General features: G+C 46.6%; 2 protein-coding genes and 2 long non-coding RNA genes across 7 annotated transcripts in view; 2 read left to right on the top strand and 2 right to left on the bottom strand.

Annotated features, from left to right (window-relative positions):
- LY9 (lymphocyte antigen 9) overlaps nt 1–19,117 on the top strand; it is a 22,193-nt gene extending 3,076 nt beyond the window's left edge. The window contains exons 2-10 of one of the 3 annotated variants that reach the window (XM_059146921.1): nt 1,002–1,331; nt 6,743–7,018; nt 7,520–7,849; nt 9,057–9,326; nt 10,749–10,847; nt 11,779–11,832; nt 15,026–15,306; nt 15,677–15,748; nt 18,610–19,117. In XM_059146921.1, the coding sequence (XP_059002904.1) occupies nt 1,002–1,331; nt 6,743–7,018; nt 7,520–7,849; nt 9,057–9,326; nt 10,749–10,847; nt 11,779–11,832; nt 15,026–15,306; nt 15,677–15,748; nt 18,610–18,678 (1,781 nt within the window). In that variant the 3' untranslated portion in view covers nt 18,679–19,117. The remainder of the gene's footprint in view (nt 1–1,001; nt 1,332–6,742; nt 7,019–7,519; nt 7,850–9,056; nt 9,327–10,748; nt 10,848–11,778; nt 11,833–15,025; nt 15,307–15,676; nt 15,749–18,609) is intronic. The other 2 variants (XM_059146922.1, XM_059146923.1) reach the window with 2 other exon arrangements.
- Nucleotides 7,018–9,059, bottom strand: LOC131815234 (uncharacterized). Its single transcript, XR_009347616.1, has 3 exons — nt 8,730–9,059; nt 7,985–8,503; nt 7,018–7,210 (listed from the first exon to the last, which is right to left on the bottom strand). It is a non-coding gene; the product is annotated as an uncharacterized LOC131815234 (long non-coding RNA).
- A 1,605-nt stretch (nt 19,118–20,722) lies between the features above and the next one.
- Nucleotides 20,723–49,934, bottom strand: CD244 (CD244 molecule). 2 transcript variants are annotated; one of them, XM_059146925.1, is made up of 10 exons: nt 49,797–49,934; nt 49,140–49,568; nt 30,952–31,266; nt 30,598–30,861; nt 29,100–29,207; nt 28,623–28,690; nt 26,370–26,429; nt 24,508–24,570; nt 23,092–23,148; nt 20,723–21,908 (listed from the first exon to the last, which is right to left on the bottom strand). In XM_059146925.1, the coding sequence occupies exons 2-10, from the start codon at nt 49,198–49,200 to the stop codon at nt 21,828–21,830; spliced, it is 1,077 nt and encodes a 358-aa protein (XP_059002908.1). In that variant the 5' UTR covers nt 49,201–49,568; nt 49,797–49,934; the 3' UTR covers nt 20,723–21,827. The 2 variants fall into 2 exon arrangements, with proteins under 2 accessions (XP_059002908.1, XP_059002909.1); XM_059146926.1 differs by lacking the exons at nt 49,140–49,568; nt 49,797–49,934 and adding an exon at nt 48,416–48,716.
- A 1-nt stretch (nt 49,935) lies between these two features.
- On the top strand, nt 49,936–64,292 carry LOC131815235 (uncharacterized). The gene is made up of 2 exons (XR_009347617.1): nt 49,936–50,465; nt 62,718–64,292. It is a non-coding gene; the product is annotated as an uncharacterized LOC131815235 (long non-coding RNA).
- Nucleotides 64,293–70,606: the final 6,314 nt, after the last annotated feature.

Here is a 70,606-nt window from a genome sequence, read left to right as displayed (position 1 = left end):
GCAGATTCCTGGAGTAATCTGGGTCCTGAACCCATCTGATTGGATCTGGATCAAATTTGATCAGAGGACTCTCCAGAGCCTCAGAAGCTCTTGAATCTGGGAATACACACTGAGGTCCCCCAGCAGACACTCACAGGGCCCCTGCAAGGAAATGAGCGGCCTCGGACCGATGCTGGGCCTATGGAAGCCATGGTAACAATGTACATCAGGGATCTGGGTCTTTCTCGAGATGAGGAAATCAGGAGCAGAATCCTTGCTACGTAACTATTCCCAACCCCAAACCTTGTTCCTAAGGACAGACCAGATTTCCCTGGCCAAGACAAAGCCAGTCTGAGATCCCCTGGACAATGAGGGAAAGGAAGAGTGAGATTGAGATGAGAAATGGTCCTTTTGTGGCCGGCGTTTTATTATGAAAATTCTTGAACACAGAGAAAACTTGAAAGAATTTTGCACTAACACTCCCATGCTTCCCACCCTGGCGCTACCATTACTTTCACATCACTTGCCTTCCCCTACGCCTGTCCATCTATCCACCCTGCTAGCCATCCATCAATCCGTCTCATTTTTTAAAAAATGCTTCCTTTTTACTTGCTTTGTTCTTTACGGTTTACAGCAACCTATTTTATTCCATCTCTACCATATCCCTAAAGGAAGATAGCATAGGTGTGAACATTTTCTGTCTTCTAGATGAGTAACTGATTCTCAGAGCAATTCAAAAACTCACCCCAAGTCACCAGCCTAATTTCCACATTGGGACAGAAAACTAGAAAGTCTGTTTAACTGATTTTGTAGATGCGTTTATAAGACAGAGTGTTTTTTAAGTGAGGGAATGAAGGAATGATTCTGCTGGGCAATGAGCCTAGAGGAAGGAGGGCAGGAATTTCATTTCATTTCTCAACATCTGTCATTTGTTCCCAGTATGTTTTTATAGAATGAATGAATGAAGGCTGACTTGAGGAGTCCAGCTACTTCTTCTCCAAATCCCTCTTCTGTCTCTGCAGGGCTAGGAGCCTCTGAAAAGCACTCAACCTCAGCAGTGGTGCCCGGGATTCTAGGGGGTTTGGTGATTTTCCCCCTGAACATTTCAGTAGACACAGCGTTTGAGAATGTCGCCTGGAGTGGTCCCCAAGGCACTCTTGCTTTCGTAACTGCAGAAAAACAGATTTTCATCACAGCCAAAAGCTACCAGGACCGACTAAACATCAGTGGGGACAGTTACTCCTTGCATCTCAGCAGCCTGACTTTGGAAGATGCTGGACCCTACAAAGCCCAGATAAACCGGAAGACTTCTGCAGTCACCACTGACAAGACATTTATACTGTACGTCTATGGTGAGTTCCAGAGAGTTTCCATGGGTTTTAGTATTTTGTTTGTTTGTTTATTTATTTAAGATTTTATGTGTTTATTTTGAGAAGGAGGCAGGCAGAGGGAGAGAGAGACTCTGAGCGGACTCCACGCAGGGCTCACTTTTATGAACCCAGATCATGACCTGAGCTGGACTCAGCCAGATGTTCAACCGGCTAAGCCACCTAGGCACCCCGAACTTTTATTTTTTTTAAAGATTTATTTGTTTATTTGTTTGTTTGTTTGTTTGAGAAAGAGAGAGAGAGAGGGGCAGAGAGAAAGCACACATTGGAGGAGGGGCAGAGGGAGAAGAACAAGCAGGTTCCCCGCTGAGCACAGAGCTGGACGTGGGCTCAGTCCCAGGACCCTGAGATCATGACCTGAGGCAAAGGCAGTAGCTTAACCCACTGAGCCACCCAGGTGCCCCTAATCTTTTATTTTTAAAAGCAGATTTTTTTTCTTCCTAGGTGTTTATCTCTCTAGGACAAATAGGGCCACCATGTTGGTCCTTTTCATGCAGTTCCATAAATACAGATGTCAGAGTGAAAACACAGCCAAAATGTGTTTTAAACCATTTGTGTTCTCTTTTCTGCAACTCTGTTAATACCCTTCACCCATCTGTACTAGCTAGCTTGCTGGGTTTGCCATAACAATATACCACTGCCTCGGTGGCTTAAACCACGGAAGCTTATTTTCACAGTTTTGGAGAGTGGAAGCCCAAGATCAGGGTGTCAGCAGGCTGGGTTTCTACTGAGACCTTGCTACTAGGCTTGCAGATAGCTGCCTGTTTTGATATGTCCTTGTATGGCCATCCCTCTGTCTGTGTCCTCTATGTCCTAATCTCCTCTTCTTATAAAGACACCAGTCATTTTGGATTAGGGACCGTTCTCATGACCTCATTTTAACGTAATGGCCTCTATCTCCAAATACAGTCCTATATCCAAATAAAATCATGTTCTGAGGTACTGGGAATTAGGGCTTCAAGATATGAACTCTGGGAAGACACAGTTCAGCTTAACTGTGTAGTTTGACCTTTCTATCAGGTAGTTTGACCTTTTTTATTGATTTGTTGAGTGCTCTGCATATGTTAAAGAAATGGAATACTTTGCAGGGAATAGAAACAGAATGAATGAGCTCCATATGTACCAACCTGCAGCAATTTCTAAGTCACATTGATAGCTTGTTTTAATTCCAGCACCAGGAACGCACAGTGCTATGTTAGCTTCACGTGTGCCCTATGGTGAATCCGCACTTCCGTACATCACCCTCGGCCGGTTCTGAGAAGTGTGCTCTTAATCCCCTCCCTGAGTCCGCCCATGCCCTACTCGACCGCTGGCACCGTCAGTGTGTTCTCTGTCGTTAAGAATCTGTTTTTTGGTTTGTGCTTTTTTCCTTTGTTCATTTTATTTCTTAAATCCCACATATGAGTGAAATCATATGGTTTTTGTCTTTCTCTGACTGACTGATTTCACTTAGCAAAATTCTCTCTAGAACCATCCATGTTGTTACAAATGACAAGACTCCATTCCTTTCATGGGGCGCCTGGGTGGCTCAATTGTTCAGCATCTGCCTTCGGCTGAGGTCATGATCCCACAGTCCTGGGATCGAGCCCCACATCGGGCTCCGTGCTCAGCCTACTTCACCCTCTCCCACTCCCCCTGCTTGTGTTCCCTCTCTTGCTGTCTCTTTCTCTGTGTCAAAAAAATAAACAAAATCTTTAGAAAAATGATTTCATTCCTTCTTATGGCTTACTAATACTCATATATATATATTGTATATGTATGTATGTGTGTGCATATATATGTATATGTATATATTTGTGTATATGTATGTGTATATACATACATATGTATGTATGTATGTATATACATATGTGTATATATGTATATACATATATGTGTGCATATTTGTGTGTATGCATACATGTATGTGAGTGTATATGTATGTGTACACATACATATACACACATATATACATATATGTATATGTATATGTATACACATATATATTCTTTATATATATATATTATTTATCCTTTCATCTATCTATAGACACTTGGGCTGCTTCTGTAATTCGGCTATTGCAAATAATGCTGTTATGAACACAAGGGTGCATATATCTTTTCAAATTAGTGTTTTCATATTCTTTGCGCAAATACCCAGTACTGGAATTTTCTGTTTCTTTATGATTTAGTTTGGGGAGGGTATATGTTCCTAGGAATTTGTCCATTTCCTCTAGATCCTCCAATTTGTGGGCATATAATTTTTCATAATATTCTTTATAATCCTTTGTATTTCTGTGGTGTGAGTTATTGTTTCTCCTCTTTCATTTCTGATTTTGTTTATTTGAGTCTTCTCTCTCGCTCTCTTTCTCTCCTCCTCCTTTCTCCCATAGACTCGCTAAAGGTTTATCAATATTGTTGATATTTTCTTTCTTTAAAAAAATATTTATTTATTTATTTATTGGAGAGAGAAAGAGACAGCACAAACAGGGGGAACAGCAGAATGATAGGGAGAAGCAGGCCTCCTGCTAAGCAGGGAGCCTGATGAAGGCCTCAATCCCAAGACTCTGGGCCCAAGACAGACCCTTAACTGGCTAAACATTGGATCAGACGAATCTAACAGATATATTCAGAACATTTTATCCTAAAACAGCAGAATACACATTCATTTCAAGTGCACGTGGAACATTCTTCAGAGTAGGTCACATACTAGGACACTAAACAAGTCTCAACAAGTTCAAAAAGATCAAAGTCATACCATGCATCTTTTCTGACAACAACACTATGAAACTAGAAATCAATCACAAGAAAATATTTGCAAAGAACACAGATACGTGGAGGTTACATAACATGCTACTAAACAATGAATGGGTCAACCAAGAAGTCAAAGAGGAAATCAAATGTACATGGAGACAAAGAAAAAGGGAAGAGTCCAAAATCTTTGGGATGCGGCCAAAGCTGTTCTAAGAAGGAAGTTTATAGCAATATAGGCCTACCTCAAGAAGCAAGAAAACTCAAAGAAAGAACCTAACTTCACACCTAAAGGAGCTAGAAAAAGAAGAACAAACAAAACACAAAACCAGTAGAAGGAAGGAATCATCGATATTAGAACAGAAATAAAGAGAAGCTTAAAAACCAACAGAACAGATCAATGGAACCAGGATCTGGTTCTTTGAAAAGATCAATGTGGGGCCTGGGTGGCTCAGTGGGTTAAGAGCTATTTGTGCTCGTGTTGTTAGTGGCCAGTCGCGGGCTGCCTGGGCTTGAGTGGAGTCAGAGCAGACATTTGCCAGAAATGCAATAGCACTGAATTACAGAGTGATTTCCTTGTTTTGTTCCCTGAGACTCTTTCTTTGGTGGACAGGGCCTGCCCTCAGACCAGATGTTGGTCCCAAACCCATTGCTGTGGCCATGTTGGAGTGTGTGTTTGTGTGTGTGTGTGTGTGTGTGTGTGTGTGTTGTGTGTGGTCATCTCATCTTCCCTTCCCCCTGGGACGGGAAGTGCCTGGGACTTTGGAGTGCTGGCCCCTGCTGGTACTGCTTGCACACTGTCAGGTTTGAGGCACTACTTTGGATGGGCTCTGGCCGGGAGCACACTGGACAAGTCAGGACCACAGGAGAACTCAGGGGCAAGCTGGGCAGCGTATCAAGCTTTGCTTCTCCCCCTCCAAGCAGGCTGCAGGAGGGGACCTGTAGCAAAGGGGACCCAGGCAAGCTGGGTTGCAGGAAGCAAATCTGCAGAAGCGGGGGCTGGGTGGAGGGCAAGGTGTCTGGTGTTAGCAAGGGGTGTGCAAGTCTGCGGTGGGAGCAGGTCTGCAAAGGAGGCATGACAGGGAGGGGTATGTCTACAGGAGAATGCAGGGGTCGGGTGAGCTGTTAGCAAGTTAGGTATTGCATGTTGGCACTGTACTGGTTCCCACAGGTGTCCATGTGTCTAGCGAGGTGGGGTGGGGACAGGGGAAGGAAATGATGTCCTCTAGCTCCTTTGTTCCTGGAGAAGTCTGCGCGTGATCTCTGCCCCTCCAGAACATGTTCTGAGATTAGTAAACAAGTCTCCTTCCCACATATTCCAGGTGATTTTTCAAACTGCTGCTACTGTCCTGGGGGGCAGGGGGAGTGCTGTTTGTTGTGCTGCCTCTTTATAGACAGGGATGCAGTTTCCTTTCCCCCTCCCAGAGCCCAGCCAGCCCATTTTTAAAGTTCCAGGTGTTAAGCCGCTGCTGATTGTAAGAACTCACGAAATCAGGCCCCTCTGGTTTTCCAAACCAAATGTTATGAGGATTCCTCTTCCTTGTGTGAGAGTGTTTCTGTCCGTCCTCTGCACCCACACTATCCCTCCATCCTGTGGACGGTCCTGTGGGTCCATAAGTTCCCAACTGCGCCTCTGCCTTTCTTACCCTCTTTGCGGTGACCTCTTCTATACATTTAGCTGTGGAGCCTTAGTTCTGCTGGTCCGCAGGGCATTTTCTGGGTTATTCACATGGATGCGGGTGTTATCCAGTTGTATCCATGGGACAAGTGAGCTTAGGGTCCTTCTACTCTGCCGTCTTCCCCAGAAAGCCAACATATAATTAAATTTTTAAAGGCTTCAGGACAGTGTGTGTGTATATAATAGTAATATACAGTATATATAATAGTAATATCTAGTATACATATACTTATATAGTATACTATCATGTGGGTGTCTATATCTAGAATATTTCTGGAAAAATCAACAGGAAGTTCTTAGCATAATTCTTGGGGAGAGGAAACAAGTATCTGGGAACAAGAAAGCTTGCTTTTTAAACTATGTACGCTTTTTTGTATCCTTTCAATTTTATGTATTATCAATTCCCCCAAAAAAGCACACTTAAACACACACACACACACACACACACACACGCTGTGGACAGAGGAAATGGAACAAAAGGGAAAGAAAGGACCGGAAGAAGGTCTGAAAGCACCATGGCCATAAATTCCAACCAAAAGACAAAAGCAACTCCAAATTCTAGAGGCAGAACTCCCTGCTGCACAGAGTTTGGGGCTGATTCATTTGTGCATTTATTCACCAAACATGCAAGAGAGACTTCCAAGGACGGGCCAGTCAGGTGTTAGTATTTGGGCACAGGCATTGGCCCTGTCCTGAAGGAGTTCATGTACTGTTGGGGAGACAGAGGAGTAATCGGACTGGTGTCTCGCTGAGTCATGGAGGTAACACTCTTTGGGGATTTACGGGAGTGTAGAAGAGGGGCACTCAGTCCAGGCTGCGGGGGAAACTAAGAGAAAACTTCCCCTGGAACAGGTATTCTGGCTCTTCCTTCTGTCCCTGGGTCTTCTATCATCACCAGCCTCTTCTCCCAGCTGTGTCCTGCTGCTGAAGGGATCTGAGTAATCTCCTTGTTGCTGTTGTCCCTACAGAGCAGGTGCCGGAGCCTCAAGTCATCGTGAAGTCTGTGAACATGTCCGACAGTGGCTCCTGCAACGTTACCTTGATTTGCTCTGTGGAGACGGCGGGGATAAGTGTTCTGTACAGCTGGACCCTGCAGGACACGCAGGCTTCTGAATCGCAGGAGGGCTCCACTGTCATCATCCGCTGGACGCTGTGTGACCCAGACCTGCAATACACCTGCACAGCCAGGAACCCGGTCAGCCAGAGCACCTCCAGCCCCGTCCGCGCCCGGCAGTTCTGTATAGGTACAGGCTCCACTTGGGCCCTCCAGGGGATTTCAGAGATGGTCTGAGCAGTCATGGAGTCTAAACCGCCAGGGTTCTGGCAGGACACGGGTGGAGTGAGGACGAAGACAGGCTTGAAGAATCTTGTTCTCACCCTCTGGGGTCTGAGAGAGACTGGCAGGGCACCTGGAAGCTCCCAGGGAACTCTGAAACCTTAAAGATAAAGCAAGGGAAGGGAAGGGAAGATGGATGAAGAGATCTAATTTGTTCTTTCTTTAGCTGGAGGTATCCCCCGTGGTCTCCTCAGAAGGACAGGGAGGGCGAGGGAGGCCTGAGTGTGCAAAAGGCAGAGCCAGGTGCATATCTGTCCATGACAAGTGTCGAGCAGGGAGGCCTTGTCAGAGGAAGGGAAAGGGGGTGTGGGCAGGAGAGCTTCTGGGGCTTCAATCTCCTTCAGGCAGGCTGAGGGTTTAGGGAAGAGACCCAATGACTGAAGCCCCAATGTCTCATCTCTGATTGCAGCTCCAGGACCCTCCAGAGGAGAGTCGATAGGGGAGACAGTAGTGGGGATCCTGGGGGAGTCAGTCACCCTGCCCCTAACACTCTCGGCCAGTCATGCCGGAGAGAACGTCATCTGGATGTTCAACACGTCTATTATCAGCAAAGAGCGGAGAGCAGCAGCAACAGCTGATCCACTCATGAAGTTCAAGGATGCCAATATGAACTCCAGCCAAGACTACTCCCTGATGATTGGCCGGCTAAAGATGGAGAATGCTGGCCACTACCATGCCTACGTGTGCTCCCAGGCCTCCGGAGTCATCAGCACAAAACACATCACGCTGCATGTCTATGGTGAGTTTCTGAGCAGAGTACTCGTCATTACATTCCTCCCCTGGGATGTTTCTCCTTCCTCTTTGCTCCTTTCCCTGCCTCCCCAAATACCTCAGATCACTAGCACAGCTTTTGAGTCCAGACAAGTCAACTCACCGGAGGGAAAATTTCCAGCCAGCAGCTGGGCAGGAACTGCTTGCCAAGTCCCCCTTCTGCTAAGCTCGAGGTTGGCCTCCGCCACCCAACCTGCAGTGCTTGTCCCTGTCCTGCACTGCTTGTCAGGTGGATCTCAGAGCTCTTCCACCCGCATTTTTATAGAAGAGTATCCTTGTAGATAAGGGCACAGCAGGCTCGAGAGGACAAAGAGAAGACTGAGGAGAAAGGCTTTAGTATCCAAAGACCCTCTGACCTCCAAGAGGGATGGCTGCTTGGCTCTCCCGAGTGTGAGGGACAGAACTTGCAGTCTTTCTCCTCAGGCTTGGGCCTTGCAGGAGCTTGGCTTGACAGCTGGGTTTACATTTGCCACCTGCTTCAGCTGTACCACCCAGACACGGTCATCACATCCCCTACCTGGGTTTGTTGGTGTCTACTTATCTGTGGAGACTCACGGAGCATGGTCCTGTTAGAATATGCTGGAAGTCAGCTAGTCCACATCTATGGCATGCCATGACTCAACTATTAAAAAAAGAGAAAGAAGATTAAGTGAAAATAATAATAAATTAGGCATCACTAGTGCCAGTGTTATATTTCTTTTAAAATCGCTAACACTTATTGAGCACTAACTCTATGTCAGAGCGGCACTCAGCTCTTCACCCTTTATCTCCTGAGTAAAGATGGCCGATGATGGAACCTCAACAGGTAAGCCTTCAAGTCCTCAGAGTGCATGAGACGTTGTACCTACCTGTATTGACGGGTTTGCTGGTTCTTCACAGGGTACGCTATGGAGTGATGTGATGTCTTTCTTTTTCCAGTTTTTATTTTGACTCCTTTGTTTAACATCTGAGCATCAAAGGCCCATAGTGGTGAAGGGGTATGTCTGAGATTCCATGGCTGCCAAGAGAAAGGCCAGGTGCATTCCAAAATTCCTGTGCCTCCTGGAGGCACTTTCTCAGCCCTAAGGTGGTGCCAACACCCAACTTCAGGAGTGTGTTCTGAATGAGTGAGGATATGGTGACTGCCCAGCAGGCAGGCCTGACTCCACATTAGGTCTGTCTTTCTCCTCACACAGGGAGATTGAAGAAGCCAAAAATTACCGGGCATCCTGGGCTTGCTAAGGATGGTATCTGCAGGGTCAACCTGACATGCTCAGTGGAGGACAATGGATACAACGTGACATACAGATGGGCCCCCCTACAAAAAGGAACCTTCGAATCCCAAGAGGGACCTCACCTCAATGTCTCTTGGACACGTGGTGCAAATCACCCCAACATCACATGCATCGCCAGCAACCCTGTCAGCAGCAGCTCCCAGCAGTTTCTTCCTGGCGACATCTGTCCAGGTTACCGTTTATCTCTGCTCAGCCAGACTTCAGGGACCGGGACGTTGGTATCCAAGTGTTCGCAGTCTGAGTGGTTCTTTATGAAATGCAGTGAGAGAGTGTGGACAAGAGTGGGCAAGAGCAGGACATTCCGGCAGAAATATAATGGGAGTCCCTCGTGTCATTCACACTTTCTAATAGCCACATTAGATAAAGTCAAAAGAAGCAAGTAAAACTAACCTTAATAATATGTTTTATTTAACCCACTAAATCCAAAATATCACCGTTTTGGATTATATTCAATACAATTACCGTTGAGATAACTTACATTTCTTGTTGTACTAAGCTTCTGAAATCCAGTATGGATTTTGCACTAACAGCACATCTCCGTTCAGATGACAAATTTCCATGGGAAGCATTCCGTCTGTATTCAGATTTCATAAAAGTGACAGTTGAAAAAAATAGCTTTACATATCCAAGTTGTCCCAAACCTACTTACCATTTTTCAATAAGAAATTAAATCGCCATGTTTCTATTTCCATTTTAATTTTTTAGAAATTAAATAAAGTAAACAATTTAGTTCTTCAGTCATACTGGCCACATTCCAAGGGCTTAGAGCATGGGTTGTGGCTACCATACATGGACAGCACAGTGTCAGAAGTTAGTGGAGATGAGTTGATTGAAATGGATCGGTGAAGGAAGGCAGACCACGAGGGAACACAGACTCTGAGTGGCTAGAAAGGAAGCCCTAGGGTCTCTCCCTAGATGCCAGGTACTATTCTAGGACCATGCGCATTTTAACACAATTAGCTTCACAATAATCCTACACAGCAAATACCCTTACTATCCTCCGTTACATGAAGACACTGAGACTCAGAAAGGATTAGGGACTTGCTCAATGTCACAAAACAAAATCACGAGTGGAACCCTGAGTTCTGTGCTCTGTTCTGTTCTAGAAGGAAGTAGAAAAAGAGAGGTTTACCTGGGAGGTGATAACTCTAGGTCAGGCTGGCAGATGGATTTAGAGCCCTACGAGGTAGAAATCTTGACTCCGTCTTGAGCCTAGAACTGCCCTTACACCATTTACAGAGAGGAGCAGTGTAGTGTGATGGATAAGCATGTCTTAGGTAGAACCAGGCAGCCTACATTCAAATCCTGTCTAAGTATTTAAAACTCTGTGACACTGGGCAAAGCATGTTATCTCTCTACCTAGGGACAGTGTCTACCTTAAGCACTGCTATAATTTCTAGCCCAGAACAATGCCTACTCAATAAATAGTTGTAGAATGAATGAATGAAAAGGAATATTTCCTGCGATAGCATGAGATTTTAAGAGGCCATTTTGCTTTTTTTTTTTTTTAAGATGGACATTATGCTTTGTCCATTGCTTGTTCCAACCTTCTTGTCATTATTTGTATTAATGTCATTCATTTCCTCTTCAAAGGGCCTGAGAGGAACACAGAGCTTTACACTGGACTCTTGATAGCCAGCATCCTGTTCTTTGGGATCTTCATCTGGTACATTTGGAAGCAAAAAATACCATGTGGGTTTCTGAGATCACTGCACGTGCCAGCACCAGACCACATCCCTGGGACCTTCGGAGGCTTGTCTGCCCTCTCCTGGTCCCCTCTTACCCCTACTCTCCCAAAACTTCATTTCTTCTCCTCCTGATGTGGGAGAGGGCTGTTCGTTGGGACTCTAAATTTAGTTACAAATCGCTGAAGCCCAACTCAAACTACCTTTGGTGGGGGGGGCAGTGAAGAAGGTGTGATTCATTATTTTGGGACTCACATAATCAATCTTTGGGGAAGAAAGGGAAGGAGCTGGCCTTAGGGACAAATGTTACCAGAGAGTTAAAAATCAGGGCCCTCCATCTCTCACCCTTACTTTACTCTTTGAGCTGAGGGGCAGGGATGGGGGTGGGCTGTGCCACAACACAGCAGTTGGTAGCTCCAGGCTGGTATCTACTAAGAGATATGCCACCAGGAAGAGAAAAAAGATGTTTCCCTCCAACTCCAACTTGAAAGATCTCTAGTTGGTGCAGCCTTGGCTCATGTGACCATTGATTGGACCAACTACTGTGGCCAGCGGGATTAGCTATTATGATTGGCAGCTCCCTTGGAATTTCGTATTGCAGGGGAAATGGAACAGTTCCCGAAAGAGCATATTGGGTAGAACACATAAGATCCCTGCAGCAATTCCTACAAGACGCAAACGAACCTGAGAAGTGGCCACCACAGAGGGGACAGAGGGACGGCAGGAGGCTCCAGGGCCCTCTCTTCATTTGAAAATGACCTTGGGACTCTGGCCACCTGTCCTGTGGGTTCCTACTCATGTCAGGGTTCACCCCCTCCCTAGAGCGTTTTTCTTGTGTTTGTCTCTGGAAATCTCTCCCCGTCTCCTTTGTCACTTAGAATCACACGTCTCTCTACAAACAGACCTATTGCTAAGTCTTCTCTACCTTGGTTTGTCAGGTTCAGACCCAGCCTCCAGCTCCAGCTCCACTGAAACCCCAGCAGACGCACCAGGTAATATCACCAATGACACGGGCTGCGGGGTCCCTGGGCCAGATGGAAGCTCCAAAGCCTGACAATTTATTCAGTATGATCTGTCAATCTGCAACACGGGGCATCACCCAGGAGCTTGTTAGAAATTCCAGTTTGGGGCACCACCCCAGATACCGAACTCTAGTCTGCATCTCAAGGTGAATCATATGCTTGTTAAAGTTTGAGAAGTTATGTGGCTTGGAGAAAGAAAGTTTGGGGAACAGAAATCAGAGCCAGGACGGACTCCAGAAACATGATAACCAGAGATAGGGGAGGCGGCCTGGCCTCTGGGATCTGTAGGGTTCCTCCGGCATTATCATCCTTTAAATGTGGGCTCCGATGAGGATGGAGTTATTTTCCTCACTCCAAGAATGGAGGAACAAAGGCTGGATAGAATGGTAAAATTTGCAGCAGGAGCAAAACTAAAACCTATTTAAAATTAAAACCCATAAGATTTCATAGGACACCTATTGCCCAAGAACATCCCTGAGGCAGTGGTTTTCCAATTTTTAAAAAAGCTAAGGAATGCTTTCTTTGAACAAAATATGGTGCAACATCCCAACAACACAAAGTATGCAAAAGTAGAATTGTCCTGATAGGCGTTGGAGTGCTGAGATGAGATGCCTGCGTCTTACCACCCCTGCTTCCCATGGCTCCGTATCCTCCATTACCACCCTGAACTCTAAGCTCTGGAATTCTAAGGAATTCCCAAACTCCCCCCACTGGGACAAACCCTGCTATTAAAAAAAAACCATGTAACCTCTCATGGAAGAGATCCCCCGAAGAGATGGAAAGCGGGGTTGGGTGGGATGCCGGCAGCTCAAGGAATCCAACAGTGTGGGCCTTTGGGATGGGAAAACATTACCAAGAGAAAGGGACCAAGAAGTAGGAATGACGGTAAGGGTGGAGGTTCTCACCGGCTCCTTCCTCACAACCTGGGGGAAGACCCTGGTCTCCCCCAGCCTGTGCCATTGTGCCTTTGTGATCTGGGCACAGGAGAGGGAGTAAGGAAGTGTTGGGGACACCACTGCCATCCCTGATCTTCCTCGCTCCCCAGCACCTCCCAAGGTCTGCTTCTCTAACCTCCCTAGCATCTCTTCAAAGTCTCCTCTTCTTGGGGCACCCGGGTGGCTCCATTGTTAGGCGTCTGCCTTCAGCCCGGGCCTTGATTCCGGGTCCTGGGATCAAGTCCCATGTTGGGCTCCTGCTCTGTGAGGAGCCTGCTTCTCTCTCTCCCACTCCCACGGCTTATGTTCCCTCTCTGGCTGTCTCGCTGCCTATCAAATAAATAAAATCTATTTTTTAAAAGGGAGGGAGGAAGGAAGGAAGGACAGACGGAATCAAAGTGTCCTCTTCTCCAGATCTTTGGTCACTACCAAGGTTCATTGTGTCACAATTTTTCTGTTTACTGAGCAGGGATTTTTTAACTGAAAAATCGTATATTCTCATGGTATACAATTAAATCTCCTTCCCAATCCCAATCTCCTGGTCCCTCCCCCCACATCTTTCATCGTTAAGATGCATTTCTAAATCTTTTTGGGGTCTTTAATGCATTTATGGGCATTAAATAGGTTTGTGCGTATGTGTTTGTGTATATGTGTGTGTGTGTAGGTGCCTTTCTTTTAGTTACACGTATGGGAGAAATCTACAGCATTTTCCTGAACCTGGCTTTTTTTAACTTAACAGAATATCCTAGTAATACTGACATATGTAAGACTGATTCCTATTTATTCTATCCTACGGATGTACCTTAATTTATTTAACTAGTCCTCATTAACAGACATTCCCATTCCTTATTATTTCTTCCCTAAAAGTATAACAGTTTCCTAACTGGCCTTTCCTTCCCCAGGGTTTCTCTTTTCTATCCCTTCTGCTCACTACCTTGCAAAGCTCAACTCTGACTGCTCTAAAGCCATCAATGGCTCCTCATGGCCTTTGTTTGTTATTCAAAAGTCACTAAAACCTAGGGGCCAAGTGTGTGTGTTCTGAGGCCAGGCGGTCCTGTGTTTGAATCTTGACTCTGCTCATAAGTGACGTTGGGCACTTCAATCTCTATGCATCGGTTTCCTTACCTTGAAAATAAGTGCGCCCAGTCCTTAGAGTTGCTGTGAGTACTGAGTGGGTCAGTGCCAACACTGTGCACTCAAGAGGTGGTAATTACTCTTATATTCTCATTCACTCTTTAGCCAGACCACCCTTTACCTACGTTTTTCCTATGCAGGTTTTGAGTATTAGTTTGGAGTATTAGCTAAGAACATCAGATCCTGACCCCACCGCTTACTCGGGCAAATATTTAACCCTTATGGGCTACATAAATGTAGTTTTTGTGTCATGGGATTTCATGCAGACTGAATACATTTAGGATGGAGTATTTAGGATGCTGTCTGATACATATAAGGCACTTGGTACGTGTGAACCATTATTATTCTACACTCAGACCAAATAGTCCCCTTGATGTGTCCCCAAAGGCAGCTAAACATGCACCTGGTGTACCAACGAATTGTTCAACACAGGGGCCCACTCTGATTGTCTTGCATCCATTGCACCTGTTAAATGTTTTGAACACCTTGATCATACTGCTTCTTCAACCAACGACAGCCTGTCACTCATCAAAATCCCAGCCCTCCGTCAAGGCCCACCTCAATCCCACCAACTTCCTGAGTTCTTCTCTGCTTCCTAACCCGAGACCAAGTCCTCACCTTTTCCTGACACTTGTCACGTCCCCCTTGCCAGAGCCGGGCTTGCATTCACTGATCTCCGTATGGATCTGACCCCCTGCTGGACAGTGTCCTCCTTCAAGAGCAGGTCTAATGGCCTCTTTGTGTTTTCCCAGACCACACAGTGTGGCACTCAGGGTGGCTTAGCCTGCAGAGCCAGTTCGGCTCACAGAGCGTTGCTAAGTCCCTCCCGTGTCACCCTCCATGAACATTTACCCAAGAGAAATGAGTGAATCCCTGAAAGGAGGAAGGAAGGGAGAGTAGAACAGAGTCCGCTGTGGGGACACAGGACAACCTCTCTTTCAGTTCCTTAGGCCTCACTTGGAGTAGAGATCAGAGCAGGTCGGATCCTTGCACAAAACAAGAAAGAGGTAGGGGCTGGCACACTTTCTAACCCAGCCACACAATGTGTTCGAAACTCACTACTGACCACACACCGTGCACTATGCTCTCCCAAGGGTGTCAGAAGCTGGACACTTTCTCTGAGACTGCCCAGCAACAGCACAGGCCCAGCTCCGACAGCAGCTCTGACAGCAGTGAAACAATGGAGAAGGACCGGGAGAGTTCGGGCATACCCAAGGCTGGGAGGCACCATGAGTATGACTTGCTCACTCAGGAGGACAACAGATCTGACTCATCATCTGGGGGGCAAGCAGAGTATGATCTTGTCACTCCAGAAAGCACGGTGCCTGCACCTGAGGACAACACAGTGTATATGCAAATAGTCGTCAACTTGCAGGTGAGCCCTTTGGATCAGTACACCTTCCCTCCTCCTCCACTTCTAGAACCATCCAATAACTGTGATGACTAGTCCCTCCAAACGGGGGCCAGAACCAGCAGCACATGGGCAGATAGCTGTGGCTCTATCCATGTTCACCAAACCTTGGGGTCCCTTGGAGTGAAGGTGATTATCCTCAGCTCCCAATCTTGGGCCATTGATAAGGGAGGTGGGAGCACCCAGAGCACTTCCCCACTGCACGGAGGCAGCCACCAACCTCTGAATGAAACCTAAACCTCGTGGGGTATCCCCTCTCCTGAAGGGCTGAACGTGAAACCCTGGAAAGCTCTTATCTGGTGATTACAGATACTCTGATGTTGGTCTATTACAGGGAAATACCCCAGTTCCTGAGCAGAAGGAGAGTTCAGCCACAGTCTACAGCTGTATACAGATACCTCAGAAGGTGAGAACAGTTTTCTCTGTATCCCAGGGTTCCTAAAGCAAGGAACTATTACACAGACCATTTTAACCGAAAGTCCTAGATCGCCATGGAAAGGAGCTGAAGTTCTCTCCACTACACATCCCCCTGACACACTCCAGGGTCAACAGAAATGCTTAAACAAATACTTCTGATTCACATCTGTTTGGCCAAAGGCTGAATGTTTCTAATTGATTTAATAATGTTTTGTATTGATTATTCTTAACACTGACCGGAATGAGAAGCTATAAACACAAATGCTGCATGATCTATGTATATTTCCAAATTTACTTCCAACCCTTAATCCACCAGTACGGCAATTTCCCAAAACAACTGGAAATTAGCCAATAGTCCAATGTCAAGATTTTTTGGAAAATGTGCTATTAACTATAATACATTGGTTTTATTGTGATGTTGAAAGGTCCCTTAATGGTAGAATTTACCATTAAATAAGAAGAACTAACTTTCATAACAAGTTTATAAAACATGGACAAACATATTCTCATGTGATCCCTAGGACACCTCTACAAATGTGTTATCATCCACATTTTCTAGCAAAAGAAGCTGAGATTCGCAGAAGCTAAGTTTGCCTAAGGTCATACAGACAGTAGTTGGACTTTCAGTATTAAAAACCAGAAAGAGGGCTCCTGGGTGGCTCAGTAGGTTAGAGCCTCTGCCTTCCTTCGGCTCAGGTCATGATCCCAGGGTCCTGGGATTGAGCCCCACGTCAGGTCCCTTCTCAGGGGGAATCTGCTCCTGCCTCTCCCTCTGCTGCTCCCTCTGCTGTGTGCGCGCTCTCCCTCTCTCTCTCTCTATGTCAAATAAATAAAATATTTTAAAAATATAAAAATACAGGGTACTTGGGTGGCTCAGTCAGTTAAGCATCTGCCTTCGGCTCAGGTCGTGATCTCAGGGTCCTGGGACTGTGCCACACACTAGGGTCCCTGCTCAGCTGGGGAGTCTGCTTCTCCCTCCCTCTCTCCTTCTGTCTCTCTCTCAAATAAAATATTTGTAAAACAATACATATATATATAAGTAAATAAAAACCACAAAGAGCTTTAAAATAATCCTGAATAACCTTAACCAATTAACCTTGACCTGAATCCAGCTGCCTGCTCCGCTTTCACTTCCCTGAAAAGATTGAGTTCATATATACTTTTTGTTTTCAGATCTCCCCCAGAATTCCTTCCCTGTTTTTCCTCCTTGTTTTAACATGCCCAAACAAAAAATTTTTAAAGATCTATTTGCTTATTTTGCTGAACGAGGGTGCAGAGGGAGAGAGAGAATCTTAAGCAGACTCCCTGCTAAGCACAGAGCCAGGCACATAGCCCTTTCTCACGACCCTGAGATCATGACCCGAGCCGAAATCAAGTCAGACGTTCAACGGACTGAGCCACCCAGGCACCCGCAAACAAGATTTTAAAAAAGAAAAACTCAAAGGTTTTCAGTTATGCTACTTCTCTGTGAGTGATGCATCAATCAATAGATATTTATTGAACATCTTGAGTGTGTCTAGAATTAGGCTAGATACTATGGGATTTAGATACGGTGAAGGCACTATCCTTAACCTTGAAGACCTGTTATCTTATCTGGCTGTCAGTGGAAGAGGCATGGAGAAGATTCAATCACCTAGAAGGGAAATGAAAACACTCTACATACTACTTGTGAGGTGTGCCATTCCCAAGGGTTTTCCAGACATTGAAAGTGGGAGGTATCATTGCACTGAGGTCGACAGGAAAGACTTCATGGGAAAAAACAAAAACAAAAAACTAACTTGTGTTGGACCTTAAAAGGTGGCTAGAACTTGGTCGGTAAGCATCTGTGCGGTATGCAGCTCCGCTCAGCCATCATCTACGCATGTCCTGCCTTGTGGAAGGTCGCCTATGCTTAGCCAACAAGGTACTTCGCCTGTGGCCTTGAGACCTCATCTGTACGTTACACTATACTCCCAAAGCTGCTTTCTACTCCAACCTGGCCCTTTGTGTTTGGGTCACTACTGGTCTATCTTAAAGTCATGGACATCAGTCCCTACTCGGAGTTTCAGAATGGCCTTGAGTCACCACTGGTCTGGTGGGTCCTGCGTGGTTCACACACCACCCCAGGGACTCCCTCACTCACAACCTAAGTGGACAGGAGTGTGTTTCCTCAGCTGGGGTCTTGACAGAATTTACCCCTTGCCTTCAGAATTTTCAGGACCACGAGTCCTCACTCTGGGTCCCCTGAGACTGTCATTGCCTACTTGGTCAGGAACTTCTCAAACCTGCCTGAGCCGTTACTTTCTGACACTGTCTCTGCACGGTATCTCGAAGGTTTATGCCGTTCCCGAGCTGTTCCTGACGCCCGGCCGGCCCTCCTCTCTGCACCAGCTCACACCTCACCTTCTCCTTGGGGCCTTCCCTGAACGAAGAGTCCTCAGAACCCTGGGAACGTGAAGTCTGAGAGTCTGAACCATTACTTTACGGCAGAACCTCTGCCACCTGGAATGTCTTTCTCTAGATGTTTGTCTTGCTTCTCCAGCCAGGGCAGAGACTGAGCTCATTAGACAGTAGCTTCTTGAGAGCAAGGCCTTTTATTGCATTTCTGTATCCCCTCAACGTGCTGCACTAAACTGCCCTCTATCTGCCTTACAGAGAGCCTTGCCCGCTTCCCAGTATGAGGTTCTCCAGAAATGCCTGCAGCCGGCCTGATGGACTATTCCATCCCAGGGCCAGTCCATCTGACCTGACTTCTACAGCACGGACCAGTCTTAGCCTGGCCGGACCTTCCTCTCGCAGCAGCACAGGGCCGAGGAAACCAGGGCTTCCCGGGCTTTGTTAACAATATGCTTTGTGTCTTTTGGCTCACAGGGGGTGCCACCACCACAACAGAATGATCCTGAGTCTTCTGAAATCCCTACCTATGAAAATTTCACCTGAAAAGAAAAGCAGCTGCTGCTTCTCTCCCTGTAGTTGGAAAATCTCCTGGAAGGTGTAAGGCCTGGAGCTCTTATAGACAGAAGCACTTCAGAACTGCCTTTAGTGTCTCCAAGATACCTGAATTTGACGCGCCCCCTTCCCCCCACCCCTGTGACTTCCCAAATCTATGAATAGATCAGACACAGGCTCAGTCTTGGAGTCCCCGGCCTTCAAGAAGTCCTTGCTCCGTCCGTCCCCTTGTGTGCTTCTACAGTTTGGAGGCACCAACTCAGGATTCTGCCACGACTGGTCCAACGTTGTTGGAAGGACCCTGGACCTTCACCCCATCTTCTAAACAGCTGCTAAAATGAATCCAATGGATATTCTCACTCATGGACACAAAGACCCCTGTAAAATCATGTCCACTGTAGTAGCTTTTTAAATAAAAGGACAGAAACAACTTAAATGTCCATTTAGTAGGAATGTGGTTAAATGTGTAATGGCGAACCCATGCGACAGCAAGCCCTGCCACTTCTGTAAAGAAAGGAAAGACCAGGGGGGCCTGGGGGCCCAGTGGCTAAGCGTCTGCCTTCAGCTGGGGTGTTGACCTGTGAGCCTGCTTCTCCCTCTTCCTCTGCCGTTCCCCCTGCTTGTGCTCTCTCACTCTCACTCTCACTGTCAAATAAACAAATTAAATCTTAGAAAGAGAGAGAGAGAGGAAGGAAGGAGGAAGGAAAGAAGGGAGGACCTGTATGTGCTAATGTGGAAGGACAAAGGACAAAGCAGCAGCCCAGGACAGTGTGTATCACAGGCTACCGGTTAGATGAAGAAGAAGCGTGTATCTATATGCTCGAATAGTTGTACAAAAGATCCGAAAGGAAAGACAAAGTCCTTATCAGTGGCTGCCTCCAGGGAGTGAACTGGGTCGTTGCTTTTACCTTATACTTCTTTGTCCTGTGGATTTCTGTTTTTAACTACATATGGGTATCACTCTCTTGATGTATTTGTAAGTGCTTACAATGCCTCTTCCATATAAGCTTCCCATATTTACCTCAAAGAACTTCTCCTGTCATCGTCAGGTCCAACCGTAGCATCGCTCCTTCCCCCCAGCTGCGGCTCCGCCCCATCCCCACGCCTGTACGTTGCACTACCTTGACTTACATTCATGACACTGTAGTGAACGTTTGTGTCTCTGCACCTAGAAGCTCACATATGTCCTTAACGTTGTGCTTCTGCTGTTGTGCTCTCCTGCATGTGTCCTGTGGAGTCCGTATGCTTTCTGTGTCCTGCAGTGGTTCCTCCCGGGGACCAAGCAGTGCTTTATACACAGCAGGAGCTTAATTTCTGCTTCTTCACTGGCTGGTCATTGCACGGATAATTATCCTCGTAAGGCATTACTACAGAAGCTCAGTAAAGACACACAATATGATAACGCTGTGCATTATCACACTCTAGAATACAGCATCCCCAAAAGTCCTGGGAGAAACCACGGGGTCTCTTCTGCTCCTTTAATAAGCTGCAACTCAGGCTGCACGAAAGGCCGGGTCAGTGTCAGTGTCTCTGGTGTTCATCTGAACTGTTCCTGCTCCCATCGTTTCCAGCTCCCTCTGCTCACCAAACTCCTGACTCGAGCGCTGAGTTGCCAGTATGTGCCTTGGAGCCCCCAGGCTCCTTTTGCGTATGTTTTCCTGGTTTTTACCCTTGACACCTGCTCCAAAATGTGGTCCGCCCACACTTGTCTCCAGGAGGAAGCTAGCTGGCCAGCCAACGAGCCCCGAGGGGAGAGGGATCAGGAGGGCAGGAGATGAACAAGGTTAAGCTGTGGCTATGCTCCATGAGACTGAATGGCCTGGGGTCTGGGGACTCTGGGATCCTCTGCTCCAGTGTGAACAAGGCTGGAAGACACCGATAACTTGCAAGGAATCCAGGCCCCTCTCCAGGAGGAACTAAACAGACTTGTGTTTACTGATGGACACAAGTGCCCTTTGGCTGCTATAGAGAGGAAAAGTACAGAATATGGAAGGGTCACAAAAATTTAACTCAGAAAAGAAATTTAGAATGCCTCTGAATGATAGCATGGTTTTGTATTGAATTCCCATGTTAAATACAGAGGGGACAACTGAGGAACCAGGCTCCATGCGATAGCCACAGCTGGGGTCTCTGAGTGGGACCTCTTCTAGCTCACACGCATCCCCTTACTGGGCTCAGCCAGAGTCTCATCTCTTGTCCCCACAGCCTCGTGGAAGAGACTGACCTGAGACTCAGGGGAGCCCAGCAGGGGTCTAGTTCCCAGCTGCTCAGCCGGCTGAACCCTTGCTCCAGCATACGCCGTGGGGAGCACTGGTCAGGACTCAGAACTTAAAGAGAATATGTTTCTACTTGTGAAGAATTTGTGAAGACGCTAAAACAGATTTCTAATAATGTGTTTTTGTAAATCATACATCATACCGTAGGCAAAGCTGGTCTCACTGTCCAGCTATTAGGACAGCACGGGCTCAGGGTGATCTTTCCACTCAGAGGTCAGCTTGCTCTGAACCTTCTACTCTCAATCCTGCCCTCTCTCCCTCGTGATCAAGGGGCCAGAAGTAAGGGTTTAATGTGTGGTGGGGGGAGTGGGGTTTCCTCTGTGTCAGAGTAAAGCCTAGGCCCGGGCCTCCTGGAGAAGCTGCCAGTGGCTCACAGCTAGTTAGTCCATCCTCACGGTGGGGGGCTGTTTCTCTTTCTCTGCGTCACCCTATCTTTCCTCCCTCTTTGGAAGATGGGCCTGGGCAAGGGGGGAGTCTAGAAACGTGGTCTTTCCTGATTAGAGAGGAGGAAAGATGAGTCACACATTAGAAAACCAGAGGAAGGGTTCGTAATGCTAGTAATAATAGCAGCCTGCATCGGCATAGCACTTGATACACTCGCTGTGCGGCTGTCGACTTGCTTTGCAGTCTTTGATGAACTACCCAATGGTCTACTCATTCTCATCCAATCTGTAAGTTAGAGATATTATTTAACAGACTCGCTCTTACTAGAAATCATTTTCCAAAAACAAGACATAGACTATAAAAAACTCCCATGTCCTCTCTAAACTGTGCTCCATTCTGTAGACTCATGCGGTATCATCCATGGCGCTGATTCCCAAAGCAACGCTGGGACGTTAAGGGAGGGGCGAACGGCTCCAGCAGCTAGGAATACACGCAGAAGTTCTCCAGCTCCCTGCGGCTCAGTCGGGCAGGGTTCTGGGCTTTGAGGTGTGTCTTTCCAACCTGTGGAAGAAATGAAGAACTTTAGACCCTCACCCGCGAAGAGATCCTCATAGCATCCTTGAGAGGCATCAATTATTACCCCCATTTTACAGATTAAGAAAATGAAGCTTGGAGTTGGAGAACAAAGAACATAAAGGAGGAGCTTGAAACCGGTTCTTCTGGCTCCGATTCTAGTGTTTCCTTAACAAGGACCCAGCCCTCGGTTGCACTGGCCCACACGGTGTCCTCTACAGCCCTGGGCTGTCCAGCTGGCTTTGATGTGGGGCTACAGCTGAAATGCCAGGGACTCGAGCAGGCACCCACCTACCTTCTCCCTTGGGACCACCGGCAGCATCTTTATGGGGCCACAGGTGGAAGCTCCGATGTACCATGAGGCTAGTGGGTGGGAATGCCCTCCATGCCTCAAATTCTTCTGGGTATAACGGGAAGTATAATTATACCTACCTCATGGCATTCTATGCGGATTAAATGAGATAATTCACATGATCCCACTAGCAGGCTACCGAACACATCATACACCCTAAATAACCATTAAGAGGCAAAGGGAGGAGCAGGGAGCCTGACCCTGAGATCATGACTTGGGCCACAGACGCTTACTGACTGAGTCACCCAGGGGCCCCCCAGGGATCTTCTTACCCACATTTTCGTTTTAGAGACGAAGAAACTGAGGTCCAAGGAAAGTAGGGGTTTAATTCAAGGTCAGAGAATGGATTAGGGTTGGACTCTTATTAGGGAGCTTGAATTTTAAATTAGGGCTGTCCTCCAGCTAGTTCCCCAGCTGGGGGCTGTACATTGGACATGTCTCCTTTCCACGGGTGTGTGGGACAAGGGTGCAGAGAAGGGAGGATAAATAAATCTTAATGATTTTCCAAAGTTAGCAAGCAATTGGGAACCATTCTGGGGCATAGATCATCTTAAGCTGATTCTGGAATGGACACTGTAAAGTAACCATTGAGCCTGGTGGCTCCATTGAGGTCATTTAGAGAAGGGAAAATAGGGACCCCCCCACCCCAATTGTATGCTGTCTCTCTCCCTCAAATAAATAAAATCTTTAAAAAAAGAAAAGAAGATCCCTAAAATCTCTACAACTCTGAGACTCCATGCATGGCCTTTTCACGAGTGTTCAACTTCCAGGCTTTTCTATGGGCCCTGAACCCATTCAGAAGGAGCTCTAGGATCTCACCTCTTCATAGATGGTATAACTGAAGGAAGAGCTCTGGTTCTTCTTCTTGGATTCAGACTGGAAATTCAGAGGGTAAAGAGTGCTTAACTTCGAGTCAGGAAACGTCCCATTCCTCTCTAATGAGAGAGGTCCCCAAAGAGACTCAGGGCCGCCTCAAAAAAAATCCCTGAACCCACAGCCAGGGATGAATAGAATCTCCTACCCCAAGAGTAAGTAATGGGGTTTATGGTTTCCAGAGAAGGCACAATACACACTCACTGAACCCAAGTCAGAAGTTGGTATCCCGCACCCACATACCTCTCAGATCCACACTCACACACATGCCCAGCGCACGCACACATACACATACGCATGTGTCCTCAGACCATGCATCTCATCAACACATCATACACATCACACACACACACACACACACACACACACACACCCCCCTAGTGTAAGCATTTCTAGCACACACATCCCTGACCGTGGTGAATCCCTAGAAACACTGGAATTCAGAGGCACTCGCAGTCCTAGGTAGAGTCTCCTTAACAGCAGCAAGTACATGACCGTGATGCCTGTGACCATCCCCAGGACCATGCCCTGCAGCATAGAACTGAAATGTAACTATCTCTCATGGTGGGATCTGGAGGGATTGAATGACATATTAGAAGGCGGGTGAATAAAAAGTCTGAAAATCTGTTTTAAGCCTCTCCCCCATTTGACCCCCACCCGAGGTACTCAAGGCTCCTACAGTGCAGCATATTCCCAACTTCCTGTACTACCGTGTTAGGTTTATGTTGTCCTGCTGTGACCCCATGTTGTCCTGCTGTGACCCCAGCCTTGGAAATACCGTTCTTCCCACTCCCCTCCCACTCAAGGTTAAAGATCACCATGGGCACCAGGTTCACCAAAGAGCTGTGAGCTCAGCTTGGAGCCCCTCAGGATTTGAGGGGGCTGTGATGGGTTGCCTCAGCTCACCAACCAGCAGATGCCTGGCTAGAACCTTATCCGGTTTCCTGCAAGTCAACACTGTGTCTCTCTAGGTCTGGGCTACTCCTCTGGCTCTGGGCTATCTTCCCCCACATCTGAAACCCCTCTAGTATCCCTCCGTAGCCTCAGCTGGCCTACTAAGGATGGCGTGGTCTCTCTGGACAAAGTACCACCTTTCTGTCTGATTGTCCTTGTCCCGTAGAAACTCCTAGAGACTCCTTTGATCCGCTGTTCTCTTAGTCTCAGAGCTGTGCTTTTTCTCCAAACAGAATCGCAAAAGCATTTCTAGTTGACCCATTAACATTTCAATCCAGCCATTGAAACCCATCTGCTCAGATCCACACAAGGGAAGATAGCTCACAGGGCAGTGCGCCCATACTCGGCAAGCTCCCGTGCGCGTGCAGATCCACACCTGCCTCCCAAGCACTGGAGGAGGAGACTCACCTTCCGGGAAGGCTGTACCAGCGCATACAACGTATTTGCTTCTTGTGATGTGGGAGCCGAGGACTAAGAAGGAGAGAAATAAAAGCCTTTCAGAAGCATGGATCCAGCAGAATCCTAGGGAGGGAGGTCATCTCTTCCACCCCTCCCCCCAACCCTGCCCAGACAGACTCTCTAAGCACTAGTGAAAAGAACCCTGGACCCAGGAGGTCAGACAACCCGATGGCACTCACTCTGTGTAAGTGTTCTCCCCTAACGCTTACGCTACACCTACATGAGAGGAATGATCATCATCAGCCCCTTCTACAGATACGGCTCCAAAAAGGTAAATGGCCCAAGTCAGACAGTATATTCACAGTAGAAGCAGGATTTAAACCCCAGACTCACCGGATGTCTTTCCTCAACACATCAATGCCTCCCGTTGGCAACATGCCTTCCTTCTCTGCACCTGAACCAGGTGTCCTCAGAGAAAGGTAGCCATCCGCTTTCTAAGGAGCCCCAGAGGAAGAGGCTCCTTCTCGCTCCACATCTCAGTCGGAGACGAGCTCTCCCTTGCACTTACTGAGATTCCTCTTGTGGGAATCCAACGCGACTAAAGCCAGAAAACTAGCAGGTGTCCGTCACTCTTACATCTCTCTTTAATGCTCTTGGACTTTGACCCACTGTCAGTGAGTCACATGACCTTATGGGGAGCAGGAGGGGGTACCCCCCAACTTCCCTCTGTCTCCACTTTCTCCTTCTCTTGATCTTTCTCTGAAGCCTATCACTATCCCCCCAGGGATTTTCTCTGCCCGGCAGCTTAGCCACCAAACCGAAGAGGTTACTGCTTCAGGACTTAATTAATTATTTAAAAAATAAAAAATAAATGTCATATTTATTAGAAATTTTTCATCACTAACCACCAAGAGGCAGAGTTTCCCCTGAGAGAGATGCCCCAGCCTGGGTTATCGAAAATGTCATTTTAGCTGTCAAAATTAGAGAATGCTTCTCCAGTTTATGGTGAATTTCTATAACCCCAGAATGTTGGAGGCAGGGAGAGGGCAGGGGGAATGGGAGGCTCAGAAGCCCTTTAGCTCAGTTCTGTGGCCTAGAACACACTAGTTAACCTGTGTCTGCCTCCTCATCTGCAAAATGGAGGTTGGATTAGACCCAGTTCATGAGGCTGTTTTGTGAGATTCATGAAGAAAAGAGACATAGTAAGTACATAATAAATGTTATTGTTGGGTGCCTGGGTGGCTTAGTCAGTTAAACATCTGCCTTCAGTGCAGGCCATGATCCCAGGGTCCTGGGGTAGAGCCCCATGGCAGGCTCCCTGCCCAGCAGGAAACCTGCTTCTCTCTCTCCCTCTGCCTCTCTCCCCTGCTTGTGCTTCCTTCCCCTCTCTGTATCCCTAGCAAATAAATAAATTTTTAAAAATTGTTATTGTTAAGGCATAATAAGATAAAAGAGGACAACACAGACACATTCTTCCCTGAAAACAAGTATAATAAGGAGCAGAAATGAAAACAAAACAAAACAAACACACTACAGGGTCCCCAAGTATTGAAAGTAGCGGGGAAGAGAAAACAGAAGCCAAGTCCCCTGACAAGCTTCCTCCCCCTACGGGCTGTCTGGGCCACGCCTGCCACCAGGCATGGACGGGCAATGAAGACCTACACCAGACTCTCAAGCTCTGTTCAGTTCTGCCAAGACACTCCAGAACCACAGAGATCTTTTCCAACATCTTAATGCAGCTGAGGCCACGCCGTCCTTTAGACCCTAGGAGGATCCAAGCTCTTTTCTGTCATTCAGGAGTGTGAGCTTCTGGAAGGCCTTAGGAAGCCCCATAGACAGGCCTGGAATGGATTCGAGAAGCCATCGCGTACCTGGGACTGGATCATGGAGTAGATGGTGCTTCCTTCCCCGGGGGGATTCTGCCTCTGCGTCTGCACAAGAAAGAGTAAAGGGGTGCGGGGTCGGATGGCTGTGTCTCTCCAGATGGGGGCTGGGTGAGAAGACACAGAGCAAACAAGAGGGCGCCCGGAAGCTAGTGAAGGAGGTGGTCACCAGTCACCCCAGGATAGGGAGCGACAGTAGAGAGAGCAACTCACTGCAGTAGTTACTGTCCCATGCAAGGATCCCCCCAGGTGTGAAGGCATTGCACAGGGTGACCCTGTCCGCGGGGGCTCCGATCACGGGCTTTACCTCGGTAACTTAGAAACTCGTCTTTGCTGACTTCTCAGCCAGATTTGCCACATAACCATCAAGCCCTGAGCAAGGCTGTGATCTGAGCCTCACCTCAGGGCCTGTGCCTACCTCAGAGGCCTTCACTGTTTTAAAGCCCCTTCTCTAGATCCAGCCTTGGTGCAGAGTTTGCCCTAGGCCTGAAGTCAGCCCCTGGGCAGCTGCAGAGCTGAGTGAAGCCTTGGACCGAGGCCGAAGGCAGGGAGACCAAGCCTTTCCTGTTCCCCTCCTGCCCACAGGAGTCAGGGTTGGAGGTGTTTTACCCCTGAGCGCCTATTGCCAGGTTGGGCTCGAACAGGGAGCCAGAGGGGGCCAGCAAGAGGAAGGAGCTCAGAGCAGCAGGAAATCGCCCGCTGTCCTGGGAGCTCGACAGTCATGGGCATCTGGCAAGAAACGAGAGTGGGGTGTCTCCAGAAAGGTCAGAACAGGGCCCCAGAGTAAAAGCACAGGAACTTGAGATTTAGGCCTTCAGACCAAACCCCGAAACCCACAGGGAGAAGCCAGCAAAGGATGGGGCCACAGAGGGAGGAGCTCCTGAGTCAGAGGCAGAGGCCTAAATCCCCAAGAGATTTTTTTCCCTTTTTCTTTTTCTTTTTTCTTCTTTTTTTAAATAATTTTTTTTTTATTTTTTTATAAACATATAATGTATTATTAGCCCGAGGGGTACCGGTCTGTGAATCGCCAGGTTGACACACTTCACAGCACTCACCAGGGCCCAAGAAATTTCTTATCCTCTGATTAGCTCTTTTCCACTCTTCCCCGGAATTTACCTAAATGCTGATGACCTAGAAGATGACCTGAAGTCATCCTCATTTTGTGGGAGGAAAGGCAATGTGTCGCAAGCCTCTGAGCTTCTAGCTGTCGGTAGGCAAATTTGTTCTCGGGCATTCGTCAGTGGCTGGTCGTGATGGGAGAGACAGAGTCTCCTTCGTGTCCGTGAAGGGGCAAAGGAAAGGGGCCGGGGAAGCTGCCCCGATTCCTGATTCCCACGGGGCCCAGACCTGAGGGAAGAGGCTTGCCTGTTCCACAAGGTCTCACACGTGGGATAAAGCGGGAGATCCCAGCACGCTGACTTTCCGTCTCTCCGCCTCAGGTGGAGCCAGGGAATGGGGTGGGAAGAAGGCCCTTCCATCCCTCCCACCCTCCCGGCTGGCCAGGGAGGCCCTGCCTTCCCCTAGACCTGTCACCACTTCCTGCCCTGCTTAAGGGCAGGCAGTGGAGCTGCGCCCTACAGTGCCCTCCCCGACTCCACCCTGCAGGCCGGCAGAACTGGCCACTCCCTGCGGAGGCTGGCTTGGAGAGGTTCTTCGTGGATTCTCGGAGGAAGCCACTTTGTCTCCTCAGTTTTGTGCTAAACTGGTTTCTCGCTCGGGCATCTCAGCCAGACTCAGGCCTCTTCCCAAAATGTTGTGGACGCAGACCACTGAGCTAGCTCCAACATTGTTATGCATTGGCTGGTCAGGCTGGCTTCCATCACACCCAGGGCAACAATAGAGGGACCCACAAAAGTAAACTTGGACATGCATGGGCATGAGAATTTGTGGCCAGACACAAAATGCAAGGAAGCTGGATTCTTCTTGGGTCTTGGCGCAGCCGGGGAGACTAGGCAGAAGCGACGACACCAGGCGGCCATCACCCCGGGAGGCAAGAGCAGCATTCTGCCCTCTTCCGTGGACTTGTTGGGCTCCATCCTTCTCAGCAGGTTCTCCCTTGTTTTCTGCTTGTCCTCCACAGCCAGAGCCAGGAGGGTGATGGGAAGACAGAAGGGAGGGCTGAGGACCACTTTGAGAAGACACTTATGTGGCACCCTTTGTCTCCCTTCTCCTAATGACCATCCTCCCAAAAGCATCTTCCAGGCTAACGGAGACAGACCCCCAGCCCCTCGTGTACCGTACTTGACTACACCTGTTTTGCAAGTTGTTGACATCTTCATAAACTGTCAGAGGTTCCCCTGGGATGATATCTGTGGAAGAAAAGCAGCAAAGACAGAGCTGCAGAGCCCTCCAGAGGGCATCCTGTCCCGGCTTCTGCTTCTCACAGTCCCACCTCCATCCCAGATGGCCAAGACCTTGAGAAAGATTCTAGAAAGGAGGCAGACTAGTGCCCTCCCCAGGATGCCCACAGGAGCAACAATCAGGCAACAGAGGAGTCCGTCAGGCTGGGCAGCCCCCCAACAAACCAGCCCCCTGCAAACATCCCCGAGGTCCCTCAGTAGGTATGACCTGGGAAAAAGGGCCCAGTAGCTTTCCCTCCCCCAAACCTGCACACACATGTCCCAACGCTCCAGAGGAAAAGCAGGTGCTGTGCTCCCAGGCACGTGCCACTGGGGACACCAGGTCAGGCAACAGCACCTCCTGGGGACCAGCACTTACGGGACTGCTTCCTCTTCCTCCTCCACACACAGAAGCAGATGAGGGTGACCAGGAGCAGGATGATTAGAGAAATCACGATGAACACCAAGTAGTCCACAGAGGTGTGTTCTAGGACACGGAAAGCATGAGGCCTGAACTTTCAGTCTCTCTCTCCCCCTTCCCACCTGTTGGCCAGAGGACTGGTTTCAGACCTGCACTCCCCCCTCACACCCCACTGATTGCACCATCAACCCTGTCTCCCCACAGTTGGGTGACTTCCCCTGACTGATGCTAAGGGCATGGATACCAGTGTCTGACAGGCCTGGCTCTGTGCCCTTGGGCAACTTCCTCAACCTCTCTGAGCCTCCATCTTCTCACTTATAAAAGGAGATGATGTTATTTGCATAAGGGGGTAGATCGTATGATCTAATATATGTAAAGCAGTGGGCACAGCACATGAGACATATATTCATTCTTTTGCTAACTCAACAAAACACGCTGCGCCCCACTCTGTGTCCGGCAGCCCTCCCTTCCCCTTCCTGCCACTCCCCTTCCTCGTGTGAACTTCCACATTGCACATCTGTGTCATAGGCGTAGCATGGCGAGGGAGCCCGTGGACAAGGGAAGAAGGGGAAGGAGTTTTGCGTCCCAGGTGCTCGCTGGTGAGGCTCTTCACAAGCATAACCTCACCTACTCTTACCAGCAATCCTGGGAAATTCGTCTTATCATCCCCACTTTACCCAAGAGAAAAACTGAAGCTCAGAGAGGGTAAGGAATCTTCCCGAGATCACAGAGCTAGTGAATAATGAAACCCTAGCTGACATGACCCAAAAGCCAGGGTTCTTGTCACTCCAAATTGCTTCAGCTTGTTGGTTGCTTTTTTTTTTTTTTCCCCTAGGAATGCCTAGTTTTGTTGCCTGTATTGGGCTGTAAGTTTCTTAAGGACAGGGACAGCAAGTGGGTTTTTCCCTGTAATGCCTTTGCTGATGACACTTTAATTCTTTATTTATCTGATAAAAATTGGTGCAAACTTAACCCAAGATAAGTCTTAGGATGACCACAGGCAATAAACCAAGAACTCTCCCAGGAACCTTGTGATCAAACTGACTTTCCCATGGCCCAGGGCACTGTTGTACCCCATTGTCACCTCCTGGGGAACTACATGGCTCAGGGAAGTTACCCTTCCCTGGGAGGAGGAAACATGTCTCCATCAGTCTGTCAGAGGAAGGAAGTGATGACCAGCAGCCAGAGCAGGGCCGTGACCCACCAAACAACTAAGCTTTCCTTACAAGGAAAACTCACATCTCCTAGGATTCTTGGTGGGGATAACTATCTTCTCAGACTAAGCTACACCTGGCTTATGGGAACTCTGTGCCCAGAGACCAGGACCACCCCAGGGAGGGGCTGCAAGGCACTTGAGGAGGCAACCAAGGGGCCTTATACCCAAGCATCTCTGGCATGAGTCTGATTATGGGGTCCACCATTTTCAGCCCCTATTAGTGCAAAGTGCTCCACTCACGCTTGTTGTCACAGCTCTGGGAGAAGGTGTGGTTTACCCAGCTGACCGGGTTGCTGACGTTGCAGGTGTAGTTTTCCAAGCTGTTGACATCAATCTGCTCCTCCAGTTTGCTGAGATTGTTTGGGATCTCGATCAGCTCCTTCCCTCTATACCAAACATAGCTCACGTGGCCACCTCCGGAGACTGAGCAGGACAGCGACACCTGGCATTTCCCTCCATTCAGGACCTTTGTCTTCCCCACTGCTTCAAGGGTCCCTACAGGATCTGGAAGCAGAGATTCTGATCAGAAAGGCACTGGAAATAAAAACCTTGCAGGGGGTCAGAGGGGCAGGCCGAGCAGTCCTAGGGACTCACCAAATACAGAAACCCGGAACCGGTGATGTTTGACTTTCCCACTGTCATCAGTTACCTCCAGGAGGTACAGGCCACTGTCCCTCGGCTGAGCTGCTTTGATGAGAAGAGTTAAACTCTCTTCCCTAAAATCGAAGATCTCTTTTAAATCGTCAGTCCACGTTTCAATCTTACTCTTCCAAGTCAGTATCACGGAAGTCTTTGAAGTTGAGTTCCTCTGTATCTTCCATTTCACAGAGTTTATGTGCTTTGTCTGTGTTGTGGGGGGTTGTAGGGAGAGTTGCATTCCCGAGAGTCCAACCACAGGTTCAGCAGAATCTAGGGATTCCAGAAAAAAGAACCCAGGCTGGAGGCCGCAGGAAGGGCGCCACCCTGAGCATAGCAGGCAGTTGGATATGACTCCCCTTGAGCCAAGAGGAAGGGGGCATGTGTGAGGAGACCAGAGCCTGAGAGAACCTGGAAGTGTACTTCCCTTTCCTGCCTCCCCGCTCCCCGCGCTCCGGGCCCCTCCTCTGAAGGAGCCCACCAACCGGGAAAAATAGTTAAAACCCCCGACTTCTTTCTGTGGGGCAGCAGGTTTTAAACACTTCATGTAAAATTTATAAAATACTTTACATAAAGTTTATAAAACACTTTTATATAAAGCTATATAAAAATATTTTAACCAGGGCACCTGGGTGGCTCAGTGGGTTAAGCCTCTGCTTTCAGCTCAGGTTACGATCTCAGGGTCCTGGGATCGAGTCCCGCATCGGGCTCTCTGCTCAGCAGGGAGCCTGCTTCCTCCTCTCTCTCTGTCTGCCTCTCTGCCTACTTGTGATCTCTGTCTGTCAAATAAGTAAATAAAATCTTAAAAAAAAATTTTTTAACCACATTTAACTATGTGGTTTTCTTGGTTTTGTTCTTGTTTTTAAATTTTATTTATTTACTTCACAGAGAAAGACACAGCGAGAGAGGGAACACAAGCAGGAGGAGTGGGAGAGGGAGAAGCAGGCTTCCTGGTGAGCAGGGAGGCTGATGCGGGGCTCAATCCCAGGACGCTGGGATCATGACCTGAGCTGAAAAGCAGACGCTTAATGACTGAGCCCCCCAGGCGCCCCTTAACTATGTGTTTTAACAATGACCTTGTAAGAGTTTTATCCCTATTTTACAGGTGGGAAAAAAACTGAGCAGAAATTACCGAAAAGTAATTAGCCCAAGTTACACAGCAAAAAAGATGAGCTTGAAATCCAGTCAGTTTAGAGGCTGTAGAGGAGGCGTTTTTAACCATAATGTTATAAACACTGTATCTGACGTGACTCCCTCCCCACAGAGCTAAAGCAACCACCAGTGACTGCAGGAAATTCTGAACGGCCAAACCTAGTAAGATGAACCCTCCAAACTGAACTCATAGCTCCCTCCCCTGTCTTCCTATAGAGCTCGATTCATAATCCTCTCTTGTAACACTTAACACACCAAACTGGGGTCATTTCTCATTAAGGTTTGCCAATTTTGTAGTCACTAGAAAGTCTCCACAGCAATTGCTCCCTTAAGAATAATTAGAGAAAAATAAAACGACACAGCCTTGATATATGCCCGCGGTTGTCCTCTCTAGAGATCAAGATGTGTGCTAATTAAAATGAGGCTGTGACATAGAGCTGCTATCTTTTGCCTCCCGGAGGAAAGACCAGCGCAGTCAGGAAAGGAAAATGGAAGTTGCAGTGGCCATTTTTGGCAGGGAAGCTGTGTGGTCACATAGAAAATGCTGGAAATGAAAAGGTCCACCGGGGAGGGTCAGAAAGTATTTGGAGGAGAGAATAGGATACAAGGATTGTTATGTGAACAGATCTGTTAAAATGGAGGACATTGGGAGGAGAGCAATGGAGAGGGGGATTTTTAGATATCCACTTGCGTTATAAACACGTTCACTCCCAACCACATCTTCACCCTGGCATTTCCTCAGAGTAAATAATTAAAGAAACTTGAAAAAAGAAAGAAAGAAAGAAAGAAGTTACTCGGTTGATAGATTATATTTCTTTGCTCTTGACACTCCTAAGAATAAAATACATAGGGTTCCGGGCTCTGGGCTGGCTCAGTCAAGAGAGCAGACTCTCGATCTCGGGTTTGTAAGTTTGAGCCCCACGTTGGGTGTAGAGATTAAGCCTCTGCCTTCCACTCAGGTCATGATCTCAGGATCGAGCTCCACATCGGGCTCTCTGCTCGGAAGGGAGTCTGCCTCCCTCTCTCTCTCTCTGCCTGCCTCTCTGCCTACTTGGATGTCTCTCTATCAAATAAATAAATAAAATCTTTAAACACACACACACACACACGCACAGGGTTCCCATTCATATTTCCATGATTGAACTGGCTCTGTCCATTGCCAAACCAGAAACCGGCTCTGCATTTGTCTCCCATGGTCCTACAAATGCAAGAGGCACAATGACGCATTGCACAGAGAACCTGAGATCAATCCCCACTGGTTACAATCCACAGTGTGACCAGGGCCCTGAAGAGTTGGGGCCCCTTTGTGTATCAGACATGGTTCCTGACTCCAAAGAATCTGTGATCTGAAAGCAGAACATACTTTTATTCCACAGCATAACTGTTTTATTCTTAACAGTTGAGATAAATAATCATCTAAAAAAATCTAATTCTGATCATGAAGACCACATTAAGACATGCTAACCAACCCTCCCACTGAGAATAACTAGGGAAAAAATGGGCAAAGTATAAAAGCATATTGCTAACGGCATCAGGGAGCTAATAAAGCAGTGGAATATAACAGGGCCAAGATTTGGAAGGAGAAAACTCGGAGAGGCGAAGCTAGAATTTTTGACTCCTGTTCCCAGAAGGCTTGCAATAAACTCAAGGAACTAAAAGAACACAGAGTTCAGGGATCTCATGTTAAGAAGAAGTGGGTATACTGGGTCACCTGGGTGGCTTAGTTGGTTAAGCTTCCAACTGTTGATTTTGGCTCAGGTCATGATCTGAGGGTTCTGAGATGGAGCCCTGCATCAGGCTCTGGGCTCAGCATGAAGTCTACTTGAGGATTCTCTCTCTCCCTCTTCCTCTGTCCCTTCCCCTCCAACCCTCTCTCTCTCCCTCTCTCTAATAAGTAAATAAAATCTTTAGGGGCACCTGGGTGGCTCAATTGATTAAGCATCTGCCTTGTGCTCAGGTCATCATCCCAGGGTCCCCAAGTCGGGCTACCTATTCTGTGAAGAGTCTGCTTCTCCCTCTCCCTCTGTCCTTCCTCCTGCTTGTGCTTTCTCTCTGTCAAATAAATAAGTAAAATCTTAAAAGGATAAAAATATAAATTATTCCTGGAGGAAAATACCATCAACATGAGCATTAAATTATTTCTAAAATTTACAGATTTGCATGCAAATGTCCAAAATGAAATAAAAAACTAACAAGAATAAGGAGAGGAAACATGTCCAAAACTTAAAAGAAAAAATAACTAATAGAATTAGGCTCAAGGAGCATTTAGATAACTCTGTCATTATGTTTAATGTTTCAAGGAATTAAAATTTAAAGTTTGAGAACTCCAGCAGAAAATCAGTGTGATAGAATGCAAAAATGACTATGCCCCTTGCAAAGTGACTTTGTAGCTCCACCCATCATCAAAGAGATAAGGCTCACTTTCCTATCTCCAGTAACTGGGCTGGCCTTTTGAATACAATGCAGCATAAATGACATTGTGCCAGGGTCACCTGGGTGGCTCAGTCAGTTAAACATCTGACTTCAGCTCAGAACATGATCTCAGGGTCCTGGAATTGAGCCCGGCACTGGGCTTCATGCTCAGCCCAGAGTCTGTTGCTCCCTCTCCCTCTTCCACTACCACCCCACCCGTGTGCACACTCGCTCTCTCTCTCTCTCTCTCTCTCTGTCTTCCTCTCTCTCAAATAAATAAATAAAATCTTTTTTAAAAAGAGTCAGAGAGACAGACAGACAGAAAGGACACAGAGAAAAGGGAGATGGAAAATAATTATACAGGATGCCTGGGTGGCTCATTTGGTTATGCGTCTTCCTTCAGCTCAGGTCATGATCCTAGGGTCCTAGGATTAAGCCCCAAGTCAGGCTCCCTGATCAGTGGGGAGTCTGCTTCTCCCTCTCCCTAGGCCTGCTGTTCTCCCTGCTTGTGCACTCTCTCTCTCTCTCTCTCTGTATTAAATAAATAAATAAAATCTTTTAAAAAGAAGAAAGAAAGAAAAGAAGGAAGGAAGGAAGGAAGGAAGGAAGGAAGGAAGGAAGGAAGGAAGGAAAAAAGAATTATACAACAGAGGATCAACAAGCCATTTTTTTATTTCATAAAAAATCAAAGTATGGTAAATGCATAGGTCGATTGATCAAAAGAAATGTGAGGGGCGCCTGGGTGGCTCAGTGGGTTAAGCCGCTGCCTTCGGCTCAGGTCATGATCTCAGGGTCCTGGGATCGAGTCCCGCATCGGGCTCTCTGCTCAGCAGGGAGCCTGTTTCCTCCTCCTCTCTCTCTCTGCCTGCCTCTCTACCTACTTGTGATCTCTCTCCGTCAAATAAATAAATAAAATCTTTAAAAAAAAAAAAAAAAAAAAAAAAAAAGAAATGTGAAAAGATACAAATAAGCAATATTGGGATTTTTTAAAGATATCACCACAGATCCTACAGATATTAAGATCTCAAGAGTTATAAACTGCTTTCCATCAGTAAATTTTAAAATTGAGATTAAATAGAAAATTTCTATGAAGTAAATTGAATCTATACTGAAAAACTTTCTCACAAAGTAAACTCCAGACCTAGTTAGCATCACTGGTTAACTCTACAAAATATTTAAAAAGATTTAACTCCAATCTTACCCAAATGCTTTCAGAGATAGAAGTAGCTAATGCTTCCAAACTTGTTTTATGAGGTTAGCATATTTATTAGTTTGACACCAAAATCTGCAAGTATATCACAAGAGAAGAAAATCAAAGGCTCTTTCACTCAGAAACAGGGGTGCAAAAATCCTAAGCAAAAGAATAGCAAACAAAATAGCAAAACACATAAACAAGAAAGTGTGGCCTGTTTACAAGGGAGAAAAAGAAAGTAACCATGAAGAATCATAAACATTGGACTTAATAGAAAAAAAGCAATTTTTTTTTTGAAGTAGGCTCCATGCCCAGTATGGAGCCAACGTGAGGCTTGAACTCATGATCCTGAGATCAAGACCTGAACTGATAACAAGGTCTGAGCCACCGTGGCATCCCTAGTCAAAAACTTTATTCAACTGTCTGAAATATGCTCAAAGAGGCAAAAGAAACTATAGACAAAGAATTAAAGGAATCCAGATGACTGATGTTTCAATAAAGAAAATACTAATAAATAGAAATTATAAGAGGGAATCAAATAGAAATTCTGGAGCTTAAAAGTATAATAACTGAAATGAAAGGTTCACTGGAGAGCTTCAACAGCACAACTAGGTCAACTGAAATGATTCAAGTCGAGGAACAGACAGAGAAAAGAATGAAGAAAAATAAATCGAGCCTAAGAGACATGAAGGATGCCAGCAAATATACCCACATGAGCATAATGGGAGTCCCAAAAAGACAGTAAAGAGACAAAGGGGCAGAAAGAAATAATGGCCCAGAACTTCCCAAATTCAATAAAAGACACAAATATACACATCCAAGAATGTGTATATGAACTCAATGAACTCCAACTAAGTTAAACACAAGAGATTCATACCAAGATACATTCTAAAATGTCAAAAGCCAAAGACAGAGAATCTTGAAAACAACAAGAGAGAAGCTATTTGTCATGCACAAGGTCTCCCCAGTAAGACTAATAATTAGTTTCTCTTCGGAAACCATGAGAGTGGAAAGCAGTGAGATGACACATGTAAAGTTCTGAAAGCTTGTTAAGACTCTCAACTAAAAATTCTATCTCCAGGGGTGCCTGAGTGGCTCAGTGGGTTAAAGCCTCTGCCTTCAGCTGAGGTCATGATCTCACGGTCCTGGGATCGAGCCCTGCATGGGGCTCTCTGCTCAGCAGGGAGCCTGCTTCCTCCTCTCTCTGCCTGCCTCTCTGCCTCTGTCTCTGCCAAAGAAATAAATAAAATCTTTTTTTTAAAAAAAAGTGCTTAAAAAAAAAGAATTCTATCTCCAACAAAATTATCTTGCAAAAAAATGAAGGACCAATGACAGCATTCCCAGACAAAGAAACATTGGGAGTTATTCCTAACAGATCTTTAGGCATGCCTAGAGAGATAAGACACCAGGCAGTTACTCGAAGCCACGTGAAGACATAGAGAACAGTGCTAAAGGGAATTACATAGGTAATTATTACAGCCAGTATTATTGCATTTTTGGTTTGTGATTGTTTTTTACAACGCGAAAAAAAATAAGTGCTTAAAACAACAATTATAAATCTATGTTAATAGACACACAATGCATAAAGATGTCATTTGTGACAACATAATGTGGGGAAGAGTTGGTAGTCATCCAAACTAGCCCCACTCCCTATTCTCCAGAGAGGAGACAGGGGCTGGGGACAGAGGTAACAATCAATCATGCCTATATGAGGAAGCCTCCATAAAATACCAATAGCACAGGTTTTAGGGGACTTCTAAGTAGTTAAACACATCCCACTGGGAGGATGACACACCCCAACTCCATGGGGACAGAAGCTCCTGCACTTGGGACCCCTCCCCCAGACCTTGCCGTATTATCTCTTCATCCGTACCCTTTATAGTATCCCTTTAAAAGTTGGTAAACATAGGTGTTTCCCTGAGTTCTGTGAGCTGCTCCAGCATATTAATCAAACCATTCTATCTTGGTTGTAGGTCGTTCGATCTATAACCAGTTGGTCAGAAGCACAACCAGGGCTTGAAAACCAGACTGGCATCTGAAGCAGGAAGCCACAGTTTTGTGGGACTGAGCCCTGAACTTGTGGGATCTGACGCTATCTCTGGGCAAACAGTGTCAGAATCGAGTTGAATTATAGGTCACCTAGCTAGTGTTACAGAGAACTGCTTGTGAAAACCCCCCACAGTTGATGGTGGAAGTGTTAAAAGTGAAGTAATGAAGTGTGAGTAGTGAAGGAGTTACAGAGGAAAGGAAGACAGAGGACAAAAGACAAGAAGACAAAACTGGGTGGCATTGCAATGTAGTTTTTAAAATGCAAAGGAAGGGACACCTGGGTGGCTGAGTCATTAAGCATCTGCCTTCGCTTCAGGTCATGATCCCAGGGTCCTCAGATAGAGCCCCACATCAGGCTCCCTGCTCAGCAGGAAGCCTTCTTCTCCCTCTCCCACTCCCACTGTTCGTGTTCCTCTCTTGCTGTGTGGGTCTCTCTCTTAAATAAATAAATAAAATCTTTAAAAAAATAAAATAAAATGCAAAGGAAATGAACTAGGAGTAGAAATCCGGCAGAAAAAGAGAGGTTTAAAGAAAGGTCAGAGATGTCATTAGGGAGAAGCAGGTCCTGGCTGCCCCGTGGATGAAGTGGTGATGTCCAGAGCACACAGGAAAGGACAAGCCAAGCAAGAAGTGAATGGGTTTCCTTATGGGAGTAAACAAGGTGGTTGACATTGGGGAACCCCTCACTAGTGTCTCTGACATTGAGGAATAGTTGGCAGTTGGCTGGAACCCCTCACTGGCATGTTCTTTCTTGCAGAAGGAGGGTGTGGGTTGACGGAGCCAGTGACCATAGAACTGGCCCTCAACAAGACGGCGAAGGTCTAGAATCCTCTCTCTGGGGAATGGGAGATGCTGAGGGCCAGATACAAGGATTCCCAGAACACCCAGGGCCTGGCTGAGATTGGAGGCTCTGAATCAGGAGTTGATCTGTGGTGTGGAACTTTCTACTGCAGCCCTCACCAGCCTGATGTGGGGAGGAGGTGGACGGTCAGAGTGGGGCAGGACTGGAAGGGGATAGGGGCAGGATGTTGTGGGGAAGAAATGATGGAAAAGCAAACAGACAAGGTACTATATGCTGGGGGCTGCAACTCATTCACTGTTCTGGAGGGCTTAGATGCCAAAAGGGGAGATAAGAAACACTAGTATGAAAACATAACTTCTGATACTCTATGTGAAAAGCCAAAAGGACTCCAGTAAAAAACTGCTAGAACTCATTCAGAAATTCAGTAAAGTGGTAGAATATAAAAATCAATGCACAGAAATCAGTTGCATTTCTATACACCAACAATGAGACAAAAGAGAAAGAAATTAAGGAGTTGATCCCATTTACAATTGCACCCAAAACCATAAGATACCTAGGAATAAACCTAACCAAAGAGGCAAATGATCCATACTCAGAAAATTATAGAACACTCATAAAAGAAATTGAGGAAGACACAAAGAAATGGAAAAATGTTCCATGCTCAAGGATTGGAAAAACAAATGCTATTAAAATGTCTACACTACCTACAGCAATCAACACATTTGATGTAATGCCTATCAAAATACCATCAACTTTCTTCACAGAGCTGGAACAAATAATCCTAAAATTTGTATAGAATCAGGAAAGACCCTGAATAGCCAAAGGAATGTTGGAAAAGAAAAGCAAAGCTGGTGGTATCCCAATTCTGGACTTCAAGCTCTATTACAAAGCTGTAATCATCTGGACAGTATGGTACTGGCACAAAGACACAGAGATCAATGGGAATAGAATAGAGAACCCAGAAATGGACCCTCACCTCTATGGTCAACTAATCTTTGACAAAGCAGGAAATAATATTCATTAGAAAAAAGACAGTCTCTTCAACAAAAGATGTTGGGAAAATTGGACAGCAACATGCTGGACCATTTCCTTATATCACACACAAAAATAGACTCAAAATGGATGAAAGACCTCAATGTGAGACAGAAATTTATCAAAATCCTTGAGGAAAACATAGGCAGCAACCTCTGTGACTTCAGCCACAACAAATTCTTCTTAGAAAAATCTCCAAAGGCAAGGGAAACAAAGACAAAAATGAACTATTGGGACTTCTTCAAGATAAAAAGCTTTTGCACACCAAGAGAAACAGTCAACAAAACCAAAAGACAACTGACAGAATGGGACAAGATATTTGCAAATGACATCAGATAAAGAGCTAGTATCCAAGGGCACCTGGGTGGCTCAGTGGGTTAAACCTTTACCTTCAGCTCAGGTCATGATCTCAGGGTCCTGGGATCAAGCCCTGCATCGGGCTCTCTGCTCAGCGGGGAGCCTGCTTCTCTCTCCACCTCTGCCTGCCTCGATGCCTACTTGTGATCTCTGTCTGTCAAATAAATAAACTCTTAAAAAAAAAAAAAAAAAAAGAGCTAGTATCCAAAATCTATAAAGAACTTCTCAAACTCAACACCCAACGAACAAATAATCCAACCAAGAAATGGGCAGAAAACATGAACAGACATTTCTGCAAAGAAGACATTCAGATGGCCAAGAGACACATGAAAAAGTGCACAACATCATTTGGCATCAGGGAAATACAAATCAAAACCATAATGAGATTCCACCTCACACGAGTCAGAATGGCTAAAATTAACAAGTCAGAAAACAACAGATGTTGGTAAGGATATGGAGAAAGGGGAACCTTCCTACACTGTTGGTGGGATTGCAAGCTGGTGCAGCCACTCAAACAGTATGGAGGTTCCTCAAAAAGTTGAAAATAGAGCTAGCCAGGCGCCTGGGTGGCTCAGTGGTTGGGTAACTGCCTTCAGCTCAGGTCATGATCCCAGAGTCCCAGGATCGAGTCCTGCATTGGGCTCCCAGATCCACGGGGAGTCTGCTTCTCCCCTCTCATGCTTTCTCTCAAATAAATAAATAAATAAAAATCTTTTTAAAAAAAGAAAGAAAGAAGGAAAAGAAAATAGAGCTGCCCTATGACCCAGCAATCACACTACTGGGTATTTACCCCAAAGATACAAACATAGTGATCTAAAGGGGCACATGCACCCAAATGTTTATAGCAGCAATGTCCACAATAGTCAAACTATGGAAAGAGCCCAGATGTCCATCGACAGATGAATGGATAAAGAAGATGTGAGACAGATATAGATATAGATATAGATATAGATATAGATATAGATAATGGAATGTTATGCAGCCACCAAAAAGAATGAAATCTTGCCATTTGCAATGATATGGATGGAACAAGAGTGCATTACGCTAAGGGAAAGAAGTCAGTCAAAGACAATTATCACATGATCTCAGTGATATGTGGAATTTAAGAAACAAGGCAGAGGATCATAGGGGAGAGAGGAAAAAAATGAAGCAAGACGGAACCAGAGAGGGAGACAAACCATAAAAGACTATTAATCATAGGAAAGAAACTGAGAGTTGGTGGAGGGTAGGGGGGTGGGAGGATCGGGTACCTGGGGGGCGGACATTGTGGGGGGAGAGTATGGGTTGTAACGAGCATTGGGTATTATACAAGACTGATGGATCACAGACCTATACCCCTGACACAAATAATTTTTAAAAAAGAAAACATAAGTTCCTCACAAGTTAGCCCATGCTGAGTGAGAGATGGAGGAGACTCTGACAAAAAGGACTAGCTTGTTCAGAGGGGAGAGGCCACAGCAGATTCCGGTGGTCAGGGAGGCCCTGGGGCTGCCACCACTGCTGCTGTTACTGTTCAGCAGCTTTGGGGCCCCTCTTCCGGTGGTTGAGAAGAAATGGAGTAAGACAGCAGCTCTGCAGAGGGAGAGCAGAGGTGAGGTGATTGGCTCTATTGCCTCCTCAGGAAGCAACGGGCAGCGAGCAGGGAGGGTGGCCAAGGAGACAATCTGGCCAGCAGCCTCCAAGGCCATGCATTGTCCACAGTCAGCTCAGCCAACTCTGACCTGGACTGCTGGTGGAGGAGGGGTGAGGGCCGAGTGCCGGGAGCGGGTGAGGGAAAGTCTCAGAGCAGCATACTTTACCAGCCAACAAAAGGATGTTGAGGTTTTTCTCAGCTCTGGGTTGTGCCACCAGGCTTGGGATGAAGGCAAAAGAGGGGCCACCTGCTGAGGACTGAGTGAGTAGAGCCCAGTAAGATCCCAGAAGTGCTGGGGGCAGGGACAGCCCCAGTCAAGGCAAAAACCATAAAGTAGATAAAGCACCCTCAAGGGCCCACATCCCACTTTATCTCCCCTCTTTCTTCACCTAACCCCACACTTGGGGGCTTCATTGGCCATACTGACTCCTCTCCTCAGACAATCCAACCCCCTGACCTCTATCGACCTTACTCAATCCATGCCCCTCAACTCCTTGTATCAGTTAACTCAATCAGCTCGTTTAGGCAATCTTTCTCCAAACTAACAGGTGCATTTGCTTTTCATTTCCTGTCCAAACCCTGTGTGCTTTTCCCTACTTCCAGTCAGCTGTTCCCTCTACTTACATCATCTTTCCTCCTTATCCCTACCTCCTGAGCGATTCTGCATGCATCAGGGCCACAGGCCACACCACTCCCCGCCAGAAGGAATCTCCATTTTCTCAGGTCCCTTTGTGCTCTAACTGGGTCTCATCTTTTGGTGACACTTCCCTTATAATCATTGCTGCACATGCTCCTTTTCCTCTGTCTGAAAGATTCTTTTTTTTTTTTTTTTAATTTATTTGAAAAGACAGAGCACAAGCAGGGGGAGCAGCCGTGGGAGGGGGAGAACTAGGCGTTCCACTGAGCAGGGATCTCATGTGGGGCTCAATCCCAGGATTCCGGGACCATGACCTGAGCCACAGGCAGACCCCTCAACTGACTGAGCCACCTAGCTGCCCCTGTCTGAAAGATTCTTAAGGATACAATCAACATGTTTCATCAACAGAATCTTGTATAGTTCTTAGAACATAGTAAATGCTTAATGAAGTTAGTTAGTTAATTAATTAATTAATTAAAATTCAATAATGCATCTCAGCTAAGGCCCAGAAACAAGTGCACTGTAGGACTTCCGTGCAGAACACCGGGAAGGCTGCAGAGAGGTGGGTCCCTTGGTTTCAGCCTTTGCCTTCCAGGCTCCACACACCTGCACCCTCACTTCCCATTTGCAGGACCTCAAAAAAGAAGCCAGCAGCCCTGAAACATCATGGGATTCTCATATACTGCTTGGTTCAACCACCTTGGCAAACAGTTGGCCAACATCTGCTGCAAGTCTGTACACATGCCCTATGATTCTATACCTAGAGACATGCTCAACAGACATGCATATATAAAAGTGTGTACAATAGGCTGCTAGCACCATTATTATAATGGGGGCGGGGGGAAACAGCCAAAAGATTCATCAATAGCAGAAGGGATGAATAAACTTCTGCATGGTCATACACGGAAAAGCCATGAAATGACCAGGTACAAGTAATAACACAGGTAAATTTCATCAGATGCTGAACAGAAGAAGACAAACATAGAGCACACACCATATAATACCCTTTATAGATAGGCCAAACTAACCTATGATGTCAAAAGTCAGAATAGTGGTCGTATTTGTGAAAGGGAGAGGAGCTAATGAGTGGAGAGAACGTGTGGTAATTACACAAGCATGTTCATTTAACAGTAACATATGGAGATGTCCGTTTCTCTTTTTTATATATTTTGTTTATTTATTCATGAGAGACAGAGACAGGGAGGCAGAGGCAGAGGAAGAAGCAGTCTCCCCACGGAGCAGGGACCCCAACACGGGACTCAATCCCTGGACCCTGGGACCACGACCCAAGCCAAAGGCAGATGCTCAACCACCTGAGCCACCAGGGCACCCCCGAGATGTATGTTTCTAATTTTGTATGCTTTTCTGTACATGGGTCACACTTTAATAAAAATGTCTATTGGGGCCCCTGGGTGGCTCAGCGGGTGGTGTCCAACTCTTGATTTTGACTCAGGTCATGATCTCAGGGGGGTAAGGTCAAGCCCCATGTTGGGCTCTGTGCTGAGTATGTACCGTGCTTAAGATTCTCTCTCTTGTTCTCCCTCTGCCCCACCCTGCTCATGCTCTCGCTCTCTTGTTCTTTCTCTTTCTCAAAATAATAAAAAGTAAATAAAATTAAAATTTTAAATGTCCGCTTATAAAGACAATGGCCTAGCAATCCTTGGAGCGACTTCTACGGAATCGGTTCCCTCCAGGACGATGCTGCAGCCCTGAGTCCCCCGAGTCCCCGTCTGTCCCCCGTACCCAACAGCTTCACCATTCCCTTGGTTTCAGGGGAGGTGTAGTGAGGAAGAGATAAACAGCTACAGTCTTCTTGGAACATGCCTGGATCCCAGCCAGAGTAGTCAGAATCAGAGGCTCCTTCCCGAGAAGAGAACATTTCAACACAGTCTGTAAGAACAGCCGGCAAGCGTGCCTTACCGCTAATCCATGAGATGCTACCCTGCCCTTCCGTTTTGTCTGCGGGCCCTATGCATCCAGTCCCCAGTGTGGGTGCCCCCAGAATCCACAGCCGAACCTGAATTTAGGGCCCAGACCCACTCCTATGGGCAGCATTTGGAAGGTCCTTGCTGCTCAACGTATCTGACCCCAAACTCCTCCAAATCAGCTTCTAAGATACCTAAAAACTATTCATTTATTCACTTGGTTAACATTTTGAGTATCTATTGTGTGGGCACTTTGTAGTGCACTCATGACAGCTGTAATTATATGTTGAGTCCTGTGCTAGAGGTTAGCTCTGTGAACGAGGGGCCCAGGTACCGATTCACCATCGAATTCTTTTTTTTTTTTTTTTTTTTTTTAAAGATTTTATTTATTTATTTGTCAGAGCGAGCGAGAGCAAGCACAGGCAGACAGAGTGGAAGGCAGAGTCAGAGGGAGAAGCAGGCTCCCTGCGGAGCAAGGAGCCCGATGTGGGACTCGATCCCAGGACGCTGGGATCATGACCTGAGCCGAAGGCAGCTGCTTAACCAACTGAGCCACCCAGGCGTCCCTCACCATCGAATTCTTAACACCTAGCCCCGGGCCTGGCCCAAAGGTGTTCAAGCACATCAGGGAAGGACTAGGAATTGAGAAGGAGATATCCCTGTGAAAATCTTAGAATATTTCACGTTGTACAATGTAATAATAGTATTAAGTGTCTTGAACACTTGTTCTTTTAAGTTTAAAAATGTTTCATTCTCCCAAAGATCCCAGTTATGACAATGAGAAAACCCTCAGAAAAGAGTCACCCATTAAAACATTGTCTCAGGTGCCCAGGTGGCTCAGTCAGTTAAGTGTCTACTTTCAGCTCAGGTCATAATCCCAGGGTCCTGGGATGGGGCTCCCTGCTCAATGGGGAGCCTACTTCTCTCTCTCCCTGTCCCCTGCTTGTGCTCTCTCTCTCTCGAATAAAAAAAATAAAATCTTTAAATCTTTAAAAATAAATAAAACATCATCTCATCCAAGATGTTCTTTTTTTTTTTAATATACTTATTTATTTACTTATTTTAGAGAGAGGGAGCAAAAGAGAGTACAGAAGCTGAGTGCAGGGAGAGAGGCAGAGGGAGAAGCAGACTCCCCGATGAACAGAGAGCCTGGTGCAGGGCTCCATCCCAAGAGCCGGAGATCGTGACCTGGACTGAAGGCAGACACTTAACCAACTGAGCCACCCGGGTGCCCCTCATCCAAGATTTTCTTTTTCTTTTCTTTTTTTTTTTTTTTTAAGATTTTATTCATTCATGAGAGAGAAAAAGCATGAGAATGAAGGGGCAGGAAGAGGAAGAAGCAGGCTCCCCATGGAGGAGGAAGCCCAACTCGGGTTTCAATCCCAGGACCCCGAGATCATGACCAGAGCCAAAGGCAGATGCCTAACCGACTGAGCCACCTGCGGCACCCCTCAGGATTTTCTAACTCGCTCTGACTCAAATAATTAGCCAAGAAATTAGTCTCTCTTCTTGACTCTGATCACAAAACAAAGTGAAACATAGACTCTACCTCCAAAAAACTGAGTAACACGAGGGACATTTGGGAGGACTTGGTATAAGAACTTTCTAAGAGTATTTTAATACCATAGCTCACCTAATGCTCACACATCTCTGTGGAGCACGCACCATGCTGGACTTCACCTTATGAATGGAAAACTGAGAAACAAGAGGTTAATTAGCTTCTTCAAGACCACAGAGGAAGTATGTTTAAAATCTAGAACAGCTTCTCTCAATGAAACTCACCAATAGACAGATAAACTCTCACTTTATTCTGTGGATTAAAGGGTCCACCCACCATTCATTCAGCAAGTATTTACTGAGACGCTAACTGTACCAGATACTGTTCTAGAGGCTGAAGATGCAGCCGTGAACGAGAAAGAACAATGTCCTGGCCTCAAGAATCTTACATTCTGGTGAGGTAAAGAGGAGCGTGGGAGACAGAAAAGAAAACAAAGCAGTTAACAGTAGAGTGTGAGATGTGAGTCGTGTGAGAACAGTCCCGTGGAGATGAGGACCACGGAGAGGAAGATAAGGCATTACAGGATGGTGGGGTTGACCCTGGAGAAAACCAAATGCAAAGCCACGGAGTGCCGTGTGCTCCAGGAGCAGCAGGTCAGGGATGCTGAACGCCGGGTGTGCAAGAAAGGAGAGAGGAACACGGGGCGCAGGGCGTGCAAGAAATGGGGGAGGGGCGTCAAGGAAGATAGATCACGTAGCCCATTGCGAAACGTGTGGCTTTTCCTCTGCAGTCAGAAGCCTTCTGAAAATACTCTGCAGACCTCGAGAGTGATAGGAGCTTCTTACTTATATATTATGCTCATTAAATTCTTCAGCAAGCCAAGTTAAAAAAAAAAAAAAAAAAAAAAGATTCCACGGCCATCATGTGTCCTGATGGGAGGCTCTGAAAGAGACACAGCATCGCTTGTGTGGTAGCCCCGCCCAAAAGACATAGCCCAGCTCACATGAGCAAACCTCACACAAACCCACATTCAGGAGCCTTCCACAGAACTACTGACTGGTACTTCGCAAAAATGTCAAAGTCATGAAAGACAAAGAAAGGCTGGGAAATTGTTATAGATCAGAAGATAGTTAAAGCCTCTGCCTTCAGCTCCGGTCATGATCTCAGGGTCCTGGGATTGAGCCCCGCATCGGGCTCTCAGCTCAGCAGGGAGCCTGTGTCCCCCTATCCCTCTCCCTGCCTTTCTGCCTACTTGTGATCTCTGTCAAATAAATAAATAAAATATTAAAAAAAAAAAAAAAGAACAAAAAAAAAAAAAAAAAAAACGGGGTGCCTGGCTGGTTCAGTCAACAGAGCATGCAACTCTTGATCTCGGAGTTGTGAGTTCAAGCCCCACATTGGGTGCCGAAGCTTACTTTAAAAACATTTTTTTAATAAAAAAATAAAACACATAAGAGAAAAAGACCTAACAAGTGAATGTAATACATGATCCTAATTGGATTCTGCACTGAGGAGGGGAGAATGCCATAAAGCATATGATTGGAACAATTGGTAATATTTAAATATGGTTTGTGTATTTGATTCTATGAATGTTAGATTTACTAAATTTGATAATTGTGCTGATATGATATAATATGACATGGGAATGCCCATGTTCTTAGAAGAATCATACTACAAAATTCACTCTCAAATGGGTCAGCAAAAATTATCATCATACTTTTTAAAATATTTTTTAATTTAAATTTTGTTAGTTAACATACTTACTATCCATTTATATGCACATACCTATAAGGGGACAGAGAGAAATAAAGCAAATGTGATAAAATGTTTACAACTGGGTGAAGGAAATATAAGAATTCTTTGTACTATACCTGCAACTTCTCTGGAACTCTGAAATTATTATTTTAAACTTTTTATCTTAAAAGTCTTAAAAACTATGGGACACCTGGGTGGCTCAGTCGGTGAAGTGTCTGCCTTTGGCTCCCGTCATGATCTCAGGGTCCTGGGATCCAGCCCCCTGCTCAGCAGGGAGCCGGCTCCTCCCTCTCCCTCTGCCCCTCCCCCGCTCCTTCTCTCTCCCCTCTCAATCTCTCTCTCAAATAAATAAATAAAATCTTCCTTAAAATAAATAAATAAATAAAAATAATAAAGGTTTAAAAACTTTTAAAATAAAAGTTTAAAAATTAAAACAAACGGAGCAGCAGTTTCGTCAGCTTACAGCAGGCCAGCCCCACAAACACGGGGAGTAGCCAGAAGAGAGAGAAGTTCCCCAAGGTCAAAGCCCATCAGCCTGTGCCCACACCCTGGCGGGGCCAGTTCCGTCCTCCGCCCCACCCCAATGTTCCCCGCAGTGGATGTGCTCCACCACGCCCCGAAGCATGGACCTGGGGCAGCCTCGGTCTCCTGCCCCACCGGCTCATCATCCCAGACCCCCTCAACTCTGGCATCCAGACCTTCCTGACTGCTCCCTGTCCCAGCACTCTCTGCCCTTCTCTGCCTGTATTTGTTCAGATTTGTAAATACAAATGCATGTGTCATAACCATCTGTCTCCCCCAGTCCTCTGGAGCCTAGACGGTGCCTTGGGGACATAAGAGTATCCGCAGTGTGTCTGCACCCGGCTTCTAACAGGCCTTGGACCAACACTACCCTGTGCCCCACTTCCTTCCCTGTTCACCCAGAATGTGTCCTCCGCTCGCTCCCTCCCCCTTGATGCCCCTGGAAGAGCCACTGACCTAGAATGCAGACTCCCATCTCAGAGCACCCTTGACACCAGGGCTGGAGGAGTGGGGAGCAGCCTTCAGCCGAGATCTCTCCAAGCTGAGTTTTCCATGTGCTCTTCCTGATACTGTCTCCTTCCTCCCCCTTCTCCACCTCCTGCTCCAAGCCAACATTTCCCTACTAATTCTCATGTTCTTGGAGCTTCTGGGCTGCTGGAGACTGCTGGGGGGTGGGGGACCAGGCCATTCAGGTAGCGTGGCTGTTGGTCGTGCCTCCTCCTTGCTCAGCTTCCCTGCCTCGGGGAGCAATCTGTCAGTCTCTGCTTTCCAGAACCACCCAACTTCCTTACAGAAACCCAAGCCCAGGGACCACTTCTCTCTGCTGGTAATCCCGCCACTTAGAGATATTTCCTTTGTCCATCTTACAATCAGCAGAGAGGACACTTTCTCCCCATTACACAGAAAGATAAACTGAGGCCCGGGGAAAGGAGTCTCCTTGCCCCAGGCCACCTGGATTCCTGAAGTCATGGCCAGACCCCCTTCTCGAGGACCTCCCAACCTGCTGCCAGCCTGTTTGCTGTGCCCTAGCCAGAGCTGTCAGGAGCAGCTCAACATCGCCCTTCCAGGTGACCTTGGAAATGGCATAATCCAGGGGCTGTGGGTTCTGTTCTCCCTGGCTGGGGGCTCTGGCCCCAAGTCCATGCTATCCCCCACCGCATGCCAGGCTGGGCCTCCTTACCTTGGGCCTGATGCCCGTTGAGGAGCAGGAGGAGTGTGAGGACGAGAGCTTGTCCCAGCATCCCCAGAGGACGGAGTGGTCGGCCGGCTCCTCGCCCACCGGACGCTCTGCTCCCGCCCAGGCTCAGCAGCAACCCGCCAGCTGGAGGCTGACGCGGAGCAGAACTGCCTCGCTGTTTGTCCGGCCACAATTTCCTCAACTCAAGGCTGTTCTCAGCAGCTGAGAGCGAGCAAGGCCACGGAGAAAGCCCCAGTACCTGGACGTGGTCCTACACTTCACAAGCTGAACTTTCAAATTTGGCCTCAAGTGGGCGGGTGCTGGGTTCTCAGTGACTCACAAAACCAGCTTCAAAATCCTGTCCTCGCTCTGCCCCGGTCAGGCTGCCTCCTTCAGGGACAGAGGTGAAGAAATGTTCCGGCTGTCTCCATCCTGCTGGCAATATGGAGAAACCGCCCGTAGGCAAGGGGACCAAAGAGTCAGTATGTCAGACAGTCCCATTCCAACAGGCACAGTGAACGTGGGAGGAGGGGGCTGGGGGGTGTGGCTGAGAAGTGGAGCCCTGGGTAAGGGGGTGCATGTTGAAGGAAAGGAGCAGGGACCCCAGGAAGATCTAAGACCCCGGGGAGGCTGTGTGAGTGGATAGCCAGGTTTACGCACCTGCAACCTGAAATGTCTTTACGTGGATTTGCTTTCGCTCATCTCCTGTCTGTGCTTCTACTTTCCCTCCTTTCCTCTTCCACTTTCCCACGGTGCTTCTCTCTTCCTTCTCTTGCCTTCTCTCACCCACACAGCAACCGAACTCATCTTTGCTGCCCTCCCCTGTGCGCACTTCGCTTCTGCACTCCACGAAGGCCAGGAAGCTTTGACCCTTCTTAGGCCCCCACAGAGGGGGAGAGGTAGGGGCTCCCCACCTTCCCAGAAAGCATTTGCTTTAAGGCCATACCCCAGGGCTCCTTGATTTTTTTTTCTTTCTTCTGCTTTCCCCTCAGCTGCAAATACTTTCAGTTCCCTTCCGGTCAGCCCTTCTTCTTTTTTCCCATTCTTTGATCCATTTCCAATGACCCCATCCGAGGCTGGGCTCACGGGAGGCCGACGGCAGCCTCCGCTACCAGTGAAGAAAGCAGGGTCCTCTGGACAGAGCACAGATTTGGAGACTAGAGGGACAGTTCAGCGACTTAACAACCTGCGTGACCCTGGCCAAGTTGCTTTCTCAGCCTGTGGGGTCAGTCCTTGGCTTGTGTTTCTCACAATCAATAACTTGTGGTTTGATTCCTCAAATCAATAACTGTAGCTGAAAGTGCGCACGAAAAAGAATTCTGGACACAAGTAAGTGCCGTTTTCTTTTCTTTTTCTTTTTCTTTTCTTTTTTTTTTTTTAAGATTGATTGATTGATTGGGAGAGAAAGAGAGCAAATGGGGATAGGGGCAGAGGGAGGAGAAAGAAGATCTCCAAAAGACTCCCGGCTGAGCAGGGAGTCTAGCTCTCATGACCCTGAAAACATGACCTGAGCCAAAATCAAGACTTTGATGTTTGAGCAACGGAGCAACCCAGGGGCCCCTCTTTTCCTTCTTTTCATGTTATTTTTATTTTAAGTCCTGCATCACTTATTCCCACTGGCTCCATGGTTATTCCGCTCTGCCAAGGGGCAGTCCCTCACCCCTGCAGAGCTTCCGCAGAGCCTATCTGGCCATGCCCTTGACTTTGAGAAGTCCCGCTTATGACATAATGCACCATGTAAGTAAGGTACATCTCCTGCTACGACAGATCGAGGACGAACTCCAACAGTTCAAAGCATAAACATTTGTTCATCTGCTTCACTGATCCTGACCCCAACACCGGCTCTACCCTTTCTCCACGCGTCACAGGGATACCTACCATTCCCTGGACGCTGAACTGGGAGCAGACATATCATTCTGTCTTGTGGTCTTGTTAGCTAGAATGCAACGGGAAGTTACTCAAATAAGAGCTGAAAGCTATCAGCAAAAGGGAGGAGGGGAAGGGGCAAAAGCAAGGAAGGAATGTGTTTCGTTTTGCAGAACCAACAGTTCTAGCCAAAGAGATGCCCAACTAGATGTTTCATCTGAGAGCCCCTTGCTAGATGTGTCCCCCCTGATAGCCCCTTATATGAGTCATTGACTTGGATTGGAGCTGAGGACCTTTGCAGAAGCCCCCCTGAGTTGTCCTGAAGTTAACTGTAGCTCATTAGAATACTAACATCTCCTCCTACAGGCGGTTTTCTGCCACTTTTTGAACGTATGATGTATGCACCAGAATGCTGACATGCTAGGCTTGTGCCATTGAACAGCCTGCTTTTGTAAGATCCCCATTCCTGTCTCCTAACACAGTGAATGAGCTCCTGTCTCCTAATGCACTGAGTGAAAGCATCCTGTACTAACCCCACGGGAGACAGCACGCTGAGAGCTATTTCCCTGTCTCCTTACTTATAATAAGTAATGAAAAGTTCTTCGCTTTCAACATTGCCTTGGGTTGTATTCCATTTCATGCACCCCAAGCAGTGAACCTCTTGAGCTCAGTTACAGTCTACACATTGCCCTGCCTGCCCCGACCGCTTCATCCTGAAGTCTGTGCTCTCGTTAGTGTTTCCAGAACCTGGCCTGGTGTCTGGTGCTTAGTAGTTGGTCACAGAGTGCTGAGTGCTGAAAGAATGAATGACTTCCTAAAGAAAGCATATCATGAGATACTCTGGTGAGCTAAAGCGTGATGATCCTGCCTCCATGGGATTTATACCCTGCCCTGCAGGGTCCTGTACAGAGGGTCCCTCTGTGTAATTCAGCCACTTTAGCATGAACACCCAAGACCCTACAGAGGCCACATAAATTCAGAGACTCCCATAGCCCCACATTCCCTGCATAATCTCCAGGTCTCTGTAAGTCGGGGACATTGAAAAGTCAGTGGCCATCCAGGAATTAAATGTTCACCAACCCCCACCCTCTCATCCTTCCTTTTCTCGAATCATACTTCCATCATCTTTCACTGAGTCTAAGTTATTCTAGTATAACCCAACTAAAGTTCACGAGTCCCCCAGACCACCCACTATAAGTTTGGAGTCCCTAGGACCACCTTTCGTTCTGATAATTCATTAGAAGGCACTTAAACAACAATTTTTTAAATGATTCTTTTTATTATTATTATTTAATTTAGTTGTTTGAGAAAGAGAGAGGGAAGGAGGGAGAGAGCATGAGGTGGGGAATGTGATAGGCAGAGGGAGAAGCAGGCTCCCGCGGAACTCAGTCCTAGGACCCTGGGATCATGACCCAAGCTGAAGGCAGACGCTTAACCAACTGAGCCACCCAGCCACCCCAACAATCATTAACACATGATTACTCACACCCTTTGACCTAGCAGGTCCCCTCTTTGAATTTATCCAACAGAAATACTCTCATGCACCAAAAACACTTTCACAAATGCCCAAAGATAGGTAAGATTCTTCCTTACAGCAATGTTCAGTAAAAAACTAGAAATAGCCAAACTGTTAATTAGTAGCAAAGAGTTGGGGGGAAATGGTGTATTGATTCTATACTACAGTATATTAAGAAACCTTTAAAAAGAGTAAGATGGGGGCGCCTGGGTGGCTCAGTCAGTTAAGCATCCAACTCTTGATTTTGGCTCAAGTCATGATCTCAGGGTCATGAGATCCAGCCCCACATCGGCCTCCACGTTCAGCAGGGAGTCTGCTTGAGATTCTCTCCCTCACCCCCACCCCGCTTGTGCTCACTCTCTCTTGCTCTCTCTCAAATAAATAAGGATTTCACTTTTTTAAAATAAAATAAAAAGAATAAGACAAATGTATATTTACACACATTAAGCTCTAAGACAAGAGCACCTGGATGGCTGTCGGTTAAGCCGCTGCCTTCAGCCCAGGTCATGATCTCAGGGTCCTAGAATCAAACTCCACATCGGGCTCTCTGCTCGGTGGGAAGCCTACTTCTCCCTTTCTCTCTGCCCCTGCTTGTGTTCCCTCTCTCCCTGTGTCTCTCTCTGTCAAATAAATTAGTTAAGTCTTTTAAAAAAAAAAAAAAAAAGGTCTAAGACATTCACAAGGCAATGTGCATAATATAATTCTGTTTAGGTGGACAGAACTAAGTGTGTGAATTTATGTTCTCTGAATAGTTGTAAATCAGAGAAATATGCCCAAGGGAAAACAATCATAACAATCTTTTGATAAAGAAACAGAATTTTAAGGAGGATTGACTGAGAGTGTGACTGGCTTTTTATTCTTACGTATTTTACAATGGCTATATCATGTGTATGATGACTGAAAATATCAGTTCTCCAAGTTTCCACATTTTCAACTACATAACATAAGACCAGTACTTTAGAGTTTTCCAGAGATACAGAGTAACTAGGAGACATGTAGACACAAATGCAGAGATAGAGATAAAGATGGAGGTAGAGATTTATTATAAAGAATTGGTTCATGCAATTATGGAGGCTGGCAAGTCCGAAATCTGCAGAGCCCATGTCCCAGTTCAAAGGCCATCGAGCAGGAGAATTATCTCTTACTTGTAGGAGGGGAAGACTTTTGTTCTATTCAGGCCTTCGACTGATCAGATAGGGCCCACCTACATTGGGGAGAGCAATCTGCTTTACTCAGCCAACCATTTAAGTGTTAAATTCATACAGTGTCCAGGTAGCTCAGTTGGTTAAGCATCTGACTTTTTAAAAAAGATTTTATTTATTTATTTGACAGAGAGAGAATGAGAGCACAAGCAGGTGGAGTGGCAGGCAGAGCAGGGACTCTGCGATCATGGCTTGAGCCAAAAGTAGATCACCCAGGAACCCCAAGCATCTGATTCTTGATTTCAGCTCAGGTCATAATATCAAGGATATGGAATCAAGCCCTACCTCAGGCTATATGCTTAGTGAGGAATCAGCTTCTCTTCCTCTCCCTATACCCCTCTCCTCTCTAAAATAAATAAATAAATCTTTAAATGTTAATCTCATCTAAAATTCTTTCATAGAAACATCCAGAATAATGTTTAACTAAATATCTGTGTACCCTGTGGTCCAATCAGACTGACATAAAAAATTCACCATCACAATCAATGACCAAACATTCATTGTGATTAATCTGTCTATTGGCTGGTTTTAAGAAAGCAAAACTTTATGATCTAAATATATTATCCAAGTGAATTACTGTAACTGTTTTTAGAAATAGTAATCCATTTTTATTTTTTAATAATAATTTTTCATTTTAGAATTCCATTAAATTTTAAAATATCCGGGGCGCCTGGGTGGCTCAGTGGGTTAAGCTGCTGCCTTCAACTCAGATCATGATCTCAGGGTCCTGAGATCAAGTCCCACATCGGGCTCTCTGCTCAGCAGGAAGCCTGCTTCCTCCTCTCTCTCTCTGCCTGCCTCTCTGCCTACTTGTGATCTCTCTCTGTCAAATAAATAAATAAAATCTTTTTAAAAAACTTTTTTAAATATCCCTACCCATTGACACGTATTAACCAGCGTTCCTAGTCCAGGGCTCATCTCACGACACAGTCTGCTTTTTCTTGTTCTTTAGAAAAAGTGAAATGTGCTAATCCAGCTCTGGACATTGATCTTTGCTTTCACCTGTCAGAGTTTTGGAGTCCGGCATTCCCCTTACTCCTGAGAAGGTTGTCCTCGCAGCTGTTATCCTGAGAAGTCTGAAGGATGTATGTAATGGTACGGCCTCAGTCACAAAAAGTATTACAGTCACTACTTGTGGGGTGCAGTGGTAGGTGATGATGAGGCCAAGGAAGAGTACAAAAGCTTAAGGGCTGCAGTGTAAGAGAAAAAATTTGAGCCTGGCGCACTTGGCTGGCTCAGTCAGTAGACCATGCGACTCTTTGTCTCAGTGTAATGAGTTCGAGCCCCACCTTGGGCATGAAGTCTACTTTAAAAAATAATGAGATAAGGGCACCTGGGTGGCTCAGTCAGTTAAGCGACTCCCTTTGGCTCAGGTCATGATCTCGGGGTCCTGGGATTGAGCCCTGCATCAGGATCCCTGCTCAGCAAGGAGTCAGCTTCTCCCTCTTCATCTGCCCCTCTGCCTGCCTGTGCTCTCCTGTGCTCTCTCTCTGTCAAATAAATAAATAAAATCTTTATTAAAAAAAAAAAAAAAAAAGGAAAAAGAAAACCAAGTTACAGGTAGAACTGGGACTGAGCTGAAAGCCTGAGCACAACTGACCACATCAAGGGAACTGCTGGAACATAAGAGCAACTTTTATATACTTTTGCTGGGAGAAGCAGGGGAAAGAAAGGAGAAAATGGGAGCCGGAGGCCTGAAGCGAGTCAGTCATTATCTTGCAGGTTTCTGGCAAGTCTTCCTAAATGCAATGGGCCTGTGGTCTCCAAGATCAGGAGTAATGACTCCCACTGCTAGAAGTCCCGTCTTCCAGGCTTGGTGAGAGTCTCCACCGGAACTAGAGAAAAATCCTTGGAACCTGTTGGGGAAATGTAAGAGTGAATCCCAGAGCCAGTGATGGCAGCTGAGATGGACTCTAGGCTTGCTTTGTGAGGACCCAGATCCATGAATTAGAAGGGATGCCAAGCTGAGATACAAAATACAAAATGTTGTCCTAGGGACAACAAGGAGACAGCAGGTGGGCACCTGGGTGGCTCAGCTGACTCTTGGTTTTGGTTCATGGTTGTGAAATCAAGCCCATGTTGAGTGTGGAGTCTGCTTGAAATTCTCTCTCTCCCTGTCCTGCTGCCCCTCCCCAACCCTCTAAAAAAAGGGGGGGGGGGGGAGACAGAGCAGTAAACACTCCCAGTCGACACTTAGGTGCTCCAGGTCTAGGGGGTGACCAACAGACCATGAATCAATGCCTCAGGCTCCCTAATGGATGAGTAATGAAGAAACCTCTCTGTCTTTGATCAGCACAAGTCTGGGCCATCTGGGGACTTCCTTCCCAGGCTGCACAGCCATCAGGAGCATGTCGGGGAGACTGGCTATAAAGGAGGGATTGGAAAGGGTGTTCAAAGACCACCAGTGAGCAGCTAGTGAAAGGGGAAGTTCTACTCTAGGACCCCAGGAAAACAGGAAACATTCTTATCTGAAACTGCAGAAGAAGAAAGAAAGCAGTCGTCACTAAATGAGAATTCATGATCTTTATTTCCCAACCACCTGAGTGAGCACTGTCTGTGCTTCTGAAGCCATGGCTGAGTTCTGGACAAGTACAGCCATTATTCTGGCCCTTTCTCTCTCCGTCTTTCTCACAAAGGCTAGAGCACTGCTTCTCCTTCTGTGTACGTTTACCTTCTTTGGGCCTCCACTTTGCCAGAAGAAAACCAGCCAGTTACTGTTTATTTGTTGGGTGTGATGACATTCAGGTTCAGGTGAAATTGGAGGAAGGCAATATTCCCACCGAGAAGATCAAGATTTTTAAAAGCAATACACAGGGGGCGCCTGGGTGGCTCAGTGGGTTGAGCCTCTACCTTCGGCTCAGGTCATGATCCCAGGGGCCTGGGATCGAGTCCCGCATAGGGCTCTCTGCTCAGCAGGGAGCCTGCTTCTCCTCATTTCTCTCTCTGTCTGTCTCTCTGCCTATTTGTGATCTCTCTCTCTGTCAAATAAATAAATAAAATCTTTTAAAAGCAATACACAGGACAGCAAATGACCTGCTGGAGCCCCATCTGAGTCAAGGACCCAGGAACTGAAGAGAACGATCCATATCAGGGCTCATCTCGGGAACAAGGACCTGCTGCTCTGGCTCCTGCATGGAGAAATTGCTCTGTCAGAGAATTGAAGGCCAGCTCCCTGACACTAGCAATATGGTGTAGGAAATGGGACTCCACCTCTGCTGCTCTGCGCTAGAACGAGGTGTTTCTACAGGGGCCCCTGGCTGCCTCAGTCCATGGAGCACGTGACTGTTGATCTTGGGGTCATGATTTTGTGTCCTGCACTGGGTATAGAGATCACTTAAAAATAAAATCTTTTTTTTTTTTAAGGTGTTTCTGGAACACCTGGGTGGTTCAGTCAGTTAAGTGTCTGCCGTCAGCTCAGGTCACAATCCTGGAGGCCCCAGGATCAAGCCCCACGTCAGGCTCCCTGCTCGGCAGGGAGTCTGCTTCCTCCTCTGCCTCTAATCCCACTCATGCTCTCTCCCTCTCTCAAATAAATAAAAATCTCTTTTAAAAGATTTTAAAATTGGGATGCCTGGGTGGCTCAATGGGTTAAGCCTCTGCCTCCAGCCCAGGTCCTGGTCTCAGGGTCCTGGGATCAAGCCCCGCATCCAGCTCTCAGCGGGGAGCCTGCTTCCCCCTCTCTCTCTGCCTGCCCCTCTGCCTACCTGTGATCTCTCTCTCTGTCAAATGAATTAATAATATCTTTAAAAAAATTTTTTTAATTTCAAAAAGGTGTTTCTACGTAAAAAAAAATGAAGTCTTCACAAATCACAGGAGAAATGCATCACTGAATTGCTTTATACGATGGAGAGATAATTAAATATAAACTTGTCTTATTCGTTAGTATCTTTTCATATGTAGTGTAAATCAGAATCAGATTATATGCTGAGATTTTTTTTTCGATGCATTACTATATCAGAGTGCTTTACAAAAAAGAAAACAAAAATAGAATGACTCCGAGGTGCCCTGCCACCTAGTCTGCGAACTGTACCAATTTTGTGAATTATAATATAGAAGATCAAAATAAAGCCTTTTTTTTTTTTTTAAGATTTTATTTATTTGACAGAGAGAGAGAGACAGCGAGAGAGGGAACACAAGCAGGGGGAGCGCGAGAGGGCGAAGCAGGCTTCCCGACGAGCAGGGAGCCGGATGTGGAGGTCGAATCCAGGACCCCAGGATCATGACCTGAGCTAAAGGCAGACGCTTAAGACTGAGCCACGCAGACGCCCCCAAAATCAAGGCTTTACCAATAAGGTGATTTATTCAAGCCCATGTTCCCTCTCACTCTTCAAGTCGTGTCACATTAGTGTCTCTAAAAACAAGAGTGTGTGATCACACGTCAGTATCCTAACCCGAAACTTAACAACTGACAACGTGGCAAACCTTCACCCTGGAGCATTGTCTTCTGTTTCAGGTCCTCGTCTGTCTTGTAGAATCCGGATCAGTGCCTCCGTGCAGTTACCCCGCCATGCGGGCTGCACATGCCCACAGACCCACCCAACACACCACGGGAGCTGAAGAGCCCAGACTGGATTTCGGGTTCCCCTCGGAGTTCCCCTTTTCCTTCCCCAACCCCACGCCGCTCCCACTTCCCTACATTAACTGTTCTTGCAAAGCTCTCAGAGTCTTTCTGGTACACCTGCCCTTCGAGGTGTCCCGGCTGCTGCTGCTTAGTGCGCATGTGCGCTTTCTGCACGCTAGGACGGAGCCTTGGGAATCACACGCTTTGACCTGCCCTCACCCCACTCTCCCCTGACGATTCTCTCCTGTCTTCCGTCCCAGCTGTACAACCCAGCACAGGTCCAGGCAGTTAGAAACACCACTAGTTGTTGAAAATAGATCAACTCCTAAAGCATCATTTCAGGTTTATAATTCCCTAGCAGACACTTTTGTTGCCTTGTGTTTCGAATTTAGTAATTCTTTTCGAATGACATCAAAGGCCAACTTTGGGGTCTTGGACCCTAGAAATGTGACTCCCAATCTCTTTTTCAAGTCGCAAAAATAACAGTTTATCTCTCTCTTCCAGATCCTTTTCTTTTCTAAATGCTGTGATTCCTCCTGCCCTGTTTGTCTTTTTGCTCTTAATTTGTTGAATCTTTAAAGTTTTGCTTGTTCTCCTGGCTGCAGCTCAGCTGCCAATTCTGCATGCACATTGTTTAGGACAGTCATGCTTCTCGTGTATCTTAAGCACTTTTGTGTGTGTGTGTCTGTGTCTGTGTGTGTATCTGCATACACAACAGTAACACTTGTTTTAGTTACTTACTTCTACTTAATTACTTAATTACTTAAAACTGGGGCACCTGGGTGGCTCAGTCAGTTAAGAGGCTGACACTGGATTTTGGCGGCTCCGATCGTGGGATTGACCCCCATACTGCTTGTCCCTCTCCCTCTGTTCCCCCTCCTGCTCCCTCTCTCCCTCAAACAAATAAATAAAATCTTTAAAAATAACAATAACTACTTAAACCCTATCCACCCCACTTGGAATCCCACCAGCCTAAACTTCTAGATACTACTGATGAAATAACAGGACCAATGCGCAGTGCTTTGTGAAAGACCAATGGAATTCTTGTTTTTCTATCATTTCAACCATTACTGAGGTCTTAGTCTTATCTACAGTGAAAGCCAGTGAATTCTCCTCAGAAGTGATAGTGCAGAGAAACCGTGCCACAGATGGAAGCATAGTCTGCCTAGCGGAGCTGCTTTTCTCATTCTTTAGGGAATTTGCTGTGGGATCCTACAGTTATTCACTTCTTTGAAATTTCAAGGTAACGGAACAAGAGAAATAGTAAACCTTTCATTCTCCTTCTCCACTTCTCTATGTTCCCAAGATTTCGAACTTTCTTTAAATGCATCTGGCGGGGCACCTGGGTGGCTCCATTGTTAAGCGTCTGCCTTTGGCTCAGGTCATGATCCCAGGGTCCTAGGATCAAACCCTGCATCGGGTTCCCTGCTTAGCGGGAAGCCTGCTTCTCTCTCTCCCACTCCCCCTGCTTGTATTCCCTCTCTCACTGTGTCTCTTTCTGTCAAATAAACACAAATCTTTTTTTAAAAAATATCTTTGGCATATCCAAAAAGAATAATAAAAATAGTAATAGTAACAATAATGAATAAATAAACAAATAAATGTATTTGACAGCCATTACAACAGTTTTACCCAACCTCATTTCTTTGAATAATCAAAATCCCAAGTGAAGTGCTCTGACAATAACAATTTTTCACTGTAAAGCGTAGCTATTTTCAGCAAAAGCTCCTGAATATAGCAAACTAATACAGACCACATACTTTTCTTATTTCCTAATCCTATGCTACTCAGAAAAGACCAGAAAAATCTTTATCATTGAGAATTCTTGTTCCTCAACAAATACCATCAATAAGTAAAAGTAGGGACGCCTGAGTGGCTCATTGGGTTAAGCCGCTGCCTTCAGCCCAGGTCATGATCCTAGGTCCTGGAATCGAGTTCCGCATCAGGCTCCTTGCTTGGTGGGGAGCCTGCTTCTCTCTCTGCCTCTGCATGCCACTCTACCTGCTTGTGCGCTCTCTCTCTCTCTCTCTATCTCTCTCTGACAAATAAATAAATAAAACCTTTTTAAAAAATTTTTTTAAAAATTTTTTAAAAATAAGTAAAAGTATAAGATAATACATTGAGAGAATATATAACTAACAAAGGATTAGTGTCAATTAATACTAATATATAAAATATTTTTATTAATCAGTAAGAAGAAAGGATAATCCAGTAGAAAATTCTGCAGAATATACAAACGAGCACTCCATAGAGAAAGAGAAACATATGGCCAATAAACATATGAAAATATATTCAACCTCCCTAGGAATGGAGAAATGCAAATTCAGAGTATAATTGACAACAATAAAGAAGGCTGATGACTCCAAGTATTCAAGAGCATGTGGATCAACTGAACAGTTGTATATTGCTGATGAAAGTGTAAATTGGTACAATTTTTTGGAAAAAAATTTGAGGGCACCTGGGTGCCTCAGTGGGTTAAGCCTCTGCCTTTGGCTCAGGTCATGATCTCAGGGTCCTGGGATCGAGCCCCACGTCAGGCTCTCTGCTCAGTGGGGAGCCTGCTTCCTCCTCTCTCTCTGCCTGCCTCTCTGCCTACTTGTGATCTCTGTCTGTTAAATAAATAAAATCTTTAAAAAAAAAAAAAAAGAAATGTGAGCACATATGTACCTGGAGACACACCCAACAATGCTCCTAGCAGCATTGTTCTTCATTGGGGAAAAAAATCTGGAAACAAAACAAATGCTCAAAAACAGAGTAGCAGAAAAAATGTGCTGTATTCATAAAATGATATATATACATAGTATTGAAAATGAATGTATGAGGGGTGCCTGGGTGGCTGAGTTGGTTGGGCGTCTGACTCTTGATTTTAGCTCAGGTCATGAACTCAGGGTGATGAGATAGAGCCCTGTGTGAGCTCCGTGCTCAGCGGGGAGTCTGCTTCTCTCCCTTTTCCTGTACCTCTGGCCCGTCCCCCACTCACACGCTCTCTCTCTTTCTCTCTCTGTCTCTCTCTCTTTCTAAAATAAAGAAAACAAATCTTTTAAAAAAGAAAGAGGGCGCCTGGGTGGCTCAGTGGGTTAAAGCCTCTGCCTTCGGCTCAGGTCATGATCTCAGAGTCCTGAGATTGAGCCCCACATCGGGCTCTCTGCTTGGTGGGGAGCCTGCTTCCCCCTCTCTCTCTGCCTGCCTCTCTGCCTACTTGTGATCTCTGTCTGTGAAATAAATAAATAAAATCTTCAAAAAAAAGAAAAAGAAAGGAAATGAACATAGGAATGTGTAACAGCATAGGGTAATCATAGTTATATATCAAAGGAAAAAAGGATGTTCCAAAGACAATATATAGTATGTTCATATAGTAGTTTGAAATTAAACAATGTATCACTTAAGCATATGTGTGATGTGGATGCCTGTGTGTGATTGTTAAAAAGTAATTTAAACAATAGAATAATCAACACAAAATCAGACAACATCTACTACTGAGGGAGAAGCAAGGAGGGGTCGAGTGATCTAGAGAAACACCTGGGTAGGTGTAGGTTAATAATAACATTCCAGTTCTTGGGTTGTGTAGTGGTTCACAGAAGACAGAGAGACAGGGAGGGAAGGACATAAGGAAGGAGAAATGTCCCAGTTTCTATTTAAAAAAAAAAAAAGAAGAATTGAAAACAGACTCAGGTAGTCTATGCCAATATTCACTGCAGCATTTTTTACAGTGGTCAGAATGGGGAACACCCCAAGTGTCCCACAGAGATGACCATATCCAATGACTGGATAAATACATTTTATACATTTTATAGCATACAATGGATAAGCAAGGACAAAATTCTTTTTTTCCTTTAAGGTTGCATTTAGTTAATTGACAAAGAGAGTGAGAGAGCACCAGCAGGGGGAACAGCAGAGAGAGAAGCAGGCTAACCGCCAAGCAGGGAGCCCAACACGGGGCTCCATCCCAGGACCCCGGGATCACGACCTGAGCTGAAGGCAGACGCTTAATGACGGAGCCACCCCAGTGTCCAGGAATGAAATTCTGACAGACATCACAACGTGGATAAGTCTTGAAAACATCATGCTAAGTGAAATAAGTCAGACACAAAAGGGTAAATATTGTGTGATTCCATTTACGTGAAGGACTTAGGGTAGACAAATTCCTAGAGACAAAGAGAACAAAGAACCCCACGGCTGGCGGATGGAAGGAACGTGGAGTTATTGCTTCACAGGCACAGAGTTTCTGTTTGGGGTGATGAACGGTTTGAGAAATAAACAGTGGTCATCGTTGCACAATGTTGTGAAGATGATTAATACCACTGAACTCTACACATAAAGATGATTAAAATGGCAAATTTTGTAGTATATACAGTTTACCACAATTTTAAACAACAGCCTCTCAGAGGACAAAAACCTGATTGCCCTGCCTTTTTTTTTTTTTTTTTTTCAAGCAGGCTCCATACCCAGCGTGGAGCCCCACGCAGGGCTTGAACTCACAACCCTGAGATCAAGACCTGAGCTGAGATCAAGAGCCGGATGCTTCATCAGCTGAGCCATCAGGGGCCCCTGCCCTGCCTATTTAAATTCTTCTTCACTCACCGCGTGCACCACGGCTCCCCTGTTTGATTTCCTTGCAGCCTCTGGGCAGAGGTGGAGACAGAGAAGAACAGGCCCGTGTTTCCGGCGGAGTAGTGACCACAGCCAGAGAAGACGCAGACTTTCAGTCTTACTGCATATTTGACACAACAACCAGCCTCTCCTTGCTCCGAGCCCCAAACCATCGCACCTCTGCAGCAGAACCTGTGAGGTGAGGCCCTGAGACTCCCAGCATCGTCGCCACTCCGCTTCTCTGATGCCTTGTCCAGCGCCGGCTTCCTTCCTGCCCCGGCCATACACCGTGATGCTCCCGCGAGGCCCTGCCCTGGGGACTGGACAGTCCAGGAAATCAGGAACTCACATCCAGACGAGTTGCTGAGAAGTTAACAGAAAATTACATGGAGAAGAATAAGTGATAAAAGATGAGCCCTGGAGAAGAGAAGAGAGACACCGAGGTGGGACAGAACAGAGAGGCCGCACGGGGGGCAAGTGGCTAACCACATCTGAGCCTCAGTTTCCTCACACCTAAAATGGAGCCAATACACACGATGTTGTGAAGATCAAGGGAGGTGACATTTAGAAAGATGCTTTAGTTCTCTAAAAAAAAACAGTGAAGAGAAATACAAATCGAAAATGCCTTTATTAGGGGCGCCTGGGTGGCTCAGTCATTAAGCGTCTGCCTTCAGCTCAGGTCATGACCCCAGAGTCCTGGGATCAAGCCCCACGTCACTGGGAAGCCTGCTTCTCCCTCTCCCACTCTCCCTGCTGTGTTCTCTCTCTTGCTGTGTCTCTGTCAAATAAATATATAAAGATATATATTTTTTAATGCCATTGTTATTCTCGTTGTGGAGAGAACAGTCCTGGGCACAACACGACCACACAGCTCCCTCTGGAAACCCCGAGGCTAAAGTCACTGAAGTGGGGAGTGGCTGGGAGGAGACACAGTTCTTTCCAGAGCCTCCTCCGGGCCACACAGAGACAGAGCCTAGACCCATTCCAGGTTCCGCCAACCCCCTAACTGCTGCAGGCCAGATAACACCAGAGGCCATGAATCAGCACTAAGCCTACAGCTCAAGCCGACAGCAGGAGGAGGCCTCTGTGCGTCTCAAAGACATCCTCTCTGGCCCCAAGAGACCAGGACCATGGGGAGCCTCGAGTAGGGGATTCCTGGACCTGAGGATTTCCCTCAAAGAAAACAGATGAAAAAAAGACCAGTAAGAGCTGATATTGTTTTGGGGGGTTTTTGTGTGTTTCTTTTTTTTTTTTTTCCTTAAAGATTTTATTTTGAAGTAATTGCTACACCCAATGTGGGGCTCAAACCTCCAGATCAAGAGCCCCACACTCTACTGAATAAGCCCGCCAGGTGCCCCTTTTATGTCTTACAAAATAAAAACATTCTGAGGTATCTGGGTGGGCCAGTCAGCTAGGCATCTGACCCTTGATTTCAGCTCAGGTCGTGATCTCAGGGTCTGAGATCGAGCCCCACATTAGACTGCGTGCTCAGAGCGAAGTTGGCCTGGGATTCTCTCTCTCTCTCCCTCTGCCCCTCCCCATGCTTGTGCACTCTCTCTCTCATTCTCTCTTTCTCTCTCTCTCTCTCTCAAATAAATAAATAATTGTCTTTTTTTAAAAACAACAAAGTAAAAACATCTTTTTAAATTAAATAGCAACCATCATTATCATTTTATTTAAAAAAGGAAATTTGGGGGTACCGGGGTGGGTCACTTGGTTAAGCGACTGCCTTCAGGCCAGGTCATGATCCTGGGGTCCTGGGATCAAGCCTCATGTCAGACTCCTTGCTCGGTGGGAAGTCTGCTTCTCCCTCTCACTCTGACCCTCCCCCCTGCTCATGCTTGCTAGCTCTCTCTCAAATGAATAAACAAAAAAAAATTTTTTTTTAAAAGGAAATTTTAACAACAAAATAAGAACATAATCATCTCACAATAAATATAAACATTTAGCTGAATTAAATTTAACTTCATAAAAAGACTGTACTTTGTCCTTAATGTCCTCATTTTGCAACAAGCTGGTGAGATGAGCACCAGGGAAGAAACAGCATTGGAGAATAATTCAGCACAAACTGCCTCCAATGCCTCTAGCCTCCTCCCCACCACGCCTCTATCAGAGAACCGAGCGGTCCCTCCCCAGTGACACCACAGACGAAACACATAATGTTATTAAAGCACAGAGAGTACTGCAGTTCTTAAAAAAAGGTTGCCTCTATTTTGCTAAGGTGCTGCGCACTTTGTAGGCTCAAAGTACTTCTTGCCTTCTTCCCTCATGCGCACCTCCCGGACGCACACACAATACTCAGATACATTGAGAAAAGAAGAAAGGACAGCCCCCAAGAAGAAAGTCTTCAAAGAAAATTTATGCTTCTTTGGTCCTTTCTTTTATTGATTCTAAGACACATTTTTTTCATGTCTTGACATCTTTAAGAGCACTGTGCATTCCCTTCTCTGTGGTATAGTCACGGAACAATCGATGTGTGCAGTTGACGGCACCTAAGAGTCTGGGGAAGTGGTAGCTCTAATCTTAGGGACACCACCCGTTCTGACCACTATCATCCAGACACAACCGTGAATGTGTCCCACTGATCTTACGTCCTATTTCCTCCTAAATCCGTTCCCCACCCCACCTTCCCCACACCCCACCACTCTGACACAAATTTGGCTCAGGTCTGGATCAGTTAGGATGCTGTCAGCTGTGACTAATCGAAATCCCACCTCAAAGTGGCTTAAACACAAAGCAAACAAATCGCCTCACCAGATGGGAAATCCAGAGCCTGGCAGCTTGGGCTTCATCCACTCAACAGCATTATGATGTCTTCAAGGGCCCTACTGTTCTCCCCACCCCGGCTGCACCCTCTGGCTGAGGGAGACGTCTGCTAGAGTTCCCAACATCACCCACCTACCACTTTGCCAGGGCTGCCCTAATGAAATGCCCAGAGTGGGGGCGCTGAAACAACAGAAATGCGTTTTCTCATGGTTCTGCGGGCTGGAAGTCCATGATCTAGGTGTCGGCAGGTCTGGTTTCTCCTGAGGCCTCTCTCCTCAGCTTGCAGATGGCGCCCTCCTCGCCATGGCCTCGTGTGGCCTCTGCACATCCCTAATGACCCTGTGTGTCCACATTTCCTCTTCTCTCAAGCACCCCAGTCAGATTGGATTAGCACCCACTCAAATGGCCTCATGTTAACTCAGTCACCTGTCTGCAGACCCTGTCCCCAGATAGTCACATTCAGACGTACGAGGGTTAGGACTCTGACATACGAATTTGGGAGAACACAGTTCAACCCATAACAACCTATATGTCAAACAAATGTCCAGAGGGCAGAGGACCCTCTCCTCCTGTGGCTCCCTTACAGAGGTAAGGAAGCTTCTTCCCGAGGCCCGCACACTTTTCCTCATGCCTCATTGACCAGAAATGGGTCAGATGCCCACTCGTGGGGCACCTGGCTGGCTCAGTCCCTGGAGCATGTGACTCTTCCTCTCAGGGTCGTGAGTTACAAGCCCCACATTGGGCATAAAGCTTACTGTAAAAAAAAAAAAAAAGTGCCCACTCTCGAACCAACCTCTGGCCAGGATGGTGGAACCACCCTGATTGCTTCAAATTAATCATCTGGAATGGGACTGGTGCTGGCAAGCCCTATAACAAGGCCCTCTGGTGGCCTCCACTTCTGAAATCGTCTCCTGACAATTTCTAAACCTCTTCTGTGTCCAGTACCGGCCCCCTCCACCCCTCATCCATACAGCTGTCAACAAAGATCCTTACAAGACAGGAACCACCTCCGCCATCCCACTAAAACATCCACATGGTCTGCGAAAGCACCAAGCCGGAACTCTGCACCATAGAGTGCCGGGCAGTCACCTATTGCCACATAACAAACCGCTCCAAGACTCAGTGGCTTAAAAGAGCCATCATTTCCTTCTTTTTTTTTTTTTTAAGATTTTTACAATTTGAGAGAGAGCGACATGTACGCATGTGGGAGGGGCGGAGAGAGAGGGACCGGCAGACCCTGCAGAGTGTGGAGCTCCATGACACAGGCTTTGATCCCAGAACCCCGAGATCACAGCTGAGCCACCCAGGCACCCCAAAACAGCAGTCATTTCTTTTTGCTCATGATTCTGCACTGTGGACAGAGCTCGGTGGGTTGGCTTGTTTCTGGGACGTGCACCTTCCCTTTTCTTCAGTCACTTCTCCATCTCTCCTTCCTCCATGTTCCTTCCCCTCAGCACAGCTTGGCCCCTCTCCCTCCCTTCCCTTCCTCTTCTGCTTTTCACTTTCTTTATCTGCTGACCCTTCCGTCGGTCACACCCCTTCCCCTCTCCGCCCAGAATTGTCCCTGTTCCTCAGACTTCAACCGTTCTCGGCCGCTCTCTCTCCCAGGCAGGAGATGCACCACGGGACATGGGGCAGAGACTTCCCAGTCTCTGCCCCCACACCTCTTAGAGAATTGGGGTAAAGAGGTAGGCAGAGTGACCACAAGTGACACAGATTCGAATCATTTCTCACCTCTCTTCCCTCCTTTCCTCATCCCCAGGCCCCAGAATCTGCTCCTCTCCAGTCATGTTGGCACGCGAATCTTGTCCACAGGCTTTCCTTTGTGGAGGACCCAGGCTAAGATACATCGCCCCTGAGATGGCGCTGGAAACAGGCTGTCAGGTGGGGTTTGGAGCTGAACTGTTCACTTATCCAAAAGGAGTAGTGGCCCCACTGCTGCTGGTCAGTGGGATTCCTTTAACACCCAGCGCTGGTCCTCACCAACTTTCTCTTCTTCACTTTGGGCCCTTTTGCCTTTTTTAAAAAGATTTAATTTATTTATTTGTCAGGGAGAGTGCGGGCACAAGCAAAGCAGGCAGAGGGGGAAGCAGGCTCCCCGCCGAGCAGGGACCCTGATGCACGGCTGGCTCCCAGGACCCCAGGATCATGACCCAAACCGAAGACAGATGCTTCACAGACTGAGCCACCCAGGCACCCCCCTTTCATGCATTTTAGATCAGCTCCTCTGATCACTGAACTTCCTTGTGCTCTGGAAGACGGGAACCAGCGCTGGCAGTGTAGAGGGGCTGAGGGAGTGAGGGAAGGGTTACGAGGTTCCAATCATAGCCAACGCCTCTTTCCGCCACACATCAGCCTAAACGCCATGGCAGGGCCGAGTCTGAGGTTGTGGGTGTTGACAAGCTGGAAATTATTGGGATGAGGGGGAGGGTTGGTAAGAGTGTAAAAGGAGGAATAAATAACGGCTTTTAATAAAGGATTGCTGTTTGTGGGCTCAGATTTATCGCCAGTGGCCAGCCAGTCCATGTCAAAACAACTCAGAATGTGCTTGAGGCAAAAGACTTGATGGGATGCGTATGCACCGAGAGAGAAAAGCATGGAAGGAAGGTCTCCCCACAAACTCACATCCAGCCCAGCTTCTCCAAGTGATTGGTTTATGCTTCATTGTTAAAAAGAAAACCCTGGGGTGCCTGGGTGTCTCAGTTAAGCGTCTGCCTTCAGCTCAGGTCATGATCCCAGGGTCTTGAAATCGAGCCCCACATCGGGCTCCCTGCTCAGCAGGAAGTCTGCTTCTCCCTCTCCCTCTGCTCCACACCTCTGCTCACGCTCTCTCCTACCCTCCCTCTCAAATAAATATTTTTTTAAAAAGGGGAGGGGCGTCTGGGTGGCTCAGTGAGTTGGGCCGCTGCCTTCGGCTCGGGTCATGATCTCGGGGTCCTGCGATCCGGCTCTCTGCTCGGCAGGGAGCCTGCTTCCCTCTCTCTCTCTCTGCCTGCCTCTCTGCCTACTTGTGATCTCTGTCTGTCAAATAAATAAATAAAATCTTAAAAAAAAAAAACTTTACTGTACAAAACTAACACACATATGAAAAAGAAGATAAAACATAAATACATAAAACAAGTGGTAACTGAACCTCTCAAGGTAATCCCTTCATAATAAAAATATTGAGTCACTACGTTGTACACCTGAAAGTAATATTGTGCTGTATGTCAATTATCATTCAATAAATAAATAAATAAAAATAAAACGATTTTTAAAAGATGTTAATTATCTATTTATGTGAAAGAAGGACCGCACTAGAGTGGGGGTGGAGGCAGAGAGAGAAGGGGAAGCAGGCTCCAGCCTGAGCAGGGAAGCCCGACAAGGTTCCATCCCACAACCCTGGGATCACGACCTGAGCTGAAGGCAGATGTTTAATCAACTGAGCCACCCAGATGCCGCAAAGTAAAAGAAGATTTAAAATAAATTTAAAAAAAATAAAATATCTCAGGGGTTCCCAGCTGGCTCAGTCAGTGGAACGGTTGACTCTTGATCTAGGGGTCATGAGTTTGAGTCCCACGTTGGGCATAGAGATTACTTTAAAATAAATAAATTAAACCAAATTAGTAAATAAATAAATAAATAAGATGTCTCAATTTCCCTTGCATCCAGAATCGGAAATAAGTGTATCCATGTTGCAACATCATTGCTACAACTGTTGTAAGACATTAGAATTCCATGTCAAAGCTCTTGACAGTTTCCAATTCTTTTAGTTAAATAGCGAAACAAATGCGCTTGCCATTATGCTCCGGATCTAGCAGTCAGCGCAACAGTGCTGACTTTTTTCCTCGTTTTCCTCCATCTAGCCACTGTGTGGTCGTCACTCCATGCTCTGCCATTCCCCGGGGGTGTGAGGAGTTTTTTCCTCCTTCCTTTCTATCCTTATTCCCCCCGATGATCTGTGTCTTTTTGCCATTAAACATCAAGGTGTCCGATATCCTTGGATACTGAGAGTCTATGTTTACCTTTGCAAATCCTTCAAAAAGACTTGAACAGTATTATGTCTCCTGGGTTCTCTATGCTGGTGTCCTATGTAGATGACCTCAGCCTCTAACTCAACAGATGCCTACCAGTGGGACTCAACAATTTTGCTCTCCTCTCTCATTTAAAAGGGCCACAAGGTGGGGCACCCAGGTGGCTCAGTAGGTCGGGCATCTGCCTTTGCCCCAGTCATGATCCTGGGGGGTCCTGGGATAGAGCCCCACGTCAGGCTCCCTGCTCAGCTCCCTCTCCCTCTGCCATTCCCCCGTTTGTGCTCTCTGGCTCTTCCTTATCTCTCTATCAAATAAATAAATAAAAATCTTTAAAAGGGCCATAGGGTTTTTTGGGTTTTTTTTTTAAGATTTTATTTATTTATTTGACAGAAAGATCACAAGTAGGCAGAGAGGCAGGCAGAGAGAGAGAGAGAGGGAGAAGCAGGCTCCCTGCTGAGCAGAGAGCCTGATGCGGGGCTCGATCCCAGGACCCTGGGATCATGACCTGAGCCAAAGGCAGAGGCTTAACCCACTGAACCACCCAGGCCCCCGGCCAGAAGGTTTCTAAGGAAAAATTAACAATTCTGTTTGACCTGAATCTATTACCCGTGCCATGTCTTTTCACACAACAGCCCAATACTTCCCAGCAGAAGCCATGCTCAAGGTCCTGAGGACATGTCCAATTTCACCATGATGCATCTTTCAGGCATGGCTGCCTATTATTAACAAAAATACTGGGTATTCTTCAACTGCTCACTCTTTAATACAAGTGACTGGAGCGGAGCGTGGCTGCTGAATTGGAAGAAAAATGATCCCCCCTCCAACAGGGCTTATCCTGATGAGGATAAGAACTCTCCTTCTTTTGACAGGAGAAGATAGAATCGCCTTGGGTGGGATGATTGTAGGTCATAGAGACAAGCAACGACCTGTTGCCTAATCCAGGCCTTTTCTGGACG

Source organism: Mustela lutreola, chromosome 14, assembly GCF_030435805.1.
Source record: "Mustela lutreola isolate mMusLut2 chromosome 14, mMusLut2.pri, whole genome shotgun sequence".
Classification (NCBI taxonomy): domain Eukaryota; kingdom Metazoa; phylum Chordata; class Mammalia; order Carnivora; family Mustelidae; genus Mustela; species Mustela lutreola.
Note: the sequence above shows the minus strand (reverse complement) of the source record. Positions and strands in the feature narration are given on the sequence as shown.

Bases quoted from the DNA above. Each gene is read 5' to 3' on its own strand.
- CD244 (XM_059146925.1), bottom strand. From the start codon at position 49,200: ATGCTGGGACAAGCTCTCGTCCTCACACTCCTCCTGCTCCTCAACGGG. The intron at 31,267-49,139 runs GTAAGGAGGCCC...TGGAATCCCTAG, and splicing joins CAACGGGCATCAGGCCCAAG to ATTCTGCTGAACCTGTGGTT. The intron at 29,208-30,597 runs GTGAGTGGAGCA...TCCGTGTCCTAG, and splicing joins CCAGAGCTGTGACAACAAGC to AACACACCTCTGTGGACTAC.